Genomic DNA, 72,089 nt, shown 5'->3' with positions numbered 1-72,089 from the left:
AGAGCCTAGACCCAGGCCTAATGCAGATTGTCAGAAAAGAAAATAGAATATGCATAGTTTTGGGGTACATTTTCACCTTTTAGTTACACAGTTCAAATTTTTAAAAATATAGTATATCTAAATAACCATAATAAACATTTAATTGTATTCTCTTTTCTATGTATCGTTACTGTCACTTAAGACACACAGTTATTGTAAATGGCTCATAATCTTCCATTATGTTTGACACCATCATTCAGAGTACGTAAAAACTTCCTTCTTTCACAAGGTGATAGAACTGAAAATGGAAATCTTTGTTAGTTCTCATTCACAGATGTGAATGTATATTTCTTCTTAGTGCTTCATACCCTTGCTATAAGACAATGACCTAAGCTATAGCCCCTGGACCTTCTGTATTTGTCTGAAGTATGCAATAAGTACATTTGCAGGTGCACATGGGTCTGGCAGAGATAGAGTCCTAGACAAGATGCTATCTCTCTCTTTTTTTTTCTTAATGAGTGTTTACTTGGCCATTTTCAGACTGTTGCCATAGGAAAGTTGAACTTTCTGACAGGTTTTTCTAGTAATTCCTAACAAGTTAATGATAGCATCAATATTTTATGAGTGGTGACATTCCGTGATTCTCTTTTTTTTTTCTTAAAGATTTTATTTATTTGAGAGAGAGAATGAGATAGAGGGAGGGTCCGAGGGAGAAGCAGACTCACTGCCGAGCAGGGAGCCCAATGCGGGACTCGATCCCGGGACTCCAGGATCATGACTTGAGCCGAAGGCAGTCGCCCAACCAACTGAGCCACCCAGACGCCCCACATTCTGTGATTTTCAAAGCCATGAATCAGGCACTTTATCCTTACATTTCTATTATTTATTTCTTTTAAAAAATTGCATTTCTAAAAACAACAAAGGAACGGTCTCTGTATTTCTGCTATAATTCAAAGAATAAGATCATTCAACCTGATAAGTATAGCCAAACAATTTGAACATATCTAGATTTCTTTTCTCTAAGAATAATTTACTTCGCCTGGATTGCTGGATTATCTTAATTTCCAGTAGTCCTTGGTATGATGTTTCTGATTTTTGTATTTTTTTTCCAGTTGTGACAAAATCAAGTATATTCCAGTTTAATTTTCCCCTTTCAGCCCTCCCTTTAGTTTTTTTTTTGGCATTTGTACTTATCACTTATGTACACATTTAAGGTTATTAATGACAATAATGAGATAGATGTGGTATGTAGGGTAGAGTGACAGGTCAGGATTATGTAACCTACCGGTTTGCACTTGGACTTCAGAAGTCACATCAGTATGAAATGGATGCTTAATCTTCATCATCCAGTGATTTTATTTTCTGCTCTGAACTTCAAGAGACAGCAGTATATCAATGTATCCCTTGGTAGAAAGCACAAAGGAGGAAACTCATTTGATTGTCTTAAATTCCTGAGAGACTATTAGTAAAAAACTAATTAGGATGTTAAAATACACTTTTGACTTTACAGAAATGAGACACCATCTTTCATCCATAAAATTGATAATACTTTAAAGACAATTTTCAGTACTCAGGTGGGCAGTGGAAAGAGGACTAGAGTTGAATTAGAATTTTGTATGATGTTCATTCTTTTGTTGTAGTTTGTTTTCTACATTAAGCATTGATAAATGTGATATGTAGGAAAATTTAAATATTCTAGATTATTTTAATTCTAAATTTTATTAAGGCTGAAATTTTCATATTTAAACTCTAATCTGTCTGGAATTTATTGATAAATAATGTGAGATCATTTTTCATCTTTGCAATTAAATAATAATTCATTCCACTAAGAATTTGTTATGCTTTCTTTATAACCTTTTAAGTTTGCCAATAGATCAGGCTCTTCTTCAGGTATGCTCATTTACTGTTTTGTTTTCCCTGATAATTTTTGAGGAGGTACTACGCATTTTACTACTCATTATTACAACATATTTAATGTATGGAAGGGCAAGTCTGCTCTCACTGCTTTACTCATTCATAGTTTTCTTGGCTAGCTTCTTATCTTTTTATTCTAAATTAAATAGATTTAAATAGATTTATTTTCTAAAGTTAAAACAAGTTACAAAGATATTTTGATATCACAGTATTAAACTTATAAGAAAGGTAGAAAAAAATGAACAGTATTACAAAATTGAGTCTTTTTTCAAGAAGGATTTTATGTCTGCTACTTTTATAACACAATAAAATTTTCTCATCTTCATTAGCAACACATTTTTTTGTTAAATGTAATTTTGCATATTTCCTACTTTTATGCTGTACTTTATATGATCTTTTCTATAACATAATTGGTTTTAATTGCTATTGTTTCCTTTTTCTTTTTTACATGTTTAAGTTGTAAATGGTATCATTGTAGAAATCTCATTTGTAATTATTTCCCAGTTAGTTGTCTCCTTTGTTTTGGGTTACTGATAAATGATCTACAAACATTAATAATATTTTTTCTAATACATTTCTTGTGCCTTATTTCATTAACTAGAATTGTAGAGCAATGTTAAATTAACAGTGATGATAACTGGCTATGGCAGTTTCCCAACCATGACCCTTCCTTCTTTCTTGAAAGAAAAGTGGATTTTCTTGGGATCAGGTATCTGTGCACGTCCATGGAGTCTCCAGACCTATCCACAAAGCTGCATCTCACTAACCTGAACCAATTACAGTTCATTTTCATCACCAGTGACTAGTTTAGCAATGAGGCTAGACCATGTAGCAGAGACTGCTGAGTAGCCTTCTCCCATTCTTCATTAGTAACAGACATCGGAATTCATTAAGTGACATTGTGCAGTCTTCCTTGAAAGTAAAAGTGGCCAATAACATAAAAGTAAACAGTATTAACAGGCAGCTACTTGGTAGAAATTCTTTATAGGGGCTGACTCCTGGAAGAGTTATGCCGTTTGTCTCTCCCCACCTCCATATTTTCTCAGATCTAATTGGGAAAGTGTTAGTCTTTATACTAACACTAAGTACTATAAATATTTATAGTCAAATGTTATCAGTTAAACATGGTACATATATAAAACAGAAGGAGTTTAATTACTCTAGTGACAATAAGGCTGAAATGCTAACAGCAAATGTTCAGGGAAACCAAAGATGAACATCAACTGGAAGCTACCGCCAGTCTAAACTAGAGGGAACAAGAGAAGACACAGTCTTACCACAGCCCAAGGGTGTGGCCATATGTTCCATTTTCTTCTTCTCCCTTAACAAGTTTCCATAAACATAGAGACTTCATTCAACTCGAACTTATTATCTCATAGTTGTGTAGGTCCAAAATCCAACACTGGTCTCACTGGAATACAATCAAGTTGTTGGCAGGACAGTATTCCTTACTGGAGGCTTTGAGGGAGAAACTGTTCCCAGACTCATGCTTGCTATGGGCCAACTTTAGTTCCAGGTGGTTGTAGAATAACATCTCCATTTCCTTGCTGATTTTTAGTCAGGGATTATTCTCACTTTCTAGGCATTGCCTATATTCCTTGATCATGTTTTCTTCCTCTTCAAAGCCAGAAACAGTGCATTAAAGCCTCCTCAAGTCTCATCCTTCCTGGCTTTTTTCTTTCTTTCTCTGGATGCATGAAAGTTTCAATGCTTTTAAATATTCACGTGTTAGATTGAGTCCACCCGGATTATCCAGGATAATCTCCCCATCTGAAGGTTCATAAACAATTATATCTGCAAAGTTCTTTTTGCCATGTAAGGTTACATATTCACAAGTTCTGTGGTTAGGGTGTGGACTTATTTGGAAGACCATTATTCTGGTTATAACAGCTTATATACAAAAGTCAGAAGTGGTGTGGCCCATTTCACTAGGAGAGCTAGAGCCATGGAAGTGTTGCTGAGTTCCAGAGTGAGCCACAGAAGTACTGCAGATGTTTGGGTTAAGGCAGTGTGAGTGTGTGTGTGTGTGTGTGTGTGTGTGTGTGTGTGTGTGTGTGTTATTTGGTGTCCTTTCCTTCCACCCTATGTTAAACCTTTTTTTCTTTAAATTTTTTATTGTTATGTTAATCACCATACATTACATCATTAGTTTCTGATGTAGTGTTCCATGATTCATTGTTTGTGCATAACACCCAGTGCTCCACGCAGAACGTGCCCACCCTATGTTAATCTAACAGTGACACTCATTTGTAACCATTTGGAGGTCAAGTGACTTAGGGTCCTGGAAATTCAGTCTTCATGGATAAGGGCTGCCTATGATACGGCAAATTTATAGAAATGAAAAGAATGAATTGGAAGGAAAATGAACCTATAATGGCACACATCCTTTTATTATTCAGTCTTTCTGGAATACAAGTGTGGTGTGTGAAATTTTTACAGACATTTTGTGACAAATTATAAAAAAAACCACACACACAGGAGGTTTTGGAGTCTCTGGTGATACTGTGGTACTACCATATCAACATTGGACTAAGATGATTTATTTTACACTAGAAAATAAACCTCCATCTAATTTAACTATAACACTATAATCATGGTTGGTTACTAGCATACCAATAATTTTAGTCAAGGACATATATATGTATAATTACTTATAGGGGCATTAAGTGAAATTTTCAATATTCCTAAGATAGAGCATAAGAAAAACATTTTTCTCTTCCCAGATTAAGTCACTGTGAAGGATAAAGTGTGAGGACAAAAACCTCATTCATTGAAGATGGCAGGGTCCTGCCACATTGTGAAGTTTTGGAGAGTTTATATAGGGCAAGTATGCTAAGATATCAGCTTAAAAGTTAAAGTATTGCATCTTGTACCTCAGTCACTATATCACTAAGAAGAAAGCATAATGTCTGGTAGTCCTCTCTAAATTCTAGAAGCAGTATATTCCAAGATGTGTATATTACTTACTTATTGATTGACATGAGCGTTCTAGTTTTTGTGAACTTAGTTCAGGAAAGGCATGCTAGCAGATATAGTACAGAGTGAAAGGAGCCTTACCACTAGGGCCATATGTCTAGGTAAATCCTACAGTATTAAAGCTGTGTTGCCTTTATCAATTAAACCAAAAGAAGCAGAAAATGTGAAACAATATAAATATAAAACATTTGACAAGAAAGCAGATTTTAATCCAGTCCTATCAATAATAATCCTATTACATGTCGCTCACTTAACAAGACATCATACTATTTTTTGTACAGTCAGTATTTAATACATACTTATTTATATATATATCAACATATTTGACAAGCTACTACATTCCTTTCTGTGGTCTTGAAATGTACCAGTTCCTAAGATCTTTGTACCCTTGTACCAGTTATCCTCTGTCTCTTGAATTTTCTGTCCCCATGTAATTCCATGGGTGTGTCTTTCAAGTTGTCTGGTTATCAACTAACCCCTGCTCTGAAAGACCTTGCTTAACAACCAAAAGCAAAGTAACTACCATCTCCCAGTCAAACTTTATCATAACATTATTTTTTATTTGCTTCAGAGCACTATCTCTTTTGGATATGTTTTCAATTTAATAGTTTAATCTGTGTTTAGCTACCTGAATATAACCCCAAGAGACCTGGAATCTTACCTGCCTTATTCACATAGCTAGAATAGTGCCTGAAAATTGCAAGTACTTAATAAATGTAGTATTTGCTAAATTGACTGACTGATTTAGTGCATTAATGAATAATTGATTTAATCAGTTCCAACTGGATTTTCTCCTTTGTTGTTGTCCCATTCTTCTATTTCATTCAGCAAACCATGTGACGACTCAGTAACCTCCTGACGGAAGCTTTCACTTCCTGGTTGCGAAAAGTATAAATCACAGGGTTCATCAAAGGAAAAATGACTGTATGAAAGAGAGAAACCACTTTGTCAGCTGGGAAGGCTCTGAATGGGCAAGTATAGATGAAGATGACAGGTCCAAATATCAGAAACACAGTGATAATGTGTGTGGTACATGTAGAAAGGGCCTTGTTCTTCTCTTCAGAGGAATGTCCCTACCACAGCAGAGGATGACCGCATAGGAGGCCAGAAGTCCCAGGAAGCACAGCAGGGTGAGCAGGCCACTGTTGGAGACCATCAGGAGCTCCACCACAAAAGTGTCTGTGCAGGCCAGCTTGATGACCTGCGGCACATCACAGAAGAAGTTATCTAGCTGGTTTGGGCCACAGAAGGGCAAGCGGAGAATAAGGGCTGCTTGTACAATGGAGTAAAGCCCCCAAGCCACAGAGCCAACAGCAAGGCATAGCAGACTCTAGGGTTCATGACAGTAGAATAGTGCAAAGGATGACAGATGGCGATGTAGCGGTCAAAGGCCATCACAACAAGAAGAAACATCTCCCCTGCCCCCAGGAAGTGCAAGAAAAAGAGCTGAGTGATGCAGCCTCCGTAAGAGATTATTTTCTTCTCAGAGAGGAAGTCCGCCAGCATCCTGGGAGCCACAATGAAGGAATAGGATGCATCCAAGAAAGCCAAGTTGCCCAGAAAGAAATAGAAGGGGGCTGTGAGGCCAGGGTCTGATCTGATGGTGAGGATGATGAGGAAATTTCCAGGGAGGATGATGAGGTAGAAAACTAAGACTAGCACAAAGACCAGGAGCTGAGTATGTCGAGACTGGGTCAGACCAAGGAGGATGAATTCTGTCACCACTGTGCTGTTCTCCCTCTCCATCTCCCCTCTGTCTGCAGAATAACAAAGTATTATCTGTTATAACCACCTTTTTAGCTCTTCTCCAGATAAAAACATTTATTTACCACATCCAAAACTTGCCTAGCTGAAAAAAAAATGCATGTCCCGTAAGTGTCTTATGTTTTGAGCTGACCCTTCTACCCTCCATTTCTTGATCCCTCCCTAAGACATTGTTCTCATAACCACACTCTCATTCCCATTTAACCATGTGCTTCTATATAATTGTGCTCCCCTAGGAGTCTGGGCTACTTTGCTTGAAGAATAGTTGAGATTTCCTGATTAAAACAAAACTTAACCATTATTAAATTTGTCAGGTGTGTTGTTTTCTCAGTTAGCTGTGGTGCACCGTCTCTAATGTTTAGATTTGTTGCTGGGTTTTCATCGCTTCTCTTCATTCCCACAGAGCAAAGTGCTTTTGCAAGTGCTTCTTTCCTTTGGCTCTGTAGAATCCCTATTTCCTGGTTGGTAACTCTATGTCTTGTTTTCTAAATGTGTGCCTTACTTATTTCTATCACACTGTTCTGCTTTGGTGCCCTTGTGCACCTTTGTTCCAAACTGGTTTAGGGTCTCAAACAAGAATCCTGCATTCCCCTAACATAGAGGTATTCCCCTAGGTACACCCTTGGTTGGATCCCAATCCTGAATCTGCTGCACACCCTGTTCTTAAATACTAATGAATACTAATCCATGTTTATTTGCTTGCCATGTATCCATAACCTACTTTTCCCTCAGATCTCAGAATGATAGCCGAATGATATCCTGCCCACAAATATTTTCATATAAACTTATCGGAATATATAAAATATTTTGAATATCTCAATATAATCAAAGCGTGCTAGTGCTGGAATTGATCATGTAGAACATACAGTATGACATACTCATTTGACTGATGAGAAAAATAAAGCAATTGCATTTCAGATTCTTAGTTTTGCAATGATTTTTCTTTTTTATTATCATTCACAAGTGGTAAGAAAAATAAGAGGTGTGTATTCCTCATTTTAAACCAATTAGGATATTAATAATCAGTGTCCATCTATTGGTGTTGTTTTATTTAGGTGCTTAAATAGTCATAATATTGCTTGCATAAATATTGCCCCTTTTCAGGCTATAATCTAGTCTATGAATTCTGTTTAGAATTATATTTGTGGTTTTTTTTGTATATTACTATATATGTATTTGTATATTGCTATAATTGTAGAAACATATTTTATAAATAAATACTCATATATTGTGATATCTATTGACATGAATGACTTAAAAAATGCAAGATTGCTAATTGTAACACAGTACTATAATGTGACATATAACAATATTTCTCTTGATTTTGAATTACATACAATAGTTGCTTTTCAAAAGTACTATGGATACAATGGAATGCAGTTTGGCAATAAAAAGGAATGACATGTGACATGCTACAACATGAATGAACTCGAAAACATTATTCTTTGTGAAAGGAGCCAGTCACAAAGGACCGTATCCTGTACAATTCAGTTTATGAAAATCTGCAAACAAGGCAAACAGTTATTTCATGCATCTTGGGGTTGATAGTAAGTAAAAGAGTGGGTGCCTAGGGCTGTGGGTAGAATGGGGAGTGACTATAATATGACTATAATACAAGTTTTCTTTTGGGGAATATGAATATGAAAATGCTTTAAAATTTATCATGGTGATGTTTGCATATCCCTGTACATACACTTAAAACCCTTGAGCTATATATTTAAAATGGTAAATTTTATATGTTGATTATATTTCAATAAATCTTTTTTTTTAATTTATTAGAGAGAGAGAGAGCAGGGGGAGGGGCAGAAGGAGAGGGAGAATCTCAAGCAGACTCTGTGCTGAGTATGGAGCCCAATGTGGGGCTCCATCTCACAACCCTGAGATCATGACCTGAGCTGAAATCAAGAGGCAGACACTTAACAGACTGAGCCACCCAGGACCCTGAATCTTTTTTTTTAAGTGCCATTAAAAGTGATATGGAAAGGGGTAACTGGGTGACTGTCAGTTAAGCATCTGACTCTTGATTTAAGGTCAGGTCTTAATCTCAGGGTCTTGAGATCAAGCCCTAAGTTGGGCTCCCTGCACAGCAGGGAGTCTGCTTGTCTTGCTCTCCCTCTGCCCCTCTCCCTGCTCGCTCTCTCTCTCTCTCATAAATAAATAAATCTCAGAAGTGATGTGGTACAGCTACTCTGGAAAATGGTATGTAGGTTCCTCAAGAAGTTAAAAATAGAGCTACCCTGTGACCAAGCAATTGTACTACTAGGTATTTACCCCAAAGATATGAATGTAGTGATTCAGAGGGGCACCTGCACCCCAGTGTTCATAGCAGCAATGTCCACAATAACCAAACTGTGGAAAGAGCCAGGATGTCCATTGACAGATGAATGGATAAAGAAGATGTGGTATATATATATATGCAATAGAATACTACTCAGCCATCAGAAAGGATGAATACTTATCATTTACATTGATGTGGATGGAACTGGAGGGTATTCTGAGCAAAATAAGTCAATCAGAGAAAGACAATTATATGGTTTCACTCATATGTGGAACATAAGACACAGCACAGAGGATCATAGGGTAAGAGTGGGAAAACTGAAGGGGAAGTCATCAGAGGGAGACTAACCAGGAGAGACTCTTAACTCTAATAATAAAAAAAAATGAGGCTTGCTGGTGGGGAGTTGGGGGGTGGAGTAATTGGGTGATGGGCATTAAGGAGGGCATGTGATGTGATGAACACTGGTTATTATATGCAACTGATAAATTATTGAACACTACATCTGAAACTTACTATATGTTGGCTAATTGAATTTAAATTTTAAAAAAAGTGATGTGGAAGACTGGAGAAAGAAAACTTCCCAATAGACATTTGGTAGAAATTTTTGATAGCATTCCTAGGAGGAGAAGGTAGGAAGAGAAGAAAAGAAAATGGAAAGACTAAAGAAAAATCAACCTTAAAAAGTCTATAAAGAAACTCATGGAAAATTTAGGCAATATGCTGGTGTTTTAGGGCACACTTATTAGGAAACTTCAGAACATATGTTCTATGTGATTAGTAACATTTGTAACTAGCACCCAGATGTTATAGAAAAGGAATTTATAACACAAGGGTACATATTTGTGCATGGAGATACTTATTCATATATGTATAAACAGATAATGCGTCTAAGCAAATTGAAATAGGAAAAAAAATATCTTGGATGTCCTTCAAATTAGCTTTGGAGTTTCCTTCTGTCTTTTATCCAACTAGATACCAATTGGCCTCCGCATTCCTTTCTTACTGTCCCTATAGAAATCTGCTCTTAGGAAAGTGTCAGTAGCTCCTTCTGCCTAATCTTAGGTTTTGCACATTTCAGGGGCTCACTTACAGTTACTTCATGCATTTTGGGGTTGACAATTCCAAGCCTGGGGAGCATTCTGGGAGTTATGGTCTCCCACTCTTCCTCTGCTTTTATTTTTCCAGATCCACTTCTATTCCCTGTTACTAACAGATGGAATTGCATACTACTTCCCCTCTTCAATCCACTTTCTTCTCCATTTCTCATTTACATACTTTCTGTTCCTTTGATTCTCAAATTGTGCTCATCACAAAGACTGACAGACTTGCATCAGATGAACATTACTCTGCATAAAATGAATTCCTGGGGAGAAGAAGCCCAAGACAATGACTCTCACAGAGACCAGCATTTTGCTGTAGTCAGATGGGCAAAGAAGTATTGTCAGTGCAGGCTAGGATAGAGACAATGTTTCATCATCCCTAACCCTCCTTGTTATTTCAACTGATACAAAAACATATCTGGCATTGAAGATGTGCAGGTGGAGAGGGGTTCATATCCTCCTCTCTTTTTCCGAGTGCAGACACACAGCATCCCCAGGCCACCCTGAGCATGCCTAGATTCCAACTGCTATGAGATCAGCTCCTGGAACCAGGTGTTTGGGGACTGATCACCTTCCTAACATCTCCCTTCATCTCTCCCCATTCGTTTCCTTTTCCTCCTTTTTTTAAAAAAATTTTTCCCATTTGCCCATTATCTTCCTGCTAATTCTATTTTACACACTCATTTTCTCAGTTATTCTTTTTACATTTGCCTTATCTTTTATTCCTTTATTTTTCTTGCAATTTCTCTCCATCTACCTTTTGCTTTTCCTTCCTCATCGCTCTCTTATCATTCTCTTTCCTTCTCTCATTTGCCCACATTCTTTGAGTCTTAATTCACTTTCACTCTGTTTTGTGCTTGTATTCTACTTCATTATATTCAATGCCTGTCTTTGCACTAATTCTGAGACAATAGATTGTTTTACTCCAAGGTAAAGGGAGCATGGTACATGCTTCCTAAGTGTTCCATTTCAATGAATTTTTAAAATTCAATTAGTCAACTTATATAAGTACATCATTAATTTCAGATGTAGAGTTCAATAATTCATCAGTTGCATATAACACCCAGTGCCAATGGATTTTTCTACAGATTGGAAAACTTGCTTGCTCTTCATTGCTAAGAATTTCTTCCTGAACATTATCCTCTTTGAAATTTACTTAATCTCACCCATTCATTAGTTAATTCACATTCTCTCAAATATTTTGTCTAACTCATACTGATAAAAATAAAATGACTTATCTTTCTGCTCTAAAGTAAATCTTAAAACCACCCCTGACACTATGAATCTATTTAATGAAATTTTGAAAATAACAGTGTGGTTTCTGATATGGTATTGATTCTCCTTTTTAAATTATTAAAATACATTCTTGCCCATTACTATGAGTTTTGAAAAATGTGGATTAAGCTGAAGAACATAAAAAAATTTAATTGTTACTATAGTGGAGGATCATATAAAACTTTATTCAGTTGCACAAATTTTCACCCAGACAACTAGGTATCAGTTCAATGGGATAGCTAAATTGGATGGTGGGAACCTCTGTTGTCCTTTTATATTTTATGATTTTGGACAGTATCATGAATGTTACAGGAAGAACGCTGCTTTGGGGATTATTCTATCTTATTGAAATCACTATTTCTGCAATTTGGTAACTATATGATTTTAGGCAAGTCATTTAGTCTTTTAAAATCTGAATTTTTAAAATCTGTAAATATAAATAATATAAATGAAGATCAAATGAGATAGTAGCCAGATCACATCTATGCAAACTAAACTAAGAAGGCACTTAGTGATTAGACAGACTTTAGTAAAAAATGCTAAGTGGACCCAGTGTCAGTAGATTTTTTTTTTTGTCACTGTGCTGGAGTTAATCCCAGAGATGGTGACTGCTTAAATCTGAGTCACTTCAGGGTAAAAATTTGTGTTGTTTCAAGGAAGAATGTAGTTTTCTTACCTAATTCAGCTAGGATTTGTGAAACAAATTTTTCTTGTTTTAAGATCTTTAAGTCTGAGCCTTATGTTAGTGTATGCTGGGACCATATGCAGGAGAAGAAACTCATGGCAGCTGAGTGTGGAAACTAAGAGGTTTGCATGCTTGTGAAGTCAGTGAATTTTGTCTCTGAACTTGGCCTGCCCTTTGTGACTTGTGATTCTTGATTTTCTTCTCCCCTTATCTCTGATTTACCATGGGGAAAATTTAGTCATTTGAATGATACGCAGATGTAAGTCCAAGTGGTGAATCTCCCTAAGCTATTGGCATTTTCACTTTTTTATAATAATGCAATTAAAGACTTTAGTTCCCTTAGTATTATTCATGAGGAGGGCTGGTGGGAGGTATAGTTGAGGGATAAAGTAGAAAGTGCTATATGTCTGAATTTAGATCTTACTCTTTCTCTTTCTGCAGGATGATTCTATTCTCATGCATTTTAAGGTAGCAGAAGTCCCACACAGATAGTGTGACTTTTTTTTTTTCTATTCTTCCTCTCAATTTCTCTTAAATATGAAGAGTGGCCAAAAATTTCACCTCCTTAGAGCTCCAGTGCTATTCTCAAAGAAGGGACTGTCCTCTTCCTTTTGGCAAAAAAGAGATTAATTGGTCATTCCTGAATTATTCTTTAAATATATGTCTTCATAGTGGGACATCATAAATTCTGAAATCTCTCTAATTCGTGATGCAATAGGGAATATGCTTTGGGGTTTTACAGCTACCTTAAGCATGCAGAGTGGTTCCAATGGGAATTATTAGAATATCAAGTAGAATTAGATAAAGAATAAGAACAATTTTTTTATTTTTTAAATTTAATTATGTTAGTCACCATACAGTACATCATTAGTTTTTGATGTAGTGATCTACGATCCATTATTTTCGTATAATACCAAGTGCTCCATGCAGTACGTGCCCTCCTTGATACCCATCACTGGGCTAACCAATCCCTCCTTCCCCCTCCCCTCTAAAACCCTGTTTGTTTCTCAGAGTCCATAGTATCTCATGGTTCATCTCTCCCTCAGATTTCCCCCCCTTCATTTTTCCCTTCCTTCTCCTAATGTCCTCCATGTATTCCTTATGTTCCACAAATAAGTGAAACCATATGATAATTGACTTTCTCTGCTTGACTTATTTCACTTAGCATAGTCTCCTCCTTTTACATGTTGATGTAAAAGCTGGGTATTCATCCTTTCTGATGGCTGAGTAATATTCCATTGTATATACAGACCACATCTTCTTTATCCATTCATCTGTTGAAGGGCATCTCGGCTTTTTCCACAGTTTGGCTATTGTGGACATTGCTGCTATGAACATTGGGGTGCGTATGGCCCTTCTTTTCACTACATCTGTGTCTTTGGGTAAATATCCAGGGGTGCAATTGCTGGGTCATAGGGTAGCTCTATTTTTAATTTTTTGAGGAACCTCCACACTGTTTTCCAAAGTGTCTGTTCCAACTTACATGCCCACCAACAGTGTAAGAGGGTTCCCCTTTCTCCACAACCTCTCCAACATTTGTTGTTTCTTTCCCTGTCCATTTTTGCCATTCTAACTGGTGTTAGGTGGTATCTCAATGTGGTTTTGATTTGAATTTCCTTAATGGCTAATGATGAACATTTTTTCATGTGTCTGTTAGCCATTTGTATGTCTTCTTCAGAGAAGTGTCTTTTCATGTCTTCTGCCCACTTTTTGACTTGATTATTTGTTTTTGGGTATTGAGTTTGAGAAGTTCTTTATAGATCTTGGATACCAGCCCTTTGTCTGTAGTGTCATTTGCAGATATCTTCTCCATTCTGTGGGTTGCCTCTTTGTTTTGTTGACTGTTTCCTTTGCTGTGCAGAAGCTTTTTATCTTGATGAAGTCCCACAAGTTCATTTTTGCTTTTGTTTCACTAGCTTTTGGAGATGTATCTTGAAAGAAGTTGCTGTGGCCGATGTCAAAGAGGTTACTGCCTATGTTCTCCTCTAGGATTTTGATGGATTCCTGCCTCACATTGAGGTCTTTCATACATTTTGAGTTTATCTTTGTGTATGGTGTTAGAGAATGGCCAAGTTTCATTCTTCTGCATGTGTATAGCTTGAAATCGGGCAACGTGATGCCCCCAGCTTTGTTTTTCTTTTTCAACATTTCCTTGGCATTTCGGGGTCTTTTCTGATTCCATACAAATTTTAGGATTCATGACCAAGTGGGATTTATCCCCAGGATGCAAGGGTGGTTCAACATTCGCAAATCAATCAATGTGATAGAACACATTAATAAGAGGAGAGAGAAGAACAATATGGTCCTCTCAGTTGATGCAGAAAAAGCATTTGACAAAATACAGCATCCTTTCCTGATTCAAACTCTTCAGAGTATAGGGGATAGAGGGAACATTCCTCAAGTTCATAAAATCCATCTATGAAAAACCCACAGCAAATATCATCCTCAATGGGGAAAAGCTGAGAGCCTTTCCCTTAAGATCAGGAACATGTCAAGGATGCCCACTCTCGCCACTATTGTTCAACATAGTACTAGAAGTCCTAGCAACAGCAACCAGACAACAAAAAGAAATAAAAGGTATTGAAACTGGCAAAGAAGAAGTCAAACTCTGTTTTCGCAGATGACATGATACTTTATGTGGAAAACTCAAAAGACTCCACCCCCAAATTACTAGAACTCATACAGCAATTCAGTAATGTGGCAGGATACAAAATCAGTGCACAGAAATCATTTGCTTTCCTATACACTAACAATGCAACTGTAGAAAGAGAAATTAGAGAAATGATTTCATTTACAATAGCACCAAAAACCATAAGATACCTCGGAATAAACCTAACCAGAGAGGTAAAGGATCTATACTGTAGGAACTACAGAACACTCATGAAAGAAATTGAAGAAGACACAAACAGATGGAAAAATATTCCATGCTCATGGATCGGAAGAATAAACATTGTTAAAATGTCTATGCTACCCAGAGCAATCTATACCTTCAATGCCATCCCAATCAAAATTCCAATGACATTTTTCAAAGTGCTGGAAAAGACAAGAACATTTTAAGGATTAAAGATATTCAAAATGTGTGTCAGCTAAGGCCCCACAAACTCATGTCAGCATTTTTTTTCAAGATTTTATTTATTTATTTGACAGAGAGAGCACAAGCAGGAGAAGCGGCAGGCAGAGGGAGAGGGAGATGCAGGCTGTCTGTGGAGCAGGAAGCTGGATGCGGGGCTCAGTCCAAGGACCCTGGGATCATGACCTGAGCTGAAGGCAGAGGCTTAACCATCTGAGCCACCGAGGAGCCCCTCATTTTAAATTTGACATTTTAACATTGATGGTGATAATGGAATGGCACACATGTTTACCAAGCTTAATGAAAATAGCCTGGAGAGGTTATTTCATTTCATTTTTTTTAAGATTTTGTTTTTAAGTAATCTCTGCACCTAACATGGGGCTCAAACTTAAAAACCCTGAGATCAAGAGTTGTTGCTCTACTGACTGAGCCAGCCAGGTGCCTACTAGGGAGGTTATTTTAGATCTTTCTTATATAATTCATGTAAGTGATGAGAAGGTATTGATGTTTAATAAGAGGTTAAGTAGTGTGACTAAGTCAATGGTATATGTTAGCATCTGCATATTTTGGATGCAAAAGAGGTAGAAAGAGAGCATATTATGCTCAAAAAAAGATTTTTCAGGGATAATTCTCCTTCAATAAGGAAACTTTAGGGTGTCTTAGAGACTATTTCTTTTAGGGAAGTGCCCTGTCAAAGAAGAATTACTCTATTTGATCTTGGTATTTATAGTTACTCACTTTTTTTGATATGTAATTCCTGTGTTCTGCCATAGCAAAATGAAGGTCTTTCTCTTTTTCAACTAAAGAATATTACATAAAGAGAAGAATACTTAATCATACAAAAATCCATTTAACTTAGTTTCTTTGTTATACATTAAAAGGGAAGATGGGGTCAATTTGAGTCATGTTAAAATTAAGGTAACAAACTTAAATTTTACAAAAGAAATACAATATACAGTCAAATATACTTCCATTCAAATATGTCCAGTTCAGCCAGAGGTGTAGCAGGAGATGATGAAAAGTGGAGAAAAGAGGTAAAGGGATGGAGATAATATTGTTTGCAGTTCTCTTCTAAAATATTCTAATGAATATGAAAGAAAAATAGAAAAGGGACACAATTCAAGTGCTCTCTGGCAGCTAAGTTTTCCTAGCCAAGGTGGACAAAACCTGTAGTAAGATTCTTGGAGATCCTATTTTCCAGCCAAGATTCTAGTAGGCATTGTCTCTAGTGTTTCTGAAGACTTATCAAAGGGGCTCGGAGCCACATCATTGATTTATTCTTTATTCTGAAGTTGTTTCTTTCATGAAGCTTCTTTCTGTTTGTTTTTGCCAGTTGGAGGGACTGTCCTGGGCCATCCATATTTTCTCTAAAATCTTTGGAAAACAGATATAAGTATGTCTTCTTAGATTCTCTCTGTTCCTATACTTTATCACACACAGGATTAAAATAATCATCTGGTGCTGTCAATATTCTGTCTACAATATTCTTGAGCCATGTCTTTAAGGAAGTTTATACATTTTCCATATTCCATATTTATTCTGAAGACACTTCACCAAACACGTCACTATGATATGCGAGGCCCTTCTCTTTCCATCCTCCAGTGTCAAGTTCCTCACTTGCTACTCTGGCCCCTCTAACTATCTCTTGGCTGACATTCCAAACTCTGTCTTTGCTGGTCCCAAAGTTGCTGCCACATGTTTTTGGTTTGCAGTATCCCAATACAGGTACCTATATCCATTTGTTATTTACAACTGTATAAAGATTACCCTGTAACCTAGTAGTTTAAAACAATGATAATTTGTTGTTTATTCATGATTCTGGAATTCACGCAGTGTTTCAGCAGTGATAACCAAGTCTTCTTTATGTGGTGTTGACTGGGTTGGTCAGCTGGGCGCAAATGATCTAAGATGACTTCAGCCATGTCTCACACGGCAGCTCGTGTATGACTGGGCTTCTTATTCCATGTGCTCTTTTAAACTTCAGGACCTCTCTTTTCATTTGACCTCTCATTTTAATGAAGGCTGCCATGGGCTTCTGTACAGCTTTCTTGGATGTCTGAGGACATGAAGAACAAGTTTCAGTGACCTTAAGCTTAGAAATTCCATAATGGTGGTTCCATCACATTCTATTAATCAAAGCAGTCCCAAAGACAGCCTAACTTCAAGGGAAGGGAGAAATAGAATGCACCTTTTGAATACATACCCCGATGCAAAGAAGCATTCATATAGATAAGAGAGAAATTTGTAATACAAAACATTTTTGTTGCATTCCATTCTTCTAATGAAAATGTAAAACCAGACCAGATACAAGGTAGGGGAAATGGACTCTACATTTATGGAAGTAGCTTCAAAGAAATGTAGCCATTTTTTCCAACCTACTGCAGTTAAATATAGTTTATTCTTGATTTCTTCTAAAATATTCCTTAGAAAGAATATGTAACTGAGTTATTCCACTTTATTTATAATTGTTTGTCTGAAGTCTTTTCATTTGGGTAGCAGTTTTCCCAGATATGAAATCTTTGGGTTATGTTTTCTTGCCTAATGGATTATTTTAGATTTTGTTCCACTTCCATCTGTTTAATAGTGGGTAATTGGTTTTCTAGAGCAATGCATGAGTGACCAACTAGATTGCTACCCAGTGGGAACTGTATAGGTTATATCTGTCCAAATCCTAATAATGAAAAAGCCTTTTCTCTAGGATGGTTCTATTTTCTTATTTATCTTTTTTCATGTTTTCAACTTTAGTAAAATGAGCTATTTAAGTTTGAAATTTAAAGAAAAATTGTATCTCAGTTTTGAAAAATAAACTATCTCAATTTTTACAAGATGTGATAGCACACTGTCTTTTATATTCAGGTTAACAAAGAAGGAATGATTAGATAATGAAATTTTAATATTTTAGGCAAGTCATAGAGGTCTTGGTAGTGTATCACAACCTGTGACTTAAAATCCTTTTTTTTTATTTAATCATAAATTGCTGATAATGAAAGCTGAAGAAATCAGTAGCTTGGAAAAAAAGAAAAAGAGAGAGGGAGAGAAGAAATCCAAAAAGATTTAAAGAGGTGACAGGAAGCAGAAGAGTTGGTTGGTACGTTTGGTGTTTCACTGGCAGATTTAGTGGCTGTAGTGGAGGCTTTTACAGGAATATTACAGGAATAGCTTGAGGTTGTTCTTTGATACCTATTTCCCCTGGGCTACCCTGCCTTATTAAAGATTCTACTCCAGCCTTGTCTCCATGATTCAGACTTGCTCGCTGCTTTCTAACATTCCAGGAGTTTCCTTCTCCTTTAGCTCCTGAATCCATGTTATTTTGAACTTAGTAATACTTAATTACTTTTAGTTATGTTTGTTTTTGTTTAGTCCAAATGAAAAATTTTAAGAAAATATCCCTGTGTAATACCAGTACACTGCTTTCAAAAATTATTTCAGGCAATGGTCTCTTTCTAGTAACTTTAACCCTAGTTATATGAAATATAGGGTGATAAAATAGAAGTCAACTTGCTTCAGTACAGAGATTTGATGTTAAGGTAACAGGACAAAAATAGATACCATCATTTTATTATTCATGTATATATATTTTTTCTTCTTTTTCTCTTTTCTTTCTTTCTTTCTTTCTTTCTTTTTCTTTCTTTCTTTCTTTCTTTCTTTCTTCTTTCTTTCTCTCTCTCTCTCTCTCTCTCTCTCCTTCCTTCCTTCCTTCCTTCCTTCCTTCCTTCCTTCCTTCCTTCCTTCTTATTAGATGGATGTTTGATCCTATGGAGAAGTCAATTATTTTATCATATCCAGGCAAAGAGGAGTCAATTCAAAATTCAGAAATCATAACTCAAAATCAGCCTTCAAGTTCTTGAAACAAAAGCCACATTACTATTAAGAAAAGGAACAGATCATCATTGGAGATAATTCAATATAAAAGGAAGAACCCTTTGCATTCCACCACCTCGAGAGGCAAACTAACTTCTCAATTAAAAATTAGAATATTTTTAGATGAATAGAACCTCTGGAATACTTCTTATTAGTCATTCAACTTTATTTCTAATGAAACTATGATAGGAATCTGTTTTCCTCAAAAACTTGACACGTTACCTTGTCAAATAAGATTAAAGCTCTATCTAGTCATGTGAAATGACCTATAACTTTGATGACTATGTTTCTCAGTTTGAACTGAGAAGTTGATATATACACTTAATAGAAAAAAGTCAAATGTTCTAAACTATGTTTCTATTTGTAAAATATGTCATCTATTCAGCTGTTATTGCCAGGGAAAAGGAAATTAGGTAATAAATAATTTACTAGTAAATCAGATTATTTTGCTGGAAGGAACATATAAACTGGAAGATACTGTTAATTATAGTGTATTGCTAGTTTAATTTTAACACATGAGGTAAAATTAGAGACAAATAGGCCACAAAAATTCAAAAGACAAATTTAAAGTAAAAAAAAAAATGAACAAATAGCAAGATATCTGTTAAGCCCAGCCAACCTAGAATTCTTGTCCCCCAGGCCTACTTTTACCTTGGAGCATGTAATTAGACATTGGCTGTAAGAACTTACAGCTGGCTAGAGACCACTCAAGGGAGGAAAAAAAGAGGTTTCTGGTAAAGAAACAAAGCAAGATTTTGCTCTATAATAATTAATATTATTTCCACAATGTGTCAAAACATTTTCTTTTATTGCCAGTACTGTTGAAAGGATACCATCCCAAATACTACTGTAAAACCCTCTATTTATTGTTTTTGTTGTTCTTTTTTTTACTAACCTGTTTTTAATTCCCTTTATTATATGAGAAATATAGATATTAAGATGAACTTATCTTAAATGTATAGATTGAAATTTTTTCCCTATGCATGCATCTATCAAACTACTACACTTACCAAATTATAAAACATTTATCACACAAAAATTGCCCTTAGGCCCCTTTGCAGTAAATATTCACTATCAGAGCTAATGACTACTCTCATTTCTTTCACTAAATATCAGTTTTGTCTATTTTTAAATTTCATTTAAATAAAATCTCACAATATGTACTGTTTTGTTTTGAATGTCTTCTGACTAATGTTTTAGAGATGTATCTATGTTGTTGCATATACTAGTTTAAAAATATTTTTAAATTTTATTACCGAGTAGTATTATACTGTGAATGTACTCTTATCCTCTCTAGGATGACAGATTCTCAGATGACCTAAACTAACATAGGTGGTACTGGGGAGTGATCTGAGAAAACAGGTGATAAATGGGGATTGTGGTTGGTTTACTCACTACCTGGTTCGGGAATAGGACTCCATTAGAAGTGGTAGATGGGACACAGACAAGTCCTGCCATAATATAAATGTCTGATTGCTTAACACTTCGGTGGTGGTGGGGTGCCTGGCTGGCTCAGTCAGTGGAGCATACAACTCTTGATCTCTTGATCTCAGGGTCATGAGTTCAAGCCCCATGTTGGGAGTAGAGCCTACTTAAAAACAAAAAGTAGACAGACAAAAACCCTAAAGATTTCAGTGATGGTGACCTGGGGAAACATCTTGTGGAAAAGCAGTACTATTACAAGTGAATGATCCAGTCATTTAGAATTTAAGGTGAGAAAAATTACTACAAATAGTGGAGTTATTTGCTTATTGCTAAGTTGTATTGGTGCTTTGGAATAAGAAACGGAAGACCATAACAAGCAGTTACAATTTAAGTATAGGGACCTAAGGAACTCTTTTATAGTTTACAAAGATGTCCTTATCTCCTGTGGTAGAAGTGCCATAGACAGGAGTAGACTGAAGATCTCACAGAGTTACACAGCTCCAACAAAATATAAATACTCAGGCAAGGCGTGTGTGTTATGGTAAGGTCAAGGCAGTGGAAGGAAAAATCTAGGACTAAAATCTAGGATAGGTACATCTGGATAAATGCCCCTGAATACTTTGGCTCTGCAAACTCCTTGATTTTAGTAAGAGCTAGAACTTCCTCCTGCTCAAGAAGCTTCAGAGCCTTTTCTCCTGTCAGGCAGCAGATGACCCTTTAGGCCTGGCCTAAGTTCCTCTCCAGTGAGATAACTAAAGTCCCAGCATGATCCTTGGGACATGCTGGGCCTGATAAGAGAGGAAAGAGATTGACACAAAGCAATTTCAAGAATGAGCTTTCATGTATCAGCAGAAGCTAGGGGACTATTACTGAAAGGGAGTATTGAAGTCTCCTTTATACATTGTTCTCTTGACCTCAGTAAGCATCTTTATTATATTTGTTTTAATTCTCTGTCAGGTAAATCATATAAGTTCATTTTATTAGGGTAATTTTCTAAAGATTTATCTTGTTACTTTTTTGGAACATTTGGCCTGGTTCTCCATTTTCTTCAACTCTCTGTGTTGGTGTTTGTACATTGGACAATGCAGGCACCTCTCCCAGTCTTCACAGGTTGGTCTAGTACAGGAGGAGATCACCACCAATAAGCTTGGCCAGGGATTCTGGGCAAAGGGTGGCGGGGGGTTCCTGTAAATTTTTCTCTCCCCAGGAAGAAGCAGGCAGTTTCTTGGCAGTGGTTTTTGTTTTCTCGCTCTGGGCTGAGCTTGGGATAGGGTGCAGGGGAAGCTCTGGCATCTGTCAGACCAAGCTGTATCTCCATTCTCTCCCAGCTGCTTAGACTATGTGAGAATTATCAGAGCTTCAGTATTGGTGAGAGAGAAACTAGTTCTTTGGGAAGCTCCAGAGAAGTTAGGGTGTTGGATGCATGAATCAACTCTTATACTCCCCAGGGAGAAGGTGAGAGTTGGGATTTTTTTAATGTAACCACTCTGTGCTGAGCAGTGAGGAAGCTCAGTGGTATCTGCTAACCCAAACTACTGCCTCTGTTCTCCCTCAGGCAGCTAGAAGGTGCCAAACATGTCAGAGCTCCAAAACTGACAAGACAGAATCTAGTCGTCAGGAAGCCCCTTCTGTAAAGCTGGGACACTAGACATGTGAACAAACTCCTTTCCTACCCTTGGTGAAACTGAGAGCTAGGGGGTCTCTTCCTGCTTGTATGACACTGTGACAGAGCTAGGGTCTCTGGTGAAAGGGTATCCTGAATCTCCTTAAATGCTTCAGTGAGCCTGGTTTTGCATTCTCCTGGGGGTGCAGGAGACTTTCATTTAGTTTTTCATTGTTCTCAAAAGGAATTTTCCCATGAATTGTGGATGAATTTGTGTGTTTGTGGGGGGTAAGGAGGGATTTCCTACTCTGCCACATTGCTGATGTGGCTCCTAGCATTAAGTATTGATGCATGCTGCTATGTGGTTGAATCTTGAAAACATCAGGCTAAAGGAGAGAAGTCAGTCACAAAAGACCACATCCTTATTCCCCTCCCCTCACACCTAGGTAACCATTAATCTACTTTGTGCCTCTAAAGATTTGCTTATTGTGGACACTTTATACAAATGAACTCATGCAATATGTGGTCTTTTGTGCCTCCTTTCTTGTACACTGACTAATTTTTCAGGAGTCATGCATGTTATAGCATCTGTCAGTACTTCATTCCTTTTTATTGCCAAATAATATTCCATTGTATAGATATACCACCTTTGGTTTATCTATTCATCAATTGATGAATCCTGGTTTTTTTTTTAATTTTTTACTTTTGTGAATAAAGATGCTGTAACCATTCATGTTCACTGTTTTGTGTGGGCATGTGTTTTCATTTCTGTTGCATACATATTTGGAGTGAAATTTCTAGGTCACATGGTAACTGTATGTTTAACATTTTTTTTAAAGATTTTATTTATTTGACAGAGAGACACACAGCGAAAGAGGGAACACAAACAGGGGGAGTGGGAGAGGGAGAAGCAGGCTTCCCACAGAACAGTGAGCCTGATGTGGGGCTTGATCCCAGGACCCTGGCTTAACGACTGAGCCACCCAGGTGCCCCTGTATGTTTAACATTTTGAGGAATTGCTAGAATTTTCTCCAAAATGGTTGCACCAATTTTCATTCCACCAGTAATATATGAGGGTTCCAACTGCTCTGTGTTCTCGTCCTTTTTGATTACAGCCATCCTAGTGGATACGAAGTGGTATCTTACTGTGATTTTCATTTGTATAGCCCTAGTGACTAATGATGTGAGCATCTTTTCATGTGCTTATTGTCCATTTGTATATCTTCTTTGGAGACTTTTTTACTTAGATCCTTTGCCCATTTTTTTTATGTGTTCTTTATGTATCTGAACCCATGTCTCTTATCAGATTCATTACTTACAGGTTTTTTTTTCTCCCATTTCATGCATTGTCTTTTTACTTTCTCCTGACTGTCATATTTGCTGGGATGTTTTTATTTGTTTGTCTTGTGATTTTTGATTGTGAGTTGTTTTGTAAAACCTTTCTGTGAGAGTTCAATGTAGCCTGTTTGCAAGGAATTTTTTTTTCAGTGAGTATTCGTAAATTTGTCAAATGCCTGAGCCTAAACTCTTAAGTAGCAAGTTAAAAGAAAATTCTCACACTGATGTTTGGGAACATACAGAGAATATGATGATAAGCCAACCTTCGGGAAGGACCCATTTATTTTCATCTACATCCAGAATCAAGTTTGGCTAACATTTTTTTCTTGCTGTCTGCTTCTGCTAGCCAGGCTTTCTTCTAATATTCTCTCTCTCTCTCTCTTTTTTTCTAGAAAATATGTGCACAGAGCATGGCCTCCAGTCATTCTCTATCCCTGTTAGGGCCCAAAGCCCAATCCACAGTACTCTCCCAAATTTGTATGGTGTCTAGGCAACAGTATTCTGTAGGTGTTCTCAGAGTGGGCAATGGTTCAGTGCTGGCTTACCCTCCTAGAGTGGAGCTGAAGCTTCATACAGCACCACAGATGTGACTTGTTTACTTTTTCTTAAAATCTGTAACTGATTTTAAAGGTTATTTTAGATGATTCTAGCAATTTTAGGTGCTTGGTCAGCAGAGTGGTTTAGGATTTTGAGTGTACTATACTGAGAGATACAAAAATCTTATGTAATATTTTATCTGTTGGAGTGTAATCCCATCCACCACTGGATGCATATTTTACCTTATAAATGGTTATCATTTATTTAGTATAGGATGTGTTATAATGTAAGACTGACATTTTATATTTACTGTGTAGAGATAGAGTTGAATATAATTTTCACAGCAAATATTCTGAACTTTATTTTCTTCCATTTGCCTAAAATTTTTAATCTCTTCCACATTCCTTTTCTTTAATAACAAGGCTCTAATCCATATAATTCAATTACTAAAATATATGAGCAATATATACCCTTATGTACTCTAATTTATAACAGATATCTCACAGTAGAAGTGCATGTTTTTCTTAGTTGTATGTCAAATTGAATGATACTCTGCTAGAATACAGTTATTTCATCTTTTCTTCATTCAATAAATATGTATGAACTGATGAGTGCCAATATGTATGCTAGATATTGGAGATACATAGAATTTATTGCTAAAGACAAAGCTGACATTAACTTATAAGTGTGCAAATAATTATTGCCATATTTTATGCAAAGGATGGAAACCGCAGCATCTATAAATGAGTAAAATAAAGAAATTGAAACTGGCCAAGGGCATATAGGAATGGTGTTCTAAAATGTAATATTGGATGTGGGTTCTGTACTGTAAGAGGAAGTTAGCTGGGTGAAGAAGTAATGGAAGATTATTCTAGGTGAAGGAAACAGCCTGGGAATAGTTCTCAATTAAGATTCCTGATACTCTGGAGAATTTGAAAGATATAAACTGAAGGGAAGAAATCAGAAAGGGAGACAAACCATGAAAGACTCTCGACTCCGGAAATAAACTGAGGTTTTCAGAAGGGAGGGGGTGGGGAGATGGGGTAACCAAGTGATGTATTAAGGAGGGCAGGTGTTGTGATGAGCACTGGGTGTTATACGCAACTAATGAATTGTTGAACTCTACATCAAAAACTAATGATGTACTATATGTTGGCTAACTGAATATAATAAAAAAATAAATGAAAGGCAAATATACAGTAAAAAAAATGAACCTGGCAGTCTTTAAAAAAAAAAGGAAAAGTCAGTATAAATCTGGCATTATGAAAAAGTAGATTAGAGCGGAATTCCACAAGCCAGTTGCCTTTTGAAGGCCAGTTAAGGATATGAACCTTCGTCTCAATGCCAGAAAATAGTTTTAGCCAGGGAAGAAACATTGAGAATTGCATTTTAATCACATCACTCTGGATGCTTGTGGAGAATGCATTCAGTGGAGGAAAGAACTTATACAGTGGTTTAGAATTGATTAGAAAGCTGTTGCCTAGAGGAGACAAGAAATGTTGGTGTCTTGAATTGGGAGAGGATACTTAAGAGTACCATCAATGAGTATGGGATTTCCAATTTAGCATGCACTGCCCCTCCTCAACACTCACAATCAAATCAGATTTAGCTGATAATTACAATAAGGATTACAAGCTAACCAGAGGCAAATTTAAGTGTAATTTTATGTAAAGCACTTGGAAAGAATAAGTTACATGATATAGTACCTAAAATCAAGAAATATACTTCTACTTTTATTTATTGAGGTTTGAAAGGCAACTGTGCATCATTATGATATTTCTTGGAGCACTTGGTTTCAAGGCTGTTTTTTGTAGTTCTTCTGAAACTGTCTTTTCATTGGTTCCTTCCCTCTGGTATCTTATGTTCTCTCTAGCATTTTATATTCACTCTACTGTAAAATTTTTTATTCTTATTTTTTGTCTCATTGGATCAAGAGATTAGAATGATATCTTTCCCATTGTTGTTCACATTATTTCACTCATGATTTCTGCTGGTACCTCATTTAAAGATAGTATAAATTTATGAATGTCATTAACAATTCATATATATTAAAATCATCTCTATTAGTATTCACCATATTTTTAATATTTCTTCACTAATAAATATATATTGAATATCTATGGAAAAATACTCAATGATTTCAAATGTCTATTTTGCTGTAGGTCACTCATTATCATTATGTGCTTTAGCAGCAGTAAATGTGAATTAAAATATTTTATGGTTTTCTGCACAGGTTATTCACTCTAACATAAGAAGAGTGTAACCATGTATTAAATATAATCTAGTCAACTTCTGTTAGCACAGTATTTGAAAGTTGTGTTAATTATATAGTGCTCAAATCTAGAAGTTCTGTGTAGAGATAACATGTTGGAACCGTAATTTTCTCAGGGCCCTTGCATTTTCTGATTTCTCAGGGTGTAAATAATAGGATTCAGTAAGGGTGTGATAACAGTGTAAAATACAGCAAGGACTTTATTGCCTGCAAAACTACTGAATGGCCAGGCATAGATAAAGATACAAGGTCCAAAGAACAGAGTGACCACAATGATGTGTGCAGACAGTGTGGATGGAGCCTTGGAGAGCCCTCTGGATGATCTTTGTTGTACAGTGATCAGGATGACAGTGTAGGAGACAAGCAGTAGGATGAGACAGATGAATGAGAGCAGCCCACTGTCAACAATGACAAAGAATTCCAGGGTATATGTGTCCATGCAAGCAAGCTTAATCACAAGGGGAAGGTCACAAAATATATTGTCTATGACATTGGGACCACAGAAAGGCAAGTTTACTGTTAATACCATCTGGCTCATGGTGTGTACAAACCCAATTGTCCATGAAAGTATCACAAACCCACTCAGCAGCCTGTGGCTCATGATTGTCCTGTAGTGCAGGGGTTTGCATATGGCTACATATCTGTCAAAGGCCATGGCTATCAAAAGAGTCATCTCAGCACCCCCAAAGAAGTGCATAAAGAACATCTGGGTCATGCAGCCCTATATGGAGATGGTCTTGTGTTCATTGAGTAAGTCTGTGATCATTTTGGATGTGGTGACAGTGGAGAGACACATATCCAGAAAAGAGAGGTTTCCAAGGAGGAAGTACTTGAGAGAATGAAGAGTGGAACTAAATGTCACTGTGACCATAATGAGAATATTTCCCAACACAGTAGCACTGTAGATCAAGGAGAATGTTACAAAGAAGAAAATCTGAAGTTCCCATTGTCCAGAAAATCCTAGTAAAATAAACTCAGTCACTACAGATCCATTTTTAAGATCCATTTACTTGAATTAGAAAGGCTCCAGTAGTTCTTTTATACAAAGAGAATAAACAAAAATAAAGCCACAATTAGCACTGATGTTTTTCTATTTCTATTTGATGAATAATAGTTGAACTTATGAAAATATATAATATTAAACATATCAGCATCACTGTCTATAATTTGAAATTATTTTATGGGTCACATCACTTTGAAACAATATTCTTATAGTTATGCAGCAATTAAAAAGCGCTTGAAAGAGTGGAAATTTTATTTTCTCTTGTTTCATTCTATTAAATGACCCTTTTTTATCAATTGATCTTGATTGTTACTAATATGCTCACATAGAAAAATAAGATAAGTAGTTACATTAGTATTTATTTTGCCATTTATTATTCCTATTTTCTATTACCTCTTGAGATTATCTTATGATATATGAGGAATATAGAATTTCAAAGATGAGGAAATTTTATTGTCCTGTATCAGTGAAGTAACTTATTAAGATCATTCTATGTTTCTAAAATAAATAAAGAAAATACACACACACACACAAAAAAAAAAAAAAACCTAGGGCTAATTTGTATATGAAAGAAGTCTTTTAATTCATTAAAAATAATTTTGCTTTTTGGGTGCCTGGGTGACTCAGTCCGTTAAGCATCCAATTCTTGGTTTCAGCTCAGGTCATGATCTCAGGGTTGTGAGATCGAGCTCTGCACAGAGCTCCACACTCATCTGCTTGAGATTCTCTCCCTCCTTCTCCCTCTGCCCTTACCCCCACTCACACACTCTCTCTCTAAATAAATAAATAATATATTTTAAAAAATAATTTTGCTTTTTTGTTTCTGTTGTGTAGTATACTGAGAATTTCTGGAAGCATGGACTCATCCTTAGATCTTTATGAGCTTGTTTTCTCAATTTCTTGTATTACTACTGTTCACAGTGAGAAGTGGGTGTGTTTTGTGTAAATGTACGTATGTGATAGTTAAGAAGTAAATAGTGAAATGATTCAACCCTAACATATAGATTTTGCTTTGGTTGTAACATCATACTACATTGTCTTTACTTGGTGTTTTTATTATTCATAGGCTTTAGAGTGATCTAAAATGATCAGTAACAATTAAGTGATCACTATGTGCTATACTGTGTTCTAAGTGTTTAACATTTATTAATGCATTTAATGCTTATAACAATCCCAGGAGGGTGGCATTATTATTATTCTCATTTTGCATATAAGGAAACGAAGGCATAGAAGTATTTAATGACTTACAGTTACACAGCTAACAAGGGTCAAAGCTGGTATCAAGTCCAGTTGGTCTGATCCTGAATCTGGGCCCATACCAATGTACATGTTGCCTCCCAAATTAAAGGAACATATTTTTATGGCCAAGTTAACAAGTATTGATTGAATTCATATGTTCCATGTGAATTCCTTAGGAGATATGTTTCAACAGGTATGTTAGGATCTTTCTATGTTACAGTTAATTACACTGTATTTTCTTATGCAGAATGAATCATTGCCCACTTCCAGAGACAATCTAGAGATACATAGTTATCACACAAAAAATAGCAATAAACCAAACAAAAGTTTTAAGTTAGCACATGGTATATGTGACATATTATAAGAATTTTAAAAGGATGGAGACCCATTCCAAGTGACCCTTTCTGCTATAGCTTTAGGCTCACTTGTTATCTTCAGAATACTTAAAAAGTAAACAAAATCCTCATGGTCTGTGAAAAAAAAGGACAAAGCTTAGAGCATATGTGAAGATTTATGGGAAGAAGAGAATTCAGAGGAGTGGGTAGGAGGAGTGGTACATTTCAAAAAGGGACTGAATGCAGATAGGAAGGTGCATAGGAAGCACCTGTTCTCTTTTCTCCAATGACCTGTAACTTTCTCCATGTTTTTATTTCTACTCTGGCCGTTGTCCAAATGTCCTACCACCATTATCCAGCCTTAATTCCCTCCACTGCTTTCCTATCTGAGATTTTATTGAGAACTGGATAATGCCTACAAATTAGGGAAAATAAAGATGAAAATGATGTTCTTGTCAGTGAACCTCCTGTAGACAGAGTAGATGTTGAATGATGACAGTGGGTCTGGAGGAGCACACAGAGGACAGCCACCCAGCACACCCTCTTTGAAGGTCTGTGTTTCATGATTATCGAGTGAGTGAGCAGGAATTTTGCTTTGGAGACCATTGTGAAAGTAACGTTTTTTTAAAGATTTTATTTATTTGTTTGTTTATTTAGAAAGAGCCAGTAGGGGGAGGGGCTGAGGGAAAGGGAGACTCTCAAGCAGACTCCAAGCTGAGGGTGGAGCCTGATGCGGGACTCCATCCCACGACCCTGAGATCATAACCTAAGCTGAAATCAAGGGTCGGATGCTCACCAAATGACCATCCAGGCACCCCAAAAGGAATTTTAATAATTAGGTGCACTTTGGAGAAATGAGAAGGCCTGATGATTGAATGAATATAAAATAAATATGCCAGGTACAATTTGGGAATACCTTTGCTACATGGAATTTCATGCCCCATGATACAACAACAACAGAAAAACCTGAATATGAAATGAATACAGTTAAGTGTAGTGCAGTTAATACAAATAAAGCCTACATTACAGCTTTATTTTGCCTTTTCATTTTATTTTAGAGAGAATGCTGGCATTCATTTATGTCAATAGCTTTCCCAGCATTTGTTTCTCTTATTCCTCTTTCCTTTCCCAAGCAAATTTCTAAAACTATTTCTTTAGTTCTATACTTAATATACCTGTTTTTATATGATGAGTGAATAAAGGCAATATAAATGAAAGAATGTATATAGTTGAGACAGAAATTCTGTTAGCAAAGAAAATTTTCTTCCTCTTCAATAAGCAATTGCATATTTTATTATAATTATTTTAGTCAATTTATGATGTACTTTGGAGGAAATTGAAGGTAGAATAATTATATATTTGACTAGGAGGGAACTTTGTAATCATTTATTCCCCACATCTTCATTAGTAAATGAAAAATCTAGATCCACATAAAGAGGTAAATTTCCCATATCTTAGATGCAGGACTACCCTAAAGAGATGTGGTATTAGGTGAGAGGGTGTATGTGTAAGATTCTGGCCAGGCACAGAATGAGCGCCAAGATGGCATGCACTGAATCTGAGTCATTCATGTAAATCCAAGATTACAAGCCAAGAATTTCCCTATAAATCCCCACTAGGAAAAGAACAAGCCAAGACTTGTTTTATTAAATAGTTGGATATGAGCATTTCTGCTCTTGCCCACGTGTATACAATATATGTTACTTAATATAAGAATAATTGTTTCAAGTAAGTATGTCCTCCTTTCATTATAGGCACTTGAAGAGAAAATAAAAATTTCAATCTTCACTGATTTTATGTTTTTCAAAATTTACACATACTTATTGTAAAGTACTGAAGGACCTCAAAAACATTAGGCTAAGTAAAAGAAGCCTTACACAAAAGGCCACATGGATGATTTTATTTACATGAAATGTCTGCTAAACAAATCTATAGAGATAGAAAGTACATTAGTGATCACTTTGAGCTAGGGAGTGAGTGTAAATGGGCAGTCTTTTCTTTCGGTGATGATAAAATGGTTTAAAATAAGATTGTGGTAATGGTTGCATAACTTTGTGAATATAGTAATAATCACTGAAATATGTATTGAAATCAGGTAAATTTCATAGTATATGAGTTATAGTTCAGTGAAACTGAAACTACTATACATTTTTGCTTATATTCTTAAGTTTAAAGTATTGTTAATATATTAGTTTAATATTTTTAAATAGTTTGCCTACTATCCAGCTACTTGTACTCAGATATATTTCACTATGAGACAATCAATGACATACTGCATATCCAATACAACTAGGTTTTAAAATTTTTAATGTCCCCTATTTGATTTACATTTTTGACAGCCTTATGCATTTGGAAACTAAATACTTTCTTTTTGTTAAAAGGTTTTCTTGATATTTTTCCTACTATTTAGAATACTCATATGAGTTTCCTGAATTATTCAGTTTCCTTCCTTTGCCTGCATATGAAAATCTTGTAAGGACTTCTCCCTCTTTATTCCTGAAATCTCATTTGTATTTATGGTGTAATGGTCAGTTTTAGGCAGACCTATTTAGCTCTGGTTACTAATTCTCCCTCACCTGCTCCTTCTCCAGCTTTCATTATGATGTGTTTATTTACATGTCCTGTCAGCACCTGAAATGATGAAAAGAAAAATATCACCATTGTGTAAAAAAAAAAAAAGATGAGTTTCTAGCTATTACATTGTTTTCAATGCTAGTATGAGTTACCTAGATCCTCACAATTTGCTTTTCTTAATTTTAGTCATCATTTTTAATCACTGACCATCAATATCATGTTGAGAGCATATATCCTTTAAATTTGTATAAAAATCCTTAGTCCTACATCATTGTGAAATAGTAATGTGATCTCCCAGTGAGAGAGGATTTTTTTAAAAGATTTTATTTATTTGAGAGAGAGAGAGAAAGAGAGAGTGAGCATGAGTGGGGGAAGGGGACAGAGGGAGAGGGAGAAGCTGACTCCCTCCTGAGCAGGGAGCCTGATGTGGGTCTAGATCCCAAACCCTGGGATCATGACCTGAGCTGATGGCAGATGCTTAACTGACTGAGCCACCCAGGCACCCGTGAGAGAGGATGTGGTGTTTCAAAAGCTGCAGCCTTTTCCTTCTAGCCAACAGAAAATTAATTAAAATACCATCTTCGGTATATTAAACCTTTAACAAATTAGCTTTCTATGATGTTTCCACTTACCTGTTCTGAAGGCACAGTATTAAGAAAATATGTTCAAAGGGTTAATCAAAATAAAAATCTGCTTTTCATTCTCTGCGATGCTCTGTATATGAATGCATATACTATCTTCTGCTTCTTTTATAAACATGTAAATCACATGGAGGCAGATGTGTTGGAGCTCTGGGAATCCAAATTTCAGTGGGAATTGTTAGAGCATGGAAGCTGCTGTCCTAGCATGACCAGGAGAGATGTTTACACTTAATTTCTGGCCCTGCAATACTCTCTCTGCGTATTGGCTTGATTACAATGGGTGTGAGAGTGTTGATTGATCAGTTGTGCTATAGGAATTGTAGACATCTTTGAATTAATGGAAGTTTGCTTTCCCTCGTATTACTCCAAGCTATTCTCTTACCTTCTTTCTAATAATATTTGGATAATTTTTAGGTGAGTAATCTGCAGACTTCTCTGAGCATAACACCCTCAACATAAAAATAGATCTCTATGTGTTATAAATTACTACTGACAACAGGCTGTCTCTTGGCTTAGAGGACCCCTTTCAATATTTCTTATGGGGGGGGCACCTGGGTGGCTCAGTTGGTTGAGCGACTGCCTTCGGCTCAGGTCATGATCCTGGAGTCTCGGGATCGAGTCCCGCATCAGGCTCCCTGCTGTCAGCGGGGAGTCTGCTTCTCCCTCTGACCCTCCCTCCCCTCATGCTCCCTCTCTCTATCTCATTCTCTCTCTCAAATAAATAAAATCTTTAAAAAAAATATTTCTTATGGGGCTGGTTTGGTGATCACAAATTATTTTAGTTTCTGTTTGTCCTGGAAGCTTTTTATCACTCCTTCTATTTTCAATGACAGCCTACCTGGATAAAGTATTCTTAGTTGCATATTTTTTTTCTCATTTAGCACACAGAGGGCTGATTACTTTTGTGCTTAAATATTTTCGTAGTTCTGTTTCTGTGAATTGCTGATCCAAATGATTTCCCCACTTTTCCATGGTTTCTTTAACCTTTTCCTACTAATCAGAGGTAATAGCTCTTTGATTCATTTGTTGAAAATATATTCTCATCTCTTACTTTATCTTCACTCTCTTTATTTTTTCACTTTCAGAAAGTTAACTCTGAGTCTTTACTTCATGGATTCTAATTTTTACATATCCAAAATATTTTATCAGCACCATTATATTGAAATATTTACCTGTGTTTGCTTTTACTCATTTTGTAGTTTTAAGACAAAAATCTTTTAAATCTCTGAAGTTTATTTTCAAATGAAAACTCAGCCTGGGAATCTGATCTCCTCATCCCTGATTGTGAATTAGTTGCCCCATTAGCAGTTGGTTGAATATTTTCCTTACTGACCCAAATTCTATTTGTTATATATCACAGTTACATATGAGTTTATGTGTAGGTCTGGACAATACTTTCTATTATATGTTGTTTTTTCTTCATGCATTGAGTCCTCATTCTTTGAAATGCTGTAACTCTATGTTGTGGACTAAGTAGTACATGAAGGCAAACAGCACTATGTCACACAGCAAAGTCACATGTCAAAAGGCAGAATTTAGTAGGAAAACTAACAAGTAAAACTTTAGCATGGTTCTTCTCTTCTTTCATCATTTCATGGAGAAGCTAGATGGGACTGGGTCACTGATGCATGCAACCTTGTAATATGTCCTGGGAAGGTGATCTCACCTGCTCCCTAGTCTACTTTTTAATCAGGCAAACCTGAGAACAAACTCAGAAGGAATAATTAAAATGTCAAACCTTAGAAGCTAAGCAATATGAATTTGGAAGTTAGCTTTTTAGGAGAATATGATAAATCTAACTGCTGACATTTATTGATATTGTAGAATTCTGATACCAAGAAGCACCTCTTTTCTAAAGAAGGACCACCAGCACCCATTAACTTATTTCATTGCAACCCTCCTGGCTCAACAGTGAACAGTTCTGCCTGTCTCTCCACAAATGTGTTTTACTGTTATGTGTTGGTGTCATCATCAAGTAGAGCTTTTCTGATATTTTCAGTTAAATTGGTTTATTTTTAGGTTCTTGAGCCAACATCAAACTCTCTTATTATATAGCGTTATAGGAGATCTTGATATATTTTAGTATAAATCCTCTGGCTTTGTTCTTCAAAATTGCCCTGGCCCATCTTGGCCTTTTGCATTTCCATATACATTTCTGAAAAAACTTGTTGATTTCAGAAACTCTCCTTGGATTCACACAGGGATTATGTTGAATATTATGTGAATTTAAAGATAATTACATATTTATAATTTACGAACCTAATACATCTCTCTACTTATTAGATGTTTATTTTGTTTTCAAGGGTCGCCTGGGTGGCTCAGTTGGTTGAGAGTCCGACTCTTGATCTCAGGGATGTGAGTTCAAGCCCCTCATTCAGCTGGCTCCACAATGGGCATGGAGCTTACTTAAAAATTATTTTTTAACTAAAAAAAGACATTAAATCCTGGGGTGCTTGGGTGGCTCTTTCAGTTAAGCATCTGACTCTTAATCTCAACTTAGGTCTGGATCTCAGAGTCAAGTTCAAGCCCCGCATTGAACTCCACTCTATGCTGGATATGGAGCCTACTTAAAAAATAAAAATTAAAAAAAATAAGAAGATGTTTATTTTGTTGTCATTTAAAAATTATGTTGTTTACCTATATCTTTAATGTCATTAATTAGAGATATCCTAATGCACCATTTTTGCATTCCTTCAGTAAGAAAGAGTGGTTAGAATAAGAGCTAACAAAAAACCAAGATTTGTAAGGAAGTGGCTGGATAAACTTGGAAAACCCTTTTTAGAGAATTTGACATTATTATATTAGTTGAAAATGACCTAGTAATTCTACTTCAAGTGATATAATCTTGAAAAAGTCTTTCACATGTAAATAAACATGTACCTTACATTAATTGCATTATTTTTTAAAATTTGAGTATACATCACATACTATATTACCTTAGTTTCAGGTAACAGGTATTCCACAAATCTATATGTAATCCTATGCTCACCTCAAGTGTAGCTACCATCTGTTACTATGCAACCCTAGTACAATACCATTGACTTTAGGCCCTGTACTGTAACTTTTATTCCCCCATGACTTATTCATTCCATAACTGGAATCCTATCTCTCCCATTCCCCTTCACCCATTTTGCTCACCTTCCCACCCCTCCTCTCTGGCAACCATCAATGTGTTCTTTTATATGTGGAATCTAAAAAACCAAACAAATGAATAAAAAATAAAAAGCAGAATGAGACCTACAAATACAGAGAACAAACTGATGGCTACACCATTTTTATAATAGCAATTCCTTGGTAAAAATAAAATTTTTCTTTACAGAATCTTGTTATGATAGGATATCATTTATTCATTTTTATAAGCCACACTCAAAATAGTAAGAGGATAGGGAACTTAACCTATGCCAGTAGTTTTTATTTTAAATTGTGATGCCAAATGATACAAAATATAAGTATTTGTTAATTCTGAATAATAGTACGATATCTTAATTATGTTATTCTTATACTTCTCCAAATTCTTAAAACATTTCAAAATATTTTAAAACTACATTGTGTTTATTTCTATGAATGATATCATCAGTCAGATGTAAACTCTTTTGTGTTTTTTCACATTTTGTCATTTTTTTCAGATCTCACATTTTTCTTTAATCTCAGATACTTTGTTCTGTTACTACTATCTCTTTGTAGGTATCTGTCCTATCTTCCTTGGTACTTTGTTTCAAAATTTCTGGCTGACATCATTCATGCTTAAATGGATGTCATTCCACATGGGTTTGCCTTAGTCATCTAGGAGCACACGTATCTGTTCCCTACAGATCCTCCTTTGTTTTTCAGAACTCTACAATCATACTCTCCCATAAATAATATGGATGTTATAACAAATCCATTAGGTTGTTTAACTATTTAACAAAGAAAGTAACTAAAGCAAGGCAGTAAGAAGCTAGTAGCAAGCATCCATTTGTGCCATATCTGAGCACTGTACCTTCCTATCTACTAAATTCATGGGCTTGAAGTAAAGTCAGAGCCCATGGGAGAAGACCCATCTGAGCCTTTTTTCCACCTTATGGAAAAAGGTGAGAAGCGACCTCAATTTGGCCAACCATAGATTCAACTGTCTAAAACTCATAGTGTTTATTATCAATGTTCATCTGACTTTCAGCAGCCACTACAGAACTGACTCCTAGATTCTCCATGTTCTATATTCCAAATCTACTTAATTTCATTTTTCTTGGTCCCATTTTTTAGTTAGAAAACCATTTGGCCTCTCCTTCACCGATATGCCCCTTACTATTATGCAGAGTAGAAATAGATTTCAAGATGAAACCTCTTCTTTGCCCAGGGACAACCAATAAATCTATACCTTATCCTCTAAAAAAGGGGCAAGGAATTTCTAAATTCTTTCACCAACTCGGATACCACTTTTCTCAAGATTAGTGCAGATATGAGTTAGATATTGCTGGCTTCAATCTTGTTCAAATGTCTTAGTTTTTGGTAGAAATCCTTCATAACCTTTGCTAAGAAATTATGTCTATTTTTTCAAAAATTTTTGGATTCAGTATTCAACAATTTTGATTCTTTTTGCACATTTCAGTGGATTTTAGGAAGAGAGTTAAGTGAATATGTATTTCATCTCTCAGCTTTAATTCACAGACTTTATTCTATTTTTTGTTTTGTTTTGTGTTAGGCAATATATGTCAACAGTCAAACAAATGGAGAAACAAGGGCGCCTGGGTGGCTCAGTTGGTTAAGCGACTGCCTTCGGCTCAGGTCATGATCCTGGAGTCCCAGGATCGAGTCCCACATTGGGCTCCCTGCTCAGCGGGGAGTCTGCTTCTCCCTCTGACCCTCCCCCTCTCATGTGCTCTCTCTCTCTCTCATTCTCGCTCTCTCAAATAAATAAATAAAATCTTTAAAAAAAAACAAACAAAAAAAAAACAAATGGAGAAACAAAATAACTCCACGGTTTCTGAGTTTATTTTCCTGGGATTCACGGAGTTTCATGAGTTACAGATTTGGTTTTTTTTTCAATTACCTACATAGCCATTGTATTAGGTAAACTCATTATTATCTTTGGAGTAAAACTGGACCCTTGTTTAAACTCTCCCATGTACTTCTTTTTTTTTTAAAGATTTTGTTTATTTATTTGACAGAGAGACAGCAAGAGAGGGAACACAAGCGGGGGGCAGAGTGGGAGAGGGAGAAGCGGGCTTCCTGCCGAGCAGGGAGTCCGTTGCGGGGCTCAATCCCAGGACCCTGGGATCATGACCTGAGCTGAAGGCAGATGCTTAAGACTGAGCCACCCAGGCGCCCCTCTCCCATGTACTTCTTACTGGCCAACCTCTCCTTTATTGATATGTCCCTGGCTTCATTTGCTACTCCTAAAATGATCTGTGCCCTAATTAGTGAATATCAGGCTATCTCCTATGTAGGTTGCATGGTCCAGATGGTCTTTCTTCACATTTTAGGTGGAAGTAAGATGATGTAGCCATGGCAACTGATAGATTCATTGCCGTATGCAAATCCCTGTATTACAAAACTATCATGAGCCATCGTGTTTACATCGGACTTTCACTTCTGTCCTTGACCACTGGTTTTGTGCCAATATGAGCTAAATGGTGCTCACAGTAACTTTACTATTCTGTGGCCCCAATGTCATGGATAGTTGTGTGTGTGTGTGTGTGTGTGTGTGTGTGTGTGTGTGTGTGATCTGCCTCAGGTCATCAGACTTGCCTGTATCGACACTTACATCCTGGAGCTGTTAGTCATTGCATTTACTGGACCACTTACTTTGATCTATTTCATCTTTCTGTTCATCTCTGATAGCATCGTTCTGATTACTGTCTGGCATCAATCCTCCAGTGGATCTTCCAAAGCTTTGTCCACTCTTTCAGCCCACATTACAATAGTGGTACTGTTCTTTGGACCTTGTATCTTTATCTACATATGGCCATTCAGCAGGGTCTCCATAAATAAGATCCTTTCTGTGTTTTGCACAATTTTCACTCCCCTTTTAAATCCAATCGTCTACACATTCAGGAATAAACACATGAAGAAAGCAATAAGAAAAACAAACACCAAGTGAGTTCCAGAACAACTTTTTATTTTATTTATTTTATTTTTTATTTTATTATTTTACTTTGTTTTATTTATTTAATTTTTGTTTTGTTTGTTTTATATATTTTATTTTATGATTTTTTTGGTGGGCAGCAAAGCAGTTTTACTGAGCGATAGTAAAGTGATAGTACAAAGCTCCAGAAGAGGGTTGGGACCCGAGAGGGTTGCCTGCAGAACAAACAACCTTTTAATTGAAACATTACAATCATCAGAGGCATCATCATCATTGTTGCCATCATCATCATCATCCAAAGATACTGAGGTGTATGATTTTGTATTAACCATAAGTTACATTTTGGGAAATGGTTATCCTTCCCTACTCAAGCATATCAAACATCCTGAATTATGCATCTAAATATAAATCATTCCAATATAATCACATTCATATATATTGTAATTTTCAGCTTCTTATAAACTAAATGAGATTCTGAATAAGTATTTACTGTGTTCTAACCATGGATGAAGACACTTTGCATGTGTTTTCTCATAACTTCACAAAAATGAAAATAGAACATATTATTAACATATGCTCAGTAGCAAACTGAGCGTTATAAAATTTAATGAACTTGCCACAGAAATTTTAAGTACATGACCAAGAATCAGATCCTACCTCTAACTTCAGATCTATGCATTTGTAACAGATTGATTTTCTCTCTAAATATTAATAACATCCATGTTTTTTTCCTGTGCCCTCCTTTACATGTTCTCAATAAATAACTCTTTCCAACAAGAGGAAAAAAGCAATTTCCCATTGATCTGAATATAAAGAATCACCAGCAATTACAGTCTCCTAAGACCACTGATTTAATAGAACAACTTATTAAGACAGCTGAAAACATTGATCCCAATTTTCAAGGTACACTAGGATTAGTGTTACTCAACAGGGTAGGGAAGATCATGTATGAGACTCAAATGATTCTGTGTGAGGCCTCGTAATATTTGCACATCAAGTAATAAAAGCGAATGAAAATGCTTTCCACAGTGGTGATATCAATTTACATTCCCACCAACAGTGCACAAGCATAATATTGTATGGTGAAAAATGGTGACTGTATGTATCGTGATGAGCACTGATTAATGTATAGAACTGCTGAATCAATATATTGTACACCTGAAACTAATATAACATTGTATGCTTATATTTCATATTTTATATATATTACATATGTTAAATAAGTGAGGACATAAGCCAATACAATTTTTTTCTGTTTAATTTTTATTGTTATGTTAATCACCATACATTACATCATTAGTTCTTGATGTAGTGTTCCATGATTCATTGTTTGTGCATAACACCCAGTTCTCCATGCAGAATGTGCCCTCTTTAATACCCATCACCAGTCTAACCGATTCCCCCACCCTCCTCCCCTCTAGAACCCTCAGTTTGTTTTTCAGAGTCCATCGTCTCTCGTGGTTTGTCTCCCCCTCTGACTTACTCCCCTTCACTCTTCCCCTCCTGCTATCTTCTTCTTTTTCTTTTTTCTTAACATATGTTGCATTATTTGTTTCAGAGGTACAGATCTGTGATTCAACAGTCTTGCACAATTCACAGCGCTCACCGTAGCACATACCCTCCCCAATGTCTATCACCCAGCCACCCCATCCCTCCCACCCCCCACCCCTCCAGCAACCCTCAGTTTGTTTCCTGAGATTAAGAATTCCTCATATCAGTGAGGTCATATGATACACGTCCTTCTCTGATTGACTTACTTCACTCAGCATAACACCCTCCAGTTGCATCCACGTCATTGAAAATGGCAAGATCTCATTCCTTTTGATGGCTGCATAATATTCCATTGTGTATATATACCACTTCTTCTTTATCCATTCATCTGTCGATGGGCATCTCGGCTCTTTCCACAGTTTGGCTATTGTGGACATTGCTGCTATAAACATTGGGGTACACGTACCCCTTCGGGTCCCTACATTTGTATCTTTGTGGTAAATACCCAGTAGTGCAATTGCTGGATCGAACGGTAGCTCTAATTTCAACTGTTTGAGGAACCTCCATACTGTTTTCCAGAGTGGTGGCACCAGCTTGCATTCCCACCAACAGCGTAAGAGGGTTCCCCTTTGTCCACATCCCCACCAACATCTGTCATTTGCTGACATGTTAATTTTAGCCATTCTGACTGGTGTGAGGTGATATCTCATTGAGGTTTTCATTTGGATTTCCCTGATGCCGAGCGATGTTGAGCACTTTTTCATGTGTCTGTTGGCCATTTGGATGTCTTCTTTGGAAAAATGACTGTTGATGTCTTCTGCCCATTTCTTGATTGGATTATTTGTTCTCTGGGTGTTGAGTTTGATAAGTTCTTTATAGATTTTGGATACTAGCCCTTTATCTGATATTTCATTGGCAAATATTTTCTCCCATTCTGTCGCTTGTCTTTTGGTTTTGTGGACTGTTTCTTTTGCTGTGCAAAGCTTTTTATCTTGATGAAATCCCAATAGTTCATTTTTGCCCTTGCTTCCCTTGCCTTTGGCGATGTTTCTAGGAAGAAGTTGCTGCAGCTGAGGTCGAAGAGGTTGCTACCTGTGTTCACCTTAAGGATTTTGATAGACTCCTGTCTCACGTTTAGGTCTTTCACCCATTTGGAGTCTATCTTTGTGTGTGGTGTAAGGAAATGGTCCACTTTCATTCTTCTGCATGTGGCTGTCCAATTTTCCCAACACCATTTGTTGAAGAGACTGTCTTTTTTCCATTGGACATTCTTTCCTGCTTTGTCAAAGATAAGTTGACCAGAGTTGAGGGTCCATTTCTGGGCTCTCGATTCTGTTCCATTGATCTATGTGTCTGTTTTTGTGCCAGTACCATACTGTCTTGATGATGACAGCTTTGTAATAGAGCTGGAAGTCCGGAATTGTGATGCCGCCAGCTTTGCTTTTCTTTTTCAACATTCCTCTGGCTATTCGGGGTCTCTTCTGGTTCCATACAAATTTTAGGATTATTTGTTCCATTTCTTTGAAAAAAGTGGATGGTATTTTGATGGGGATTGCATTGAATGTGTAGATTGCTCTAGGTAGCATTGACATCTTCACAATGTTGATTCTCCCAATCCATGAGCATGGAACGTTTTTCCATTTCTTTGTGTCTTCTTCAATTTCTTTCATGAGTATTTTATAGTTTTCTGAGTACAGATCCTTTGCCTCTTTGGTTAAATTTATTCCTAGGTATCTTATGGTTTTGGGTGCAATTGTAAATGGGATCAACTCCTTGATTTGTCTCTCTTCTGTCTTGTTGTTGGTGTATAGGAATGCCACTGATTTCTGTGCATTAATTTTATATCCTGCTACTTTACTGAAGTCCTGTATGAATTCTAGCAGTTTTGGGGTGGAGTCTTTTGGGTTTCCAAATACAGTCAAATCATCTGCAAAGAGTGAGAGTTTGACTTCCTCTTTGCCGATTTGGATGCCTTTGATTTCTTTTTGTTGTCTGATTTCTGTGGCTAGGACTTCTAATACTATGTTGAATAGCAGTGGTGATAGTGGACATCCCTGCCGCATTCCTGACCTTAGGGGAAAAGCTCTCAGCCTTTCCCCATTGAGAATGATATTTGCTGTAGGTTTCTCATAGATGACTTTTATGATATTGAGGTATGCACCCTCTATCCCTATACTCTGAAGAGTTTTGATCAAGAAAGGATGCTATACTTTGTCAAATGCTTTTTCTGCATCTATTGAGAGGCTTGTATGATTCTTGTTCTTTCTTTTGTTAATATGTTGTATCACGTTGATTGATTTGCGGTTGTTGAATCAGGCTTGCAGCCCAGGGATAAATCCCACTTGGTCATGGTGAATAATCCTTTAAAATACTGTTGGATCCTATTGGCTAGTATTTTGGTGAGAATTTTTGCATCCATGTTCATCAAGATATTGGTCTTTAATTCTCCTTTTTGATGGGATCTTTGGTTTTGGGATCAAGGTAATGGTGGCCTCATAAAATGAGTTTGGAAGTTTTCCTTCCATTTCTATTTTTTGGAACAGTTTCAGGAGATTAGGTATTAGTTCTTCCTAAATGTCTGATAGAGTTCCCCTGGGAAGCCATCTGGCCCTGGGCTTTTGTTTGTTGGGAGATTTTTGATGACTGCTTCAATTTCCTTAGTGCTTATGGGTCTGTTCAGGTTTTCTATTGCTTCCTGGTTCAATTTTGGTAGTTGATACATCTCTAGGAATGCACCCATTTCTTCCAGGTTATCTAATTTGCTGGCATAGAGTTACTCATAATATGTTTCTATAATTGTTTGTATTTCTTTGGGGTTGGTTGTGATCTCTCCTCTTTCATTCATGATTTTGTTGATTTGGGTCATTTCTCTTTTCTTTTTGATAAGTCTGGCCAGGGGTTTATCAATCTTGTTAATTCTTTCAAAGAACCATCTCCTAGTTTTGTTGATCTGTTCTACTGTTCTCTTGGTTTCTAGTTCATTGATTTCTGCTCTGATCTTTATTATTTCTTTTCTCCTGCTGGATTTAGGCTTTATTTGCTGTTCTTTCTCTAGCTCCTTTAGGTGTAGGGTTAGGTTGTGTATTTGAGACCTTTCTTGTTTCTTGAGAAAGGCTTGTATTGCTATATACTTTCCTCTCAGGACTGCCTTTGCTGTATCCCAAAGATTTTGAACAGTTCTGTTTTCATTTTCATTGGTTTCCATGAATTTTTTTAATTCTTCTTTAATTTCCTGGTTGACTCATTCCTTCTTTAGTAAGATGCTCTTTAGCCTCCATATATTTGAGTTCTTTCCGACTTTCCTCTTGTGATTGAGTTCTAGTTTCAAAGCATTGTGGTCTCAAAGTATGCAGGGAATAATCCCAATCTTTTGGTACCTGTTGAGACCTGATTTGTGACTTAGGATATGATCAATTCTGGAGAATGTTCCATGGGCACTAGAGAAGAATGTGTATTCCGTTGCTTTGGGATGGAATGTTCTGAATATGTCTGTGAAGTCCATTTGGTCCAATGTGTCATTTAAAGTCTTTATTTCCTTTTTGATCTTTTGCTTAGATGATCTGTCCATTTCATTCAGGGTGGTGTTAAAGTCCCCCACTATTACTGTATTGTTGTCAATGTGTTTCTTCGCTTTTGTTATTAATTGCCTTATATAATTGGCTGCTCCCATGTTAGGGGAATAGATATTTACAATTGTTAGATCTTCTTGTTGGATAGACCCTTTAAGTAGGATATAGTGTCCTTCCTCATCTCTTATTACAGTCTTTGTTTTAAAATCTAATTTGTCTGCTATAAGGATTGCCACCCCAGCTTTCTTTTGGTGTCCATTAGCATGGTAAATGGTTTTCCAGCTCCTCACTTTCAATCTGGGGGTGTCTTTGGGTCTAAAATGAGTCTCTTGCAGACAGCATATTGATGGGTCTTGTTTTTTAATCCAATGTGATAGCCTATGTGTTTTGATTGGGGCATTTAGCCCATTTACATTCAAGGTAACTATTGAAAGATGAATTTAGTGCCATTGTATTGCCTGTAAGGTAACTGTTACTGTATATTGTCTGTGTTCCTTTATGATCTATGCTGCTTTTAGGCTCTTTCTTTGTTTAAAGGACCCCTTTCAATATTTCTTGCAAGGTTGGTTTCGTGTTTGCAAATTCCTTTAGTTTTTGTTTGTCCTGGAAGCTTTTTATCTCTCCTTCAATTTTCAATGAGAGCCTAGCTGGATATAGTATTCTTGGCTGCATATTTTTCTCGTTTAGTGCTCTGAAGATATCATGCCAGTTCCTTTCTGGCCTGCCAGGTCTCTGTGGATAGGTCTGTTGTCACTCTAATATTCCTACCATTGTAGGTTACATATCTCTTCTCCCGAGCTGCTTTCAGGATTTTCTCTTTGTCTCTGAGACTCGTAAGTTTGACTATTAGATGTCGGGGTGTTGACCTATTTTTATTGATTTTGAAAGGGGTTCTCTGTGCCTCCTGGATTTTGATGCCTGTTTCCTTCCTCACATTAGGGAAGTTCTCTGCTATTATTTGCTCCAATATACTTTCTGCCCCTCTCTCTCTTTCTTCTTCTCCTGGGATCCCAATTATTCAAAATTTTTTTCATCTTATCATATCGCTTATCTCTCAAATTCTGCCCTCGTGATTCTGTAGTTGTTTCTCTCTCTTTTTCTCAGCCTCTTTATTTTCCATCATTTGGTCTTCTATATCGCTGATTCTCCCTTCTGCCTCAATTATCCTAGCAGTTAGTGCCCCCATTTTTGATTGCACCTCATTAATACCCTTTTTGATTTCGACTTGGTTAGATTTTAGTTCTTTTATTTCTCCAGAAGTTTCTCTAATAACTTCCACACTTTTTTCAAGCCCAGCTAGTATCTTTAAAGTCATGATTCTGAACTCTAGGTCTGACATCTTACTAATGTCCGTATTGAGTAGGTCCCTGGCTGACGGTACTATATCTTGTTCTTTTTGCTGAGGTCATTTCTTTTCGTCTTGTCGTTTTGTCCAGAGGAGTATAGATAAATGAGAGAACAAAATGCTAACAGGTTAACAACGTCCCGAGCCAATATCCTCTTTACAAATCAGAAAAGACCTGAAACCAGGGGAAAAGAAAGGGAAAGAAAGAGAAAAGAAAAAGATAAAACAAAAAGAGAACAATACAGAAAGAACAGAATATGATCAAATATGGTCAGGCTAGTGCATAGATCAGTGCCACACACTAGATTTTGGGCGTATTTTGGTCTGTTAGAAAAAAAATGCTTCCTAAAATTTTAAAGGAAGAAAGACTTATATATGTACAAAATAAAGGTTGATACAATGAAGGGATGGAAGATGACTGTAAAGATGAAAATTATAAAAAATTTTATAAAAGGAATTGATAGATAAGTTGTTTGAAAAAAGGAGATTTAAAAAAAAGAAAAAAAAGGGAGAGAATGTGATCAGGCAGGAGACTAGAACAAAGCCATACACTAGTGATTTAGGGTTTATTTTGATATGTTAGAAGAAAGTGTATCTCAAAATTTTAAAGAGAGAACAACTTATATATATGCCAAAAATAAGGGTAACTATGAAGGGATAAAATATGACTCTAAAAATGAAAAATAAAAAATGTTTTTTTAAAAAAAGGGATTGATAAGATGTTGGTTGAAAAAGGGAAAAAGAAAAATTAAAAAAAGAGTTAAAAAATTAACTTTGAAAAACTAATGAATCATGGTAAAAAAAAAAAAAAAAAAAAGCCATGAATTCTATGTGCCGTATTCCCCTAGCGCTGGAGTTCTCCCATTTTCCTTGATCGGTAAACTTGGTCTTGGCTTGCTGGCTCTTCGTGCTGATCTTCTGGGGGATGGGCCTGTTGCCGTGGTTCCCAAATGTCTTTGCTGGAGGCGGAATTGCCCCACCCTTGCCGGTCCAGGCTAAGCAAGCTGCTCGGGTTTGCTCTCAGGAGCTTTTGTTCCCTGCAAGCTCTCCGTACAGCTTTGGAGGACCAGGGTGAAAATGGTGGCCTCCCAATCTCCACTTAGGGGAGCCGAGAACTTGGGGCCCCGCTCCTCAGTGCGCCCCCAGAGAAAAGCAGCCACTCCCGCCTCCCTGGTCTCCTGCCGCACTGTGTGCTCACCCGGCCTGTGACCAAGCGTTTCTATCTTTGGCACCTGACCCCGTGTGGAGTCTCCAAACCCAGCAGATCCCTGCAGTGCGCTCCCGTGCCGCTCCTGCCGGGGGAGGGAGGGGAGTCTCCCCGGCTCTGCTGCTTGTTGGGTCCCTGCTGGAGGAGCAGTGGCCCAACTGGGCCGCAGATCACAGTTTATGGCAACCCCGAGCTGAGAGCCCACGCCTCGGCTCTGTCTCTGCAGCCGGCTTCCCCGCTCCAATACCTGGGAGCTCTGCTGCACTCAGGCACCCCCCATCTTTCTGTGACCCCGAAGGTCCTGAGACCACACTGTCCCACGAGGGTTGCACCCCCCGCTTAGCCACTGGAGCTACGTCCCTCAGCGGAGCTGGCTTCTAAAAGTTCCGATTTTGTGCTCCGTGTCTCCATCACTTGCCAGAAGCGGCCGAGGGAGGCCCCTCCCCCGCCATCTATCCTCCCGAATATTGCCTCGGATTTACTTCTCCACATGTCCTACCTTCCAGAAAGTGGTCGCTTCTCTGTTCAGAGAGTTGTTGCTACTCTCTTCTTTGGTCTCCTGTTGAGTTTGTAGGTGTTCAGAATGGTTTGATCCCTATTTAGTTGAATTCCTGAGACCAGACGAAATCCAGGTCTCCTACTCCTCCACCATCTTGCTCCGCCCAAGCCAATACAATTTTAAATTTTGTTCACTCCAACAAGTGAAGAATCATCACCATAAGAGATATAGACAAAGACCAAAGAATTAAGCAATTGGCAGTAAAAGAAAATAATGATGGACAACTGAGTCTCATGACTCATTAGTAGGAAAATGATGATTATAATAATTAAGAACATTTTCTCCTGAATTGTGTATTATGGTAAAATTCTGTATTTATGGTATTTATTAGGAAATTTCAAATTCAGAGGAGGAGCAAGATGGCAGAGGAGTAGGAGACCTAAATTTTGTCTGGTCCAAAGAATTCAGCTAGATAGGTATCAAACCATTCTGAATACCTACAAACTCAGCGGGAGATTGAAGAAAATAATAGCAGCAACTCTATGAAGAGAAAAGTCACCACCTTCTGGAAGGTAAGCTTGCGGAGAAGTGAACCCAAGGCAATATTTGGGAAGATAGACTGCAGGGTAGGGAGCCTCCATCAGCTGTCAGCCAGCTTCAGCAAGTGATAGAACAGCAGAGCACAAAATCAGAACTTTTAGAAGTCGGCTCCACTGAGGGACGTCCCTCCAGTGGCTAAAGTGGCGGATGGAACCCTCGGTGGAACAGTGTGGTCTCAGGACCCTCAGGGTCAGAGACCGGGGTGCCTGAGTGTGGCAGAGCTCGCAGGTATCAGAACAGGGAAGCTGGCTACAAAGACAGAGCTGAGGAGTGGGCTCTCAGCTCAGGGTTGCCATAAACCATAATCCGTGGCACAGTCAGGCCACTACTCTTTGAGCAGGGACCCAACAAGTGGCAGATCCAGGGAGACTACCATACTTCCCCTGGGAGGAGAAGCATGGGAGTGCACTGCAGGAATCTGCTGGGTTGGGAGTCTACAAATGGGGTTGGGTGCAAGAGATAGAAATGCTCGGTCACAAACCGGGTGAGCACAGAGTGCAGCTGGAAACCAGGGAGACAGGAGTGATTGACTGCTTTTCTCTGAGGATGCACTGAGAGTAGGGCCCCGAGTTCTCAGCTCCTCTGGGACTGGAGATTGGGAGGCTGCCATTTTCATTCTTGTCTTCTAAAGATGTATGGAAAACTTTCAGGGAACAAAAGCTACCAAGAGCAAACACAAGCCGATTACTTAGCCTGGCTCTTGGCAAGGGTGGGGCAATTCCACCTCGGGGCAAAGACATTTGAGAATCATGGCAAGAGGTCCCTCCCCCAGAAGATCAGCAAGAACATCCTGCCAAGACCAAGTTTACCGATCAATGAGAACTGCAGAACTCCAGTGCTAGGGGAATACAGCACATAGAATTCATGGCTTTTTCCCCCATGATTCTTTAGTTTTTCAAAGTTAGCTTTTAAATTTTCTTTATTTTTTTCTTTTCTATTTTTTTTAATTTTTCTGTTTCCCTTTTTCAACCAACATCTTATAATTCCTTTTTTTAAAATCATTTTTGATTTTCATTTTTAGAGTCATAGTCTAGCCCCTCATTGGGGTTAACCTTATTTTTGGTGTGTATATATATATATGTTGTTCTCTCTTTAAAATTTTGGGATACAGTTTCTTCTAACAGACCAAAATATACCCTAAATCTCTAGTGTATGGCTTTGTTCTAGTCTCCCTCCTGGTCACATTCTCTTTTTTTTTTTAATTTTCCACTTTCTTCTTTCAACCAACTTCTTAACAATTCCTTTTAAAACTCTTTTTGAATTTTCATCTTTAGAGTCATACTACATCCCTTCATCATATTTACCCTTATTTTTGTGTATCTATATAAGTTTTTCTATCATTAAAATTTTGGGAGGCAGTTTCTTCTAACAGACCAAAATACACCCAAAATCTAGTGTGTGGCTCGAATCATCAGCCTGATCATATTCTTTTTTTTCCCCCTTTGGTTCCCCTCAGGTTTGGGGCCTCTTCTGATTTGTTTAGTGTATATTTTTCTGGGGTCGTTGTTACCTTTTTAGCATTTCATTCTCTCATTCATCTACTCTTGTCTGCAAAAATGACAAAACAGAAAAACTCACCTCAAAAAGAAAAAGAACAGGAGGCAGTACCAACTGCCAGGGACCTAATCCATATGGACATAAGATGTCAGAACTTCCATTCAGAATGACGACGATAAAGATACTAGCTGGGCTTGAAAAAAGTATAGAAGATCTAGAGAATCCCTTTCTGGAGAAATAAAAACTAAAATCTAACCAAGTCAAAATCAAAAAGGCTATTAATGACGTGTAATCAAAAATGGAGGCTCTAACTGCTGGGATAAATGAGGCAGAAGATTGAATTAGTGATATAGAAGACCAAATGTTGGAAAATCAAGGAGCTGAGAAAAAGAGAGATAAACAACTACTAGATCATGAGGGGAAAATTTGAGAGATAAGTGATACCATTAAGACAAAACAATACTAGAATAATTGAGACCCTAGAAGAAGAAGAAAGAGAGGGGCAAATTATTGGAGCAAATTATAGTGGAGAATTTCCCTAATTTGGGGAAAGAAACAGGCATCAAAATCCAGGAGGCACAGAGAACCCCCCTCAAAATCAATAAAAATAGGTCAACAACCTAACATCTAAGAGTAAAACTTACAAGTCTCAGAGACAAAGAGAAAATCAGTGAGCAGCTCAGGACAAGAGATCTGTAACCTACAAGGGCAGAAACATTAGATTGGCAGCAGACCTATCCACAGAGATCTGGCAGGCCAAAGGACTGGCATGATATCTTCAGAGCACTAAACGAGAAAAATATGCAGCCAAGAATACTATATCCATCTAGGCTGTCATTGAAAATAGAAGGAGTGGTAAAAAGATTCCAAGCCAAACAAAAACTAAAAGAATTTACAAACACCAAACCAGCCCTTCAAGAAATATTGAAAGGGGTCCTCTAAGCCAAGAGACAGCCCAAAAATAACACAGACCAGAAAGGAACAGAGAAAATAGACAGTAACAGTCACCTTAAAGGAAATAAAAATGGCACTAAATTCATATCTTTCAATAGTTACCCTGAATATAAATGGGCTAAATGTCCCTATCAAAAGACACAGGGTAATAGATTTGATAAAAAAACACAAGACCTATTGATATGCTGTCTGCAAGAGACTCATTTTAGGCCAAAGTCACCTCCAGATTTAACGTGAGAGGGTGGAAAACCATTTACCATGCTAATGGACATCAAAAGAAAGCTGGGGTGACAGTCCTTATAGCAAATTAGATTTTAAAACAAAGACTATAATAAGAGATGAGAAAGGACACTATATCATACTTAAAAGGTCTATCCAACAAGGAGATCTAACAATTGTAAATATCTATGCCCCTAACATGGGAGCAGTCAATTATATAAGCCAATTAATAACAAAGCCAAAGAAACACATCAACAATAATACAATAATAGCAGGGGCTTTAACACCCACTCCCTGAAATGGACAGATCATCTGAGCAAAAGATCAACAAGGAAATAAGGGCTTTAAATGAGACACTGGACCAGATGGACTTCACAGATATATTCAGAACATTCCATCCCAAAGCAACAGAATACACATTCTTCTCTAGTGAACATGGAACATTCTCCAGAATAGATCACATCCTAGCTCACAAATCAGGTCTCAACCGGTACCAAAAGATTGGGATCATTCCCTGCATATTTTCAGACCACAATGCTTCGAAACTAGAACTCAATCACAAGAGGAAAGTCGGAAAGAACTCAAATACATGGAGGCTAAAGAGCATCCTACTAAAAAATGAATGGGTCAACCAGGAAATTAAAGAAGAATTTTTTAAAAATCATGAAAACAAATGAAAATGAAAACACAACAGTTCAAAATCTTTGGGATGCAGCAAAGGTGGTCCTAAGAGGAAAGTATATAGCAATACAAGCCTTTCTCAAGAAACAAGAAAGGTCTCAAATACACAACCTAACCCTACACCTACAGAAGCTGGAGAAAGAACAGCAAATAAAGCCTAAACCCAGCAGGAGAAGAGAAATAATAAAGATCAGAGCAGAAATCAATGAACTAGAAACCAAAAGAACAGTAGAACAGATCAACGAAACTAGGAGCTGGTTCTTTGAAAGAATTAGTAAGATTGAGAAACCCCTGTCCAGACTTATCACAAAGAAAAGAGAAAGGAACCAAATAAATAAAATCATGAATGAAGGTGGAGACATCACAACTAACGCCAAAGAAATACAAACAATTATAAGAACATATTATGAGCAACTATATGCCCACAAACTAGACAATCAGGAAGAAATGGATGCATTCCTAGAGATGTATAAACTACCAAAACTGAACAAGGAAGAAATAGAAAACCTGAAGAGACCCATAACCAGTAAGGAAATTGGAGAAGTAATCAAAAATCTCCCAACAAACAAGAGCCCAGGGCCAGATGGCTTCCCAGGGGAATTCTACCAAACATTTAAAGAAGAATTAATACCTATTTTTCTGAAGCTGTTTAAAAAGATCGAAATGGAAGGAAGCATTCCAAACTCTCTTAATGAGGCCAGCATTACCTTGACCCCAAAACCAGACAAAGACCCCACCAAAAAGAATTACAGACCAATATTGCTGATTAACATGCATGCCAAAATTCTCACCATAATACTAGCCAATAGGATCCAACAGTACATTAAAAGGATTATTCACCACGACCAGGTGAAATGTATTCCTGGGCTGCAATGTTGGTTCAACATCTGCAAATCAATCAATGTATACAATACATTAATAAAAGAAAGAACAAGAGTTATATGATCCTCTCAGCAGATGCAGAAAAAGCATTTGACAAAGTATAGCATCCTTTCTTGATCAAAACTCTTCAGAGTATAGGGAAAGGGGTACATACCTCAATATCATAAAAGCCATCTGTGAAAAACCCACAGAGAATATCATTCTCAAAGGGGAAAAACTGATAGCTTTTCCCCTAGGGTAGGGAACATGGCAGGGATATCTACTATCACTACTGCTATTCAACACAGTACTAGAAGTCCTAGCCTCAGTGATCGGACAACAAAAAGAAATAAAAGGCATCCAAATATGCAAGGAAGTCAAACTCTCACTCTTTGCAGATGACATGATACTTTATGTGGAAAACCCAAAAGGGTCCACCCAAAAATTGCTGGAACTCATACAGGAATTCAGTAAAGTGGCAGGATATAAAATCGATGTACAGAAATCATTTGCATATCAATACACCCATAATGGGACAGAAGAAAGAGATATTAAGGAATTGATCCCATTTACAATTTCACCCAAAACCAAAAGATACCTAGGAATAAACCTAATCAAAGAGTCAAAGAATCTGTATTCAGAAAATTATAGAATATCCATGAAAGAAATTGAGGAAAACAAAAATAAATTCCATGCTCATGGATTAAAAGAACAAATATTGTTATGCTACCTAGAGCAATCTACACATTCAGTGCAATCCCTATCAAAATATCATCAACTTTGTTCACAGAACTAGGAGAAATAATCCTAAAATTTGTATGGAACCAAAGAAGACCCCAAATAGCCAAAGGAATGTTGAAAAAGAAAAGCAAAGCTGGCGGCATCACAATTCCTGACTTCAAGCTCTATTACAAAGCTGTCATCATCAAGACAGTATGGTACTGGTACAAAAACAGACAGATAGATCAATGGAACAGAATAGAGAACCCAGAATAGACCCTCACTCTATGGTCAACTAATCATCAACAAAGCAGGAAAGAATATCCAATGGCAAAAAGACAGTCTCTTCAACAAATGGTGTTGGGAAAATTGGACAGCCACATGCAGAAGAATGAAACTGGACCATTTCCTTACACCATACACAAAAATAGACTCAAAATGGCTGAAAGACCTAAAAGTGAGACAGGAGTCTATCAGTATCCTAAAGGAGAACACAGGCAACAACCTCTTAAACCTTGGCCACAGGAAGTTCTTGCTAGACATGTCTCCAAAGACAAGAGAAACAAAAGCTAAAATGAACTCTTGGGACTTCATCAAGATTAAAAGTTTTTGCACAGCAAAAGAAACAGTCAACAAAACCAAATGACAACTGACAGATGGGAGAAGATATTTGCAAATGACATATCAAATAATGGGCTAGTATCCAAAATCTATAAAGAACTTATCAAACTCAACACCTAGAGAACAGATAATCCAATCAAGAAGTTGGCAGAAGATATGAGCAGACATTTCTGCAAAGAAGACATCCAAATGGCCAACAGACACATGAAAAAGTGCTCAATATCACTTGGCATCAGGGAAATACAAATCAAAATCACAATAGGATACCACCTCACACCAGTCAGAATGGCTAAAATTAACAAGTCAGGAAACAACAGATGTTGGCGAGGATGGGAAGAAACAGGAACCCTCCTACACTGTTGGGAATGCAAGCTGGTGCAGCTACTCTGGAAAAAAAGTATGGAGGTTCCTGAAAAAGTTGAAAATAGAGCTACCCTATGACCCAGCAATTGCACTACTGGGTATTTAACCCAAGCATACAAATGTAGGGATCCAAAGGGGCACCAGCACCCCAATGTTTATAGCAGCAATGTCCACAATTGCCAAACTATAGAAAGAGTCTAGATGTCCATCAACAGATGAATAGACAAAATATATATACCACATATATATATACAGTGGAATATTATGCAGACATCAAAACAAATGAAATCTTGACATTTGCAACGACATGGAGGGAACTAGAGGGTATTACGCTAAGTGAAATAAGTCAGAGAAAGACAGTTATCATATGATCTCACTGATATGTGGAATTTGAGAAATAAGGCAGAGGATCATAGGGGAATAGAGAAAAAAATGAAATGGGTATTAAGGAGGGCACATACTGCATGGAGCACTGGGTGTTATACGAAAACAATGGATCGTGGATCACCACATCAAAAACTATTGTATGCTGACTAACATAACATAATAAAATTAAAAAAATAAAATAAATAAATGGGACGAAACCAGAGAGGGAGACAAATCATAAGAGACTCTTAATCTTAGGAAACAAACTGAGGGTTGTTGGAGGGAACAGGGATTGGGGGATGAGGTAACTTGGTGATGGACATTGTGGAGCGTATGTGTTGTAATCAGCACTGGTTATTATATAAGACTGATGACTCACAGACCTGTACCCCTGAAACAATATTATATGTTAATTAATTGAATTTAAATTTTAAAAAAGTATTCAACCCTCTTGATAAGAAATATAAGAATAACAAAATACATAATTTTATCCATCACATTACAACAGTAAATTCAATTTTGGTTAGAATGGGTGTTTAAGAATTGTCGTATACTACTTTTTGCATTTTGGTACAATATTTTTTGAAGGAAATTTGCCATTTTGGTTTTTTTTTCAGGTTTTTATTTAAATTCCAGTTAACCAACAGTGTAATATTAGTTTCAGGTGTAGAATTTAGTGATTCATCACTTATATACAACACCCAGTACCCATCACAAGTCCTCTCCTTAATACCCATCCCCCATCTAGCCCCACCCCCCCCCCACCTCCCCTCCAGTAACCCTCAGTATTTTCTCTATAGTTAGTGTCTGTTGCCTGGTTTGCCTCTGTCTCCTCCCCCACCCCATGTTCATCTTGTTTTATTCCTTAAATTCCACATAGGAGGAAAGAAATCATATAGTATTTGTCTTTTTCTGAGTGACTTATTTTACTTCGCATAATACTCTCTAGCTCCCTGAACGTCATTGCAAATGGCAATATTTCATTCTTTTTGAGGGCTGAGTAATATTCCATTCCATACATATACCATCTCCTCTTTATCTGTTCATCAGTCGATGGATATTTGGGCTCTCTGCATAATTGGTTATTGTTGATATTTCTGCTATAAACATTGGGGTGCATGCATGCCTTCAAATTAGTATTTTTGTATCCTTTTGGTAAATACCTTGTGCAATGGCTGGATCCAATGGTAGGTCTATTTTTAACTTTTTGAGGAACCTCCATACTCTTTTCCAGAGTGGTTGCACCAGCTTGCATTCCCACCAACAGTGTAGGAGGGTTCCCCTTTGTCCATATCACTCATCTTTAAGGAAGTACATATCAAAACTACAATGAGATATCACCTCACACCTGTCAGATTGGCTAAAATTAACAACATAGGAAACAAAATATGGTGGTATGGTATTATATTTTGATTTAACTTTGCAACATTTTATTTTTTATGGTTGAGGCAACTGATGTGTTTCTTTTATTTTTTTTATTAATATATAATGTATTATTTGTTTCAGGGGTACAGGTCTGCGATTCATCAGTCTTATATAATTCACAGCGCTCACCATAGCACATACCCTCCCCAATGTCCATCACCCAACCACCCCATCCCTCCCACCCCCCCTCCACTCCAGCAACCCTCAGTTTCTTCCCTGAGATTAAGAGTCTCTTATGGTTTGTCTCCCTCTCTGGTTTTATCCCATTTCATTTTTTCCTCTCTTCCCCCATGATCCTCTGCCTTGTTTCTCAAATTCCACATATCATTGAGATCATATGATAATTGTCTTTCCCTGATTGACTTATTTCACTTAGCATAATATCCTCTAGTTCCATCCATGTCATAGCAAATGGCAAGATTTCATTTTTTTGATGGCTGCATAATATTACATTGTATATATATATATATATATACCACATCTTCTTTATCCATTCATCTGCCGATGGACATCTAAGCTCTTTCTATAATTTAGGTATTGTAGACATTGTTGCTATAAACATTGGGACACATGTGCCCCCTTGGATCACTAAATTTGTATCCTTGGGGTAAATACCTTATAGTGCAATTGTTGGGTGATAGGGTAGCTCTATTTTCAACTTTCTGAGGAACCTCCATACTGTTTTCCAGAGTAGCTGCACCAGCTTGCATTCCCACCAACAGTGTAGGAGGGCTCTCCACATCACTCATCTTTATGGAAGTACATGTCAAAACTACAATGAGATACCACCTCACACCTGTCAGAATGGCTAAAATTAACAACATAGGAAACAAAAAATGGTGGCATGGCACTATATATTGATTTAACTTTGCAACATTTTAAAAAAGAACCCTCAATTCTGTGATTTATAGCATAAGTTTTCACAGGGAAATGGTCAAGTGCTTATTGTACTATTGGCCTTAATAAGCAAAATTTGGCAAGCTCCTCCAAAGCCTGTCATTAATAGAATGACTTTAAATGGAAATCTATATGGGCTCATATGGAAAAATGTGTAAGATATGTTATTAAATTTTAAAATGTCTTATTTTATTTTATTTTAATTTTTTATTGTTATGTTAATCACCATGTATTACATAATTTGTTTTGGTGTACTGTTCCATGATTCATTGTTTGTTCATAACACCCAGTGCTTCATGCAGAATGTGCCCTCCTCAATACCCATCACCAGGCTAACCCATCCCCCCACCCTCCTCCCCTCTAGAACCCTCAGTTTGTTTTTCAGAGTCCATCATCTCTCCTGATTCGTCTCCCCCTCTGACTTACTACCCTTCATTCTTCCTCTCCTGCTATCTTCTTCTTTTTCTTTTTTCTTAAAATATGTTGCGTTATTTGTTTCAGAAGTACAGGTCTGTGATTCAACAGTCTTACACAATTCACAGCACTCACCGTAGCACATATCTTCCCCAATGTCCATCACCCAGCCACCCCATCCCTCCCACCCCCCACCACTCCAGCAACACTCAGTTTGTTCCTGATATTAAGAATTCCTCATATCAGTGAGGTCATATGATACATGTCTTTCTTTGATTGACTTATTTCACTCAGCATAACACCCTCCAGTTCCATCCACGTCGTTGAAAATGGCAAGATCTCATTCCTTTTGATGGCTGCATAATATTCCATTGTGTGTATATACCACATCTTCGTTATCCATTCATCTGTCGATGGACATCTTGGCTCTTTCCACAGTTTGGCTATTGTGGACATTGCTGCTATAAACATTGGGGTGCACGTACCCCTTCGGGTCCCTACATTTGTATCTTTGGGGTAAATACCCAGTAGTGCAATTGCTGGATCGAATGGTAGCTCTAATTTCAACTGTTTGAGGAACCTCCATACTGTTTTCCAGAGGGGTTGCACCAGCTTGCATTACCACCAACAGTGTAGGAGGGTTCCCCTTTCTCCACATCCCCGCCAACATCTGTCGTTCCCTGACTTGTTAATTTTAGCCATTCTGACGGGTGTGAGGTGGTATCTCATTGAGGTTTTGATTTGGATTTCCCTGATGCCGAGCGATGTTGAGCACTTTTTCATGTGCCTGTTGGCCATTTGGATGTCTTCTTTGGAAAAATGTCTGTTGATGTCTTCTGCCCATTTCTTGATTGGATGATTTGTTCTTTGGGTGTTGAGTTTGATAAGTTCTTTATAGATTTTGGATACTAGCCCTTTATCTGATATGTCATTTGCAAATATTTTCTCCCATTCTGTCGCTTGTCTTTTGGTTTTGTGGACTGTTTCTTTTGCTGTGCAAAAGCTTTTTATCTTGATGAAATCCCAATAGTTCATTTTTGCCCTGGCTTCCTGTGCCTTTGGTGATGTTTCTAGGGAGAAGTTGCTGTGGCTGAGGTCGAAGAGGTTGCTACCTGTGTTCTCCTTTAGGATTTTGATGGACTCCTGTCTCACATTTAGGTCTTTCAACCATTTGGAGTCTATTTTTGTATGTGGTGTAAGGAAATGGTCCAGTTTCATTCTTCTGCATGTGGCTGTCCAATTTTCCCAACACCATTTGTTGAAGAGACTGTCTTTTTTCCACTGGACATTCTTTCCTGCTTTGTCAAAGATAAGTTGACCATAGAGTTGAGGGTCCATTTCTGGGCTCTCGATTCTGTTCCATTGATCTATTTGTCTGTTTTTGTGCCAGTACCATACTGTCTTGATGTTGAAAATGTCTTATTTTAAATAAATCATTGTCACATTTTATGAAAAAGTATGCACCCATATACAAATTTCAGACAAATCTCAGAGACATGTAGATGCATTGAAGTATCAAGAGTGCTTACCTCTGGTATATTAGCTTCTAGGGTTAATGCAGATTCCAATTTTTATAAATCAGGTTCTGCAAAATTTAATAAAGTTGAATTAGATTCTAGATAAATAATGGATAAGTGCTCCCCCAAATGTAGTTGGTATTTAAGTAGGGACTTCAAATCAGGAAAGCATTTATGTTACATGTAGCTGACAAAATTATGTGTAAATAACTTGCAGCTTGTGATAGTAACAGGCTATGCTGGTTTATCATCTACTTCCTAAAACGTTTAGAGTTGCAACAGCACTAAGGTTGATATTATGCATTTGGCAATCTATTACAGGTAGCCAGGATTGGAAATACATTCTATGTCTGTGACAAAACAACTTCACCAAGAAAGATAGGAAGATGTCTTCTGCTGTCTTTTCCCATCAGCCCTTCCAAAGTGCCCTCTGAAAATTCCCAGGAAGATTTTTGAAAAGAAGAGCAATGAGGGAGACAAGTCTCTTGATATTAAAATGTGTTAGAAAGGAGGTAATAAAATGATACTTTACCTTCCTAAGAATAGATAGAATAATAAATAGATGTAAGAAACCTGAGACTTTAGTAAAAGAGTCCTATATTAAAAATACACTGTTTAGGATAAAGGTGCAGTTACTTGGGAATAAATAGGCTGGTGAGTGACACAGTCTTAAAAATGAATTCAGATACTTTAAATATATAAATAATAGTTCAAGCAATAAAAGATAGAAATATATAAGTGAATTACATGCCTTGTTGTATTTTATAATATTGACTTAGGATCATGACAAAGGCAGAAACCACAGAAGTTAAGGTTAATAGATTTTATTCAATGAAGATAAGCAAACTCTCTATTACCTCCAAAACATATTCAGAATTCTAAGAGGCAGAAGCTGAACTGGGGGAAAAATAGCCAAGTATATATAAGTCCTTAATATCAAATTCTTATAAGTTGATATGGAAAATTTGGAGAGCCCTATATAAAAACAAGCCAAGGTAAAACAGAATGTTTAAGAAAATATATAAATAACAGTTGAATATGTGAAAAAGAGAGTTTAATTTCAGTAAAATATAGCTTGAGGTCACACACATCTAAGTATTTTAGTGCTTTATTTTTGGTAGTATAATTATATATACTTGGTCATATTATTCTGTATTTCTTGATTCATCACAAATATTCTGTGTTAAACATGTTTTACATTTGAAATTTTAAAAATTAATAAAATGTAAGCATAAAAATATCTTTACTTTTCTTCTCTATACCTTTTTCTTGCTTTGGGAGTTGTAACTGAAAGTCACTGAGACTCAGGAGTTTTTCACTTGCCCCCACTTTCTTCCATGTTTTTTTTGTGTGTCCCAGTTTTAATGAAGAGAACTCCCTTTTATTTTGAAACCACAGAAGACAACATGAGGAATTTGTCAATTAATGACCCTGGGAAAACCTTGCATCTTATAAATGAATTCCCTCAGCAATTAAAAGCCATATATTTGGCAAGCTAGATTATTCAGAATCTCTCATTAGTGTGTAGTTTTTCCCCATAAAAAAAGAGAAGGCATTACCGACCAAACAATATAACCATGTTTCCATGAACAGACATATAAACTGAGTCTCTTTAAAATGTAGATAACTTTGAATTTTCAAAAGTCCAAAGAAAGAAGAATTTAGAAACATAAGAGGTAAGTTTCATTGTATTATATTTCACTTTATAATAGTAAACTTCTTATAAAATATTGATGATCATAAAAATCTCATTAATCCTGTTATCTGAATAAAGGTGAAGAGTACCATTTACATGAAAATACTGGAAATAACTGATTCCTAAGAGTCACATCTCTCTGATACCTTTCTAATTTTCCTCCATAATTAGATCCTCTTGGATTTGTGAGCTCAGTTGCTATTGCATTGTGCCAGAATACCTCATGATTAAAATGAAAGCAACTTGCCTTTCTTAATTTCATCTCTTCCTTGTCAAGCAGTAACTAATTTCTTCTTTCTCACATTGGACTTCCTGTGTTTATGAAATCAATGAATGGCCTATCCAACCAACTCTTTTATCTAATTGTGTTAGTATTTCAGTGAACACCTTGGTCAACAGTATCTAAAACTACTATATTGTTGCTGTCATCTCTGAATTGATTACTTCATCCATTGATTACTTCATTCATTTGTAGCTTAGACACTTAAGAAAATAACATTTATTAGTGGGGTTCACGTATTATTTCCAGAGCTACTATAGTCTTTCTTGTATATTTCCTATGGGCATAATGACTCGCTTGTCTTAGATATATACTTTGGAGTGGAATTATTGGATATAGGGTAGGCATGTCTTTTAGAAAGTGCCAGAGAGTTGTAATGTGGTTGTATTGATTACACTTACACCTGCAGTGTAAAGAATTCTACTTGTTCTACGTCCTTACCAGACTTTGATATTCTCAAGCCTTTTTAACTTTAGCAGTCTTGTTATGTACATTGCAGTCTTCACTGTGGCTAAATTTATATTTCCTTGACTATACATGAAGTGGAACATCTTTTCGTATGGTTATTAATTTTTTGAATATTCCCATTTGTTAAGTATGTATTTACCTCTTTGTTTCCAAATCTTATCAGTACTTGACAGCTTAGATGAAAATTTCTTGAAATCACAAGTTACACTGACAATAGAAGAAAAAAAGTGTGGATCTTGTGTATATATTAAAGAAATTAAAACTATAATTTAGAATATTTAGAATAAAAACACTAGGTTGGCTTCATTGATTAATTTTTCCCAGTGTTTTTAAGAAAGAAGTAACAAGTTCTCAGAGAAAGAATGAACACTTCACAAATAGTTGTATTCGTCCATTACAAGTCTGATATGAAACCTAATGGGGACATGAAAATCTATAAGATATGAAAAATACAGGAACATTAGAGTAAAATGTTATAAAGAAATAAAAGAGGGGTGCCTGGGTGGCTCAGTCATTAAGCGTCTGCCTTTGGCTCAAGTCATGATCCCAGGGTCCTGGGATCGAGCCCTGCATTGGGCTCCCAGCTCCGCGGGAAGCCTGCTTCTCCCTCTCTCATTCCCCATGCTTGTGTTCCCTCTCTCACTATGTCTCTGTCAAATAAATAAATAAAATCTTTAAAAAATAAAAAAATAAATCATATATATAAAATGTATCATGACCAAGTTCACTTAACATTTGAAAAGCAATCACTGTAATTTATCACATTAACAGAGTAAAGGATAACAGTCTATCATCAGAGTAATTGAGGCCTAAAAATCATTTGATAAAATTCAACCACCCATTCATAATTTTGAAAAAACATCTTCTCAGGAAGCTAGAAATAGAGGGGAACTTTCACAGTTTGATTAAAAGCAGAATAAAAACTGTCAGCCAGTTTTATATTTAGGGTTGAAAAAGCTTAAGACCAAGAAAAGAATGTCTATTGCTACTGCTATTTAACATTTTACTGCAGCTCCCAGTCAGTGTATAAGACAAAACAAGAAATGAAAGGTGTAAATATTGGAAAAGAAGAAACAGAACTATTTTATGCAAAGATAACATGATTATATAATAGAAAATCCGAAGGAACAAATCAACATACATTAAAATTAATGTTATAGACTGAATGTTTGTGTCTCCTCCAAATTCCTTCGTTGAAGCTTTAATCTCCAACGTGATGTTTTTTGGAGTTAGGGCCTTTGGGAGAATTGGATGAGGTTGAGGATGGGGCTCCATGAAGAGATTAGTGTCCTCAGGAGGAGAGGGAGAGACCAGAGCTCACTCTCTCACCACCATGGGAAGACACAGCAAGAAGGCAGCCATCTGCAAGCCAGGAAGAGGGCTCTTACCAGAACTGGACCTTGCTGATACCCTGATCATGGCCTTACCAGCCTTTATGACTGTGAAATGTAAATGTCTGTTGTTTAAGACCCCCAGGTATTTTGTTACAGCAGCCCTAGCTTAGCTGACTAAGACAATAATTGAAATTAAGATTTCTGAATTGAAGATCAACATCCTAAAATTAATTATAACAACGATATGCAAAAGATGTGTAAGACCTCTCATTTGAAAACCGTGAAGCATTGCTAAGCAGAATTAAAGAAAAGTTGAATGGAGAAATATACTACATTTATGGATTAGAAGGCTTGATATTAGCCAGCAAATAATATCCCCCTCTTCTTATTACTCTATAGATTTAGTGCAATTCCCTTAAAATCATAGCAGGTTTTTTTGTGATAATTGACAGATTGTAAAATACATATAAAAATGCAAAGGACTTTAAATAGCCTATACTGAAGAAGAACAAGGTTGAATGGTTTATGCTATCAGATTTCAATATTTTTTAGAAATCCATAGTAATTAAGATAGTGTGGTTTTGGCATAAGGATAGACAAGTAGATCCATGAAAAGGCATATATACTCCACAAATTGTCTCACACAGATACAGTCACCTAAATATGATAAAATGGTACTGGAATTCAGTGGAGGAAGAGATGGACTTTTAAATAAATTGTGCTAGAGCCATTAGATATTCACATGGAAAACTGAATGTTTCCTGTTTCCTATCTCCTGTCATATACAAAACATTGATATGAGACAGAACACGTACCTGTCAAAGGTGAAACAATAACAATCTAGAACACAATGAACATAACAGTAAATCACCTTCATAGTCTTAATTTCTTAACACAACATACCTCACCATAAAATAGAAAGAAAAAATGATGTATTGGATTTCATTAAAATTTAAAATTTGTCTAATGGATGAAACCATTAAGAAAATGAAAAGTTGGCATATTCCAGAGAAGACGTTTCAAATACATATTTCCAACAATGTTCTTATTTTGAAATACACACAAAAATGCAATATTGTGTAATATTCATAATGTATGGCAGGGTTTCTCAACCTTGGCACTATTGACATTTTAGGCTGGATAATTCTCTTTTTTGTGGGAGATTGACTTGTGTGTTGTATGATATTTAGCTGCATTCCTGGCCTCTATCATTTCATGTCAGTAGTAGTTCCCACATGTGACACATAAAAATGTCCCCAGATATTACCAAAGTCCCTTGGTTGAGAACCACTGATTTATCCCATTGGATCAAATAATAAATATAAATATAAATAGATATTAGATATAAAAATTTAACAAAATTTTAAATATAAAATATTAATACAATTGAAAGAAGAATTGAGATATGATCTATAACCAAGAGAAAAAATAATCAAGAGAACTGTATTCAGAAATACTTACATGATGGAATTTTAAAGATTCTAAAAATAGGTATTTTGAAATAATCAGGAATTTATAGGAAAACATACACATTAGAGAAAAAAATAAAAGATATAAAAAAGGAATCAAATGGAATTTTTAGGGCTATAAAATACAATATAGAAACAGAAATTCCATTTCAAAGACAAAGGAACATCAACAACAAAAATAGAGGGGCCCCTCGGTGGCTCAGTTGGTTAAGCATCTGCCTTCGGCTGGGGTCATGAAGCTGGAGTCCTGGGATCTGCCCCACATCAGGCTCCCTGCTCAGTGGGGAGTCTGTTTCTCCTTCTCTCTCTGCCCCTCCCCTCATTCTCTCTCTCTCTCTCAAATAAATGAATAAATCCTAAAAAGAAGTCCCTGGATAGAAAATAGAAACCATTTAAGCTAAAGCAATAGCTGAAAAAATTGTGGGAAAAATAAGAGAGCCTCAGTGACCCATGATTCAGGGATTACAGAAAAAATATTTGAAGAAATAATGTTTTAAAAATTCTAATGAAAAGTATAAATCACAGAACAAAATTAGGTTTGAATGCTTCATGAAAAAGATCACTTCAAGACATACAATAAATGCTGAAAAAGAGCAATTTATAAAATCTTAATATCTGTCAGAGGAAAAAAAGGTATATACAGAAGAACAAGATTTTGACAACTCTAGAGTGTTTTCAGAAACTATGCACACTATCTTTAAAATATGAAAAGAAACAACCCCTCTCAAAGTAGAATTCCATACCAAAATTATCTTCTCAAACTTAAAGGTGAAATAAAGACATTTTTGAGCAAATAAAAGATGAAATATTTCATGGCCATCAGAAATGTTAAAGGAAGCTGTAATGACTTACATTTATATTATGTACAAATAAAAGTATGACATGACAATATAGTACAAAGGAGGTAAGAAGGTAGAGAAGTTCAGTATGTTATATGCGAAATGGTATAATATTATTTAAAGGTACTAGAATGTGAATTTACAATTGCATAATATAAACTCCAGAAGAACCAAGAAAAAGAGGAAGTGGGGCTGGAATGACAATAACAGAATGAAAGAAAGAGGAAAGAAGGAGGGAAGTAAGGAAGAAAGGGAGGAGAGGAGGAGGGAAGGAAGGAAGAAAGAGAACAAAAGCAGTTTGCTAAAATAACCATGTACGTCTAGTGGATGCTGATTTGGACATATCCCAGGTTTAAATTATTTGGCCCTTTCCTGATCAAATCAAAACACGCTCCTTGGTTATTGATGTAGTTCCAGAATGAAGGCTGTCGTTCTTTGTAAATCAACCACAGTAAGTCATGAACACAGTCAAACTCTGATGAAGGTAAGGGGAGATCTGCATGATGGATGCTTTCAAGTGCCCCTTACTTCGTATTGCAGGAGGAATTAGGCTCATGGCTCAATGATACCTTTAGATGTTGATAGTCGCTTATGCCAGGGAACATGCTGTACAGGCAAGTAAATTGGCCGTAGGTAATTGGAAAACAAAATCACTCTCATTTCAGGCATTCAGTCATGCACACATTTATGGGAACTTAGAGGAAGATTAAAATAAGTCATGTAGAAACCACCCAAAAAAGACGTGGTACTGAGGCAGGAGATTGGAATGCTAAGGTTTTTGTCAGATGCTGTAGGGATTCCTGAACCAGCCACTGGGGATAATGAAATAAAATGACATGGAAACATCCAAACAGAGAAAAAGTGGGCATACTTCTCTCTTACCCCCTAAAGCCATTAGTCTGAACACTGTGGACTTAACTCAGTGATTTAAGTGTCCATACGGAGAAATCATCTGATAATTTTAGGTAGATTTCTCTGAAGACAAGTGCCTGCACAGAAGCAGCAAATGGATTATACTGGACTTCCAGAAGTCCCAGTGGTCTAAAAATGAGAATTCTATAGAACTAACACCTATTCAGCTCTAGGATTTGCTAATTCTCATTAGCAAGCCTTCTTGCTCAACTCTAGACCCCGACATCTATCTTTTATTGCACTACCTTGAGGCATTGACAGTGACTGAAACATTCCAACCAGACCAAAAAAGCCCTATCTCATAGCAATGGGATGCCTAGAAGACCACTCCCCACAGGTCCTCTTCCCTGGCATGATCAGGGACTAAACACATACTGACCCGCATCCGTGATCACCTGCTCCTTGCCTGCTCTCTTGCAGGTACTCCCCTAAACCTCTCCTAGAAAACTTGAGCAGGCAGAGAGGTCTGTTGTAAGGCTTGAGCTTGCCATCTCACCCAGCTACCGGCACCCAAACTAAATTTTTCCCTCTTTTCCAAACACTTGTCTCTTGAGATATTGGCTTCTCTTGCCATGAGTTTATCTGAGTTTGTTTGGCAAGTGTTGGCAAACCCAGCCAGGAGCTATGCTCTCAATTTGTGTGGCCCCCTCAGGGTTCCCTGGAACAGAGCAGTTGGCCCCAGCGGCACACCAGGGCTCACCTGCTCATTTCCTGAGTTACCAGCTGTGATACATGGTCCCATAATAGTCCTGAAGCAGCCACCAAGAATACAATGAAAAGTTTATAATACTGGAGAGCCACCAAGAATACAATGAAAAGTTTATAATACTGGAGAGTCTACCAGTGTATTTCATGTGGAGCAGTTCCTCTAATCAAGAAAGGAACTTGACTGTTACTAATCTACAAAAAGGACCCAAAAAGCATTGGATTACATGGCTATATCACATTTCTTTCTTTTTGAGAGTTTATTTATCTATTTAAAGAGAGAGAGAGAGAGAGAGATCGTGAGTGGGTGCAAGGGCAGAAGGAGAGAGAGAACTTTAAGCTGATTTTTGCGCTGAGTGTGGAGCCAGTCAGCAGGGTTCCATCCCAATACTCTGAGACCATGACCAGAGCTGAAATCAAGAGGTGAAATCAAGAGTTGCCCCCCCAACAGACTGAGCCACCCATGCTCTCCTCTATCACTTGTCCTATCACTCTTGGAGCAGTGGTCTCGTTTAAAATGGTAATAGGCAATTCAAAGTTACTTCAAACAAGAGTGGAGAGGCCATGAAGTTCTGACTAATATTTTTGAGTAAATATATTTGTCAATTGGATATGGAAGAGAGACAAGGGGATACTCCACAGGATATGTTTCCTAAAACTGAGGGGGGGAATAAGGAAATGGTGGGACTACAATTCCCCAGCTTTATATCTTTATGTCTTCTGTTTTGATAGGCCCAGTTATGCTTACAATAGTGCCAGGCCTAAGATTAGTATACAGTAAATGGTAGTATGTGTTTGTAATTGATCCTTTTTGATATTCTTCAGGAAAGTTTTCATATTAGAGCACCCCAGACCTGATAGTGGTTTTACATTTCCTTGATAAAACATATCAATTTCGGCAAGTATGCAATGCCAGGAAAGGTTTTCTCTGTTGTGACTCAGGGAAAATAACATGGCATCTTTAATAATTCCCATTGGTATTTAATCATCAGTTGGGTATTGTTAGGTCTCAAAATATGTCACTTCTTTATCACCACACTCTCAATATATATGACTCTTTTTAAGTAAAATATTCATATTTGTCATCGTTTTAGGGAAATACCATTATTTTTGGAAAGAGAAGTTCTCCAGGTTTCAATGTGTCTGACTCAAGTAATGTTCTGAAACACTGTAGAACTGGTAAGTCATAGGGGAAGCTTTAACATACATTAAAACAATATAGAACCATTTCTAGATATTGGCTTTTAATCCCATTGTTCAGAGGTAGAATCAAATGTTGAAAGTCCTTTGGGAGCTAAACACTATGACAACATTAGAGAGTTCTAGAAGGCATTATCATTCTAGTTGTCATAGAGACACACAGCATATTCTCATTATAAGTGTGACAACATGGGGCAAATTAAATAATTGAGTACACTTAGATACACTTCAAGTGATTTTATTGTCCATCTGCTAGAGAGTTTCCATGATATCAATATCATTACCAATAAATATTCAAGAGCATTTCCAATCCATGTCAAACAGTGCCTCCTCAGGAAGTAAGTGGCTGAATGAAATTTTGTGTTCATTTTCAAAGAAATGTGTTATTCCTTGTGCTTATAAAGCTACCAGATATAACATTTCAGTTTATCCTGTTCTGGTCAACAAGCAGACAAACAAAAGTCAACTAAGTTGACTAGTATCATGTGGACAAGAGCATGATATTTGGCAAATCTGACCTAAGTCATAATTGCTTTTATTTCATATTCTTTTAAGATTACAAGTACTTTTTAAAAAATACCTTTTAGAGGTGCCTGGGTGGCTCAGTCACTAAAACGTCTGCCTTCAGCTCAGATCATGATCCCAGGGTCCTGGGATGGAGCCCCATGTCAGGCTCCCTGCTCCGCGGGAAGCCTGCTTCTCCCTCTCCTACTCTCCCTGCTTGTGTTCCCTCTCTCGCTAATTCTCTCTGTCAGGTAAATAAATAAAATCTTTAAAAAAATACATTTTAATAGACTATATCACTCCTATATTCTCAAGTAGTTGGACAGACTGTTCTCTGTAAATCAGGCAACTAGTACATCAATCACAGTTTGTCTTTTCTCTTTATAATTTGATGTCTATGATCTCCTGTGAGTAAATTTCTACTTCTAATACTCTCTGCACATGAGTCTATGCATTAGAATTAAAATGTTGATATCAAAGTTTATATACCTTTCTCCTCAGCCATTTTAGAGTAGCCAGAAAGTTGTTTACAATAAAGAGAAAGCTAAGGAACTTTGTTTCTGTGGTAAGGGTGTATGCTGGGCAGATAATCAAAATGATTCCTTTGAAAACTAACTTTTTCTCTTTTCTCTGTTGTCCCCTGCCCCCCAGCCTCACTCTTAGGGAGTGTGTGGGAGAATGTGTGTCTGTGTGTCTATGGTTTGAGTTAAAAACTTATATGTGAAAATGTGCTTTAGAGGAAAATTATAGATTAGTGCAAGTTATACTATCAAAACAAAAAAATTTGAAAAATTCTTTGATTTTCAATAAACCTACATATTCCAGTTATATATCACTAGTACATTATTCTAAAAAGTTTTTCTTTTTAAATATCTGCCAGTTTTCACTCACTTCATCAGCATCTCTATTGATGGCCTTTATAACATGTATCATGGAGAATATAATAGTAATTTGTCTATTTTCAAGGAGCTTAAAATGATTTGGGGAAAGAAGAACCACAACACTAGAAATGAGAGACTTTGGGTTAGAACAGATTTGCCTAGTTCTTGTTCTGGTCTTCCTTCAGTTTCAGAATATTAATACCTAATGTACACGGTATACCTTGAGAATATGTAAATGATGGAGCACATGAAATAGACCATAAGTACAGTGGAAATTGTTATGGGTTTTGTACTAGGGAAAGTTTTATTATTTAGAAGAGAGGCCTCAAGGTGTCCTGACAGATACGGTTATATTTGTCTACCTAAAATGAAGGAAACATGTAGGGATAGAAAAAAATGTTTGGGGAATGCAGAAAACCATGAATTTGTTCTTACCAAAACAGAAGTTGTATTTTGGCACTGTTAGAAAATAGTACCGGATATTTAGAGTGGTTGAGAGGCTGATTGTGAAGGCCCAGGTGAACTTGGGGTTTGTAATTGTTGTTTTTTTGAAGAAGACAATGATGTGATGAAAACGGAATTCTTATGAGTAGAGTTAATTTCCAAAAAGTAAACTGTATTTGTGGGGGAATTACATTATACATCGTCAAGAAAATGGAATTCTGTATAGCTATAAAATGTGGATTTTCATTTGCTCATAGGAATATATTTTTAATGTATTGACAAACCCAAGGAAAATAACTATGCATATGAACTTATTCTCTCAATAAATAGTATTGAACACTATTGTCTTAATAAAAAGCATATAAATGTAAATATATATTAATACCCATACCACACACACACACACACACATACACACACAACACACACACTGTTTTTAATGTGTGTATTACTTTTCTCAAAGGCTATCTAGGAAACAAACTGTTAAGAGTTATCCTTCTGCTATATGTGTCATGTTTTCTTTTCCATTCATGTAAGCTACCTTGATCATTTTTTAAAGTAAATTAGGGAAAAATACATACTCCTAACAATTTTATTAGAATGGTTATTCTGTTTCTGTTTAAAAATGCTTCAACATCCAATTTGAAACATTTTAAAAATGTGCTTAAAGTTCCTAATTTACATGAACTTTGCTTTAATACTGACTTTACCTAGATCCTGAATATTCATTATACATTTCATTCATTCATTCATTCCTTCAGTTGATATTTGAGTAGTGATGCAGTATTCCAGATGCTAGAATATGTATAAACTGCTTCATGTATATTTGAGTCGGTCCTGTTCTCTTGAAATGCAGTTTCAAAAATGAGATTTCAAAAAGCATTAGTATGGATCTTTTAAATATTAGCCATAAAACTGAAAGGAGACATAACATTTCTACATGGAAATGAGTAACTTTACAACTTAATATGACTTAAGACTTTGCATCAATCCAAGGTTCTCAGAGTAGGTAATTGGCCAGAGGATATATTTTTATAGGGAAAAATACATCCCCAATTGGATAAATATGCCCATGGGATTGTCTCAGAGAAACAGTGTATAGCATTATGATGCTTCTTCCTCTTGTTTCTGATGACTGGGAGCATAAATTGCGGGAAATGAATGGGAATACTGGAAAAGGAGATGCAAGGCTATTCCCAGGATTCACATGAGACACTTTCCCGTGGAAGTGTTTTCTCCGCTCTGGTAAGTAATGCACAAACAGAAGGCTATACTTTATTTACTGAAGGAGATTTGTTAAAATCTAGGTAATTGAAAACCATTAGTGATGAAAATAATTTTTTAAAGCAAAAACAGTAAAACCATTGTTGTTATAAGCATGGACTGATGGGAAAGTTATGGCATAAATTTAGATGACTGTATTGAAAGAACTGTATTTCTTTATCCACATAAATCAGTTACTTCAAGCCACCTCATTTTGTCATTTTGAAGCTTGTGATAATGATATGTGCACAAGCCAACCAACAATCCTCTTTATAGCAACAAACAAGTGAGTGAATGAATGAATGAATACAAACTGAAAATGAAATAAATTCAGTTCCATTTGGCTGTGGACTTTCTGCATCCATGGTATTTCTTGCTTAAAATCCTAGAAGAGACATTTGATGTGAATGATGTTAAATGTTGACTGAATAATTTATACAGGGTTAATATATATAATAATATATGGCATACACGTAATTACATGGTTTCACTCTTACAAAGTGTGCAATGACCATCATTGATACTAGCATGAGCTCTGAGGGTTTCATGCAAGAATGGAATAGGGAGGAGAAGGGGTACATTTCTAAGGGCCTAAAAGCTTACAAATAAGACTTTATTTAAAGTTTTAATTAATAGGTCTTTACCAGAACCTCTTTCAAAATATGGGTCTTTAGAATTCTTGCTATATTTTCTACATTTATCATTTCCAGGATAAGAAGCTCAATACTATGGACTCTGAGAAACAAACTGAGGGTTCTAGAGGGGAGGGGCCTGGGAGGATGGGTTAGCCTGGTGATGGGTATTAAAGAGGGCACGTAATGCAAGGAGCACTGGGTGTTATATGCAAACAATCAAAAACTAATGATGTAATGTATGGTGATTAACATAACATAATAAAAAAAACTAATGATGTACTATGTGTTGGCTAACTGAACATAATAAAAAATTTAAAAAAGAAAAAGAAACTCAATATTATTCTATGAATGTAGAACCTATCACCATCATTATCATCTTTATGAACTTCTTTATAGCACAAAGATGCATTCAATATTATGTAATCTGATTGTTTTTATTTTATTTTACTGAGGAGGAAACTTAACCCTGGAAAGGAGATACTTGTCCTATGTTGCCCCCAATGAGTAGCTCAGCTAGGTGTTGTATTGAGGTCTTTGGATTCCAAGTTCACAATACAATGATGATTTCATGTGCTGTTTTTATTTTTGTCTTTCAGAAATGTATATTCTGAATTCTCCTTGCTATTTGGTACACTTCTCTGGAACATTTCAGAAATCAATGACTAACAAAATCACCCCCCAAAAGTGGGAGGTGCTTTAAAGTTCAGGTACCCAGTCTAAGTAGCAAAATTAGACACCAGCGTGAACCACCCTTTCTGTAACCACAACTTGTCTGCCCACAACTGTCATTCATTTTGATTATGATAGGATAGAGTTGACAACATGGAAAGCGCAAACCATTCGGTGGTGTCTGAGTTCATTCTGCTGGGACTTTCCAAATCTCAGACTCTTCAGATTCTATTCTTCCTAGGATTCTCTGTAGTCTATGCTGGGATTGTGTTAGGAAACCTCCTCATCTTGGTCACCGTGATCTTTGACTCACGCCTTCACACACCAATGTATTTTCTGCTTATCAATCTCTCTTGTATTGATATGAGCTTGGCTTCTTTTACTACCCCTAAGATGATTGTGGATTTCCTCCGAAAACAGAAGACCATCTCTTGGTGGGGATGTTATTCTCAGATGTTCTTTATCCACCTCCTAGGTGGGAGTGAGATGATGTTGCTTGTAGCCATGGCAATAGACAGGTATGTTGCCATATGCAAACCCCTCCATTACATGACCATCATGAGTCCACGAGTCCTCATTTGGCTGCTGTTATCCTCCTATACAGTTGGATTTGTGCACTCATCTAGTCAGATGGCTTTCATATTGAATTTGCCCTTCTGTGGTCCCAATGTGGTGGACAGCTTTTTCTGTGACCTTCCCCTTGTGATCAAACTTGCCTGCAAGGACACCTACCTGCTACAATTGCTGGTCATTGCTGACAGTGGCCTTCTGTCCCTGGTTTGCTTCCTCCTCTTGCTTGTCTCCTACACGGTCATCATATACTCAGTCAGGCACCGTGCTGCCAGTGGTTTTGCCAAGGCCTTCTCCACTCTGTCAGCACACATCACAGTTGTGACTCTGTCCTTTGCCCCATGTGTCTTTATCTATGTATGGCCCTTCAGCAGATACTCTGTCGATAAAATTCTCTCTGTGTTTTATACAATTTTCACTCCTCTCTTAAATCCTATTATTTATACATTAAGGAATCAAGAAGTAAAAGCAGCCATGAAGAAGATAAGGACTCAACATATAAATTCAAAACAGACTTTGTAGATGGTGCTTCTGAAGAAATAACCTCTTGTGTGGACATTTTAAGGAACTAACTTTTAAGCTATTTCAAGTTCTGTAAAAGGAACCAATAGGTGTAACTGTTAAAGAGCAAACCCCTTTTCTTGTCACTGTCAGTGGTTAAACACATGACATGTACAGTCTGGAGGACATGCATTTAAATCTTCTCTCACTAGTTCTTCTCATGCAAATTTGAAAATATGAATAAATTCCCTTTACTTAGTTTATCTACAAAACTTCTTTATATGTTTCTTCTATTATTTTGGCATGTTTTTAATCTTTACAATTATTACTACTTCTATTATGCTTTTAGTTATTACTGCTATTATAGTTGTAGCTATTATTGGGAATCTATATGTAGAAAATGCACACAGATGATGCCTCACATAGGCCATTTAGCTGAGTGGTTAAACTGGTGCTAGAAGAGTACATTTAGTAGGCAATTCCTAGTTAATGTGTATTAACTTTTAGTTACTTAGTTACCCCAGATACAGCACCTCCAAC

General features: G+C 36.8%; 2 protein-coding genes and 2 pseudogenes across 2 annotated transcripts in view; 2 read left to right on the top strand and 2 right to left on the bottom strand.

Moving 5' to 3' along the window:
- Nucleotides 1–5,693: 5,693 nt before the first annotated feature.
- On the bottom strand, nt 5,694–6,615 carry LOC112833450 (olfactory receptor 4N5-like; annotated as a pseudogene).
- Nucleotides 6,616–26,145: 19,530 nt separating this feature from the next.
- Nucleotides 26,146–27,083, bottom strand: LOC112833300 (olfactory receptor 4L1-like). Its single transcript, XM_025884372.1, is given in 2 exon segments — nt 26,146–26,198; nt 26,201–27,083. Coding segments are annotated over 2 exon segments (936 nt in total).
- Nucleotides 27,084–37,147: 10,064 nt separating this feature from the next.
- LOC112832885 (olfactory receptor 4K13-like) lies at nt 37,148–37,948 on the top strand (annotated as a pseudogene).
- A 32,683-nt stretch (nt 37,949–70,631) lies between these two features.
- LOC112833273 (olfactory receptor 4K13-like) overlaps nt 70,632–72,089 on the top strand; it is a gene marked incomplete at its 3' end in the record, with an annotated part of 7,551 nt that continues 6,093 nt past the window's right edge. The window contains exon 1 of the mRNA XM_025884336.2: nt 70,632–71,546. Coding sequence (XP_025740121.2) covers nt 70,632–71,546 — 915 coding nt within the window. The remainder of the gene's footprint in view (nt 71,547–72,089) is intronic.

Source organism: Callorhinus ursinus, unplaced genomic scaffold, assembly GCF_003265705.2.
Source record: "Callorhinus ursinus isolate GAN/ISIS: 27379988/994484 unplaced genomic scaffold, GSC_fseal_2.0 scaffold116, whole genome shotgun sequence".
In the NCBI taxonomy this organism is placed as follows: Eukaryota; Metazoa; Chordata; class Mammalia; order Carnivora; family Otariidae; genus Callorhinus; species Callorhinus ursinus.
This window is presented reverse-complemented; position numbering and strand designations above follow the sequence as displayed.